At 43.5% G+C, this 69,967-nt stretch overlaps 4 protein-coding genes across 6 annotated transcripts in view; 2 read left to right on the top strand and 2 right to left on the bottom strand.

Moving 5' to 3' along the window:
• The window catches only part of LOC310646442 (cytochrome P450 3A29-like), a 9,131-nt gene extending 8,617 nt beyond the window's left edge, over positions 1–514 (top strand). For both annotated transcript variants that reach the window (XM_083372900.1, XM_083372901.1), the window contains exon 13: positions 1–514. This exon is cut by the window's left edge and continues 191 nt beyond it. The gene's annotated coding sequence lies outside the window, so the exon portion shown is untranslated.
• Positions 515–3,480: 2,966 nt separating this feature from the next.
• On the top strand, positions 3,481–13,957 carry LOC310646441 (cytochrome P450 3A24-like). Of its 2 annotated transcripts, XR_014493694.1 has the most exons (14): positions 3,481–3,580; positions 4,632–4,725; positions 5,149–5,201; positions 5,902–6,001; positions 6,834–6,947; positions 7,121–7,209; positions 7,435–7,583; positions 8,656–8,783; positions 9,205–9,283; positions 10,317–10,477; positions 11,020–11,246; positions 12,122–12,261; positions 12,349–12,502; positions 13,118–13,198. XR_014493694.1 is itself a non-coding variant. In XM_083372899.1 (13 exons), exons 1-13 carry the CDS (start codon positions 3,507–3,509, stop codon positions 13,211–13,213), a joined length of 1,518 nt encoding a protein of 505 aa, XP_083229025.1. In that variant the 5' UTR covers positions 3,481–3,506; the 3' UTR covers positions 13,214–13,957. The 2 variants fall into 2 exon arrangements, 1 of the variants encoding a protein (XP_083229025.1); XM_083372899.1 differs by lacking the exon at positions 12,122–12,261 and having other exon boundaries at positions 13,118–13,957.
• Positions 13,958–24,415: 10,458 nt separating this feature from the next.
• On the bottom strand, positions 24,416–39,399 carry LOC310646193 (cytochrome P450 3A12-like). The gene is made up of 15 exons (XM_083372453.1): positions 39,342–39,399; positions 38,552–38,741; positions 36,511–36,604; positions 34,814–34,866; positions 34,584–34,683; positions 33,641–33,754; positions 33,435–33,523; positions 32,055–32,203; positions 31,453–31,580; positions 30,038–30,125; positions 28,944–29,104; positions 27,217–27,443; positions 25,727–25,889; positions 24,642–24,728; positions 24,416–24,494 (listed from the first exon to the last, which is right to left on the bottom strand). Exons 2-14 carry the CDS (start codon positions 38,620–38,622, stop codon positions 24,648–24,650), a joined length of 1,518 nt encoding a protein of 505 aa, XP_083228579.1. The 5' UTR covers positions 38,623–38,741; positions 39,342–39,399; the 3' UTR covers positions 24,416–24,494; positions 24,642–24,647.
• Positions 39,400–45,305: 5,906 nt separating this feature from the next.
• LOC310646473 (cytochrome P450 3A29-like) lies at positions 45,306–61,606 on the bottom strand. The gene is made up of 13 exons (XM_083372960.1): positions 61,378–61,606; positions 58,780–58,873; positions 58,050–58,102; positions 56,035–56,134; positions 55,599–55,712; positions 54,705–54,793; positions 52,585–52,733; positions 51,254–51,381; positions 50,403–50,511; positions 48,852–49,012; positions 48,239–48,465; positions 47,516–47,678; positions 45,306–46,083 (listed from the first exon to the last, which is right to left on the bottom strand). The coding sequence occupies exons 1-13, from the start codon at positions 61,446–61,448 to the stop codon at positions 46,009–46,011; spliced, it is 1,533 nt and encodes a 510-aa protein (XP_083229086.1). The 5' UTR covers positions 61,449–61,606; the 3' UTR covers positions 45,306–46,008.
• Positions 61,607–69,967: the final 8,361 nt, after the last annotated feature.

Here is a 69,967-nt window from a genome sequence, read left to right as displayed (position 1 = left end):
TCCATCCATCTAGACCTCTGCTGGGGTTACTGGAAATCCTGCTCAGAATCCAACCCTTTCCTTCTTTCCTTCCTTCCTCCCTCCCTCCATCCATCCATCCGCTGGGGTTACTGGAAATCCTGCTCAGAATCTAACCCCTTCCTTCTTTCCTTCCTTCCTTCCTTCCTTCCTTCCTTCCTTCCTTCCTTCCTTCCTCCCTCCCTCCATCCATCCATCCGCTGGGGTTACTGGAAATCCTGCTCAGAATCTAACCCCTTCCTTCCTTCCTTCCTTCCTCCCTTCCTCCCTCCCTCCCTCCCTCCCTCCTTCCCCTCGTCCCTCCCTCAATCCCTCCATTTCCCTCCCTTCCTTCCTGTTGTGCCTTCATGTCACATAATAACAGCAAACTGAATCTATAGAATTAAATGCTTGTTTTAGACATTTCCTCACCCCGGTTTTCAAGGAAGGTTGGATGCGCCAGTTAATCTTGGGATCCCTCCAGTCTTCACTCAAAAAAAAAACCCCAATAATAAACTTTCTTAATTAATACACACATTTATTATTTATTTGTTTGTGGTCACAGACCAAAGTACAAGTACAAGAAAAGAAAAACATGGAGAAAGTAAAATCATAGGACAATTGGGACACCAGAAGCCTTGGCTGAGGGGAATTACAACGTTCTCCTCTAATAGTTACAGCTCTTAAACATTTTTTAGAGACCTGAGAAGTGATGTATGAGGAGCCATCCCCTAGACCAGTGTTTTTCAACCTTTTTTGGGCAAAGGCACACTTGTTTCATGAAAAAAATCACGAGGCACTCCACCATTAGAAAATGTTAAAAAAATTAACTCTGTGCCTATATTGACTATATATAAAGTAATTTTCTTGAATAGGAATCAAATAAACACAAAGAAAGTATTTTATAATTACTTTTCAATTTTTCCCACGGCACACCAGGCAACATCTCGCGGCACACTAGTGTGCCGCGGAACAGTGGTTGAAAAACACTGCCCTAGACAATATAAGACCAAATTACTAGCATTGGGACCAGAGGGGTCTATTTTAAGGAGAGACAGTAATTTAGTTCTGCCTGCATTATACATAGGGCAGTATAGAAAAACATGCTCCACAGATAATACACACATCACTTGACGCCACAAGCATTCAAGGGACCACTGCAATTTTCTGAGTTCTTCTCTAAGCTTCGCTCTTCTTCCACCAAAGGAAGTTCCTCAAGCATCTCCCTGTGGACCGCCTCAGGCTTCCTTGACTGCTGGGGTAGAAAGGGGATTAAATAAACAGAGGTTTCATGGAGAGCCGCTCTGCCCAGAGAGAGGAAAAGCAGGGGACACATATTGGTCACGAAAAGATTTCACAATAAAAGCATGCTAGCATCCGGCCTCAACACAGTTTTTGAATAATACAATCATTGCAGACTGTACCCGGGGGAAATCCCTGAGGTTTTCAGCAGCTTTAATCTCACCAGGAAATGTTGGATATTAAACTTTGGATTTTCTACATATCAATTGGATGTTCTCCACCAAGCCATTTCTCAAGAGCTGGAATAATGCTCACCATAAAAGACGACCTCATTCCATTACGCAACGCCTTCTGTGTGTCAATCAGAGGATGTAATAAGGTTAGGGGGAGGGAAACATTTTTGCTCGGTGGGTTAGGACGCTGAGCGTGTCGATCAGAAGGTCGGCAGTTTGGCGGGTCGAATCCCGAGTGCCGCGTAACAGAGTGAGCGCCTGTTACTCGTCCCAGCTTCTGCCAACCTAGCAGTTCGAAAGCACGTCAAAATGCAAGTAGAAAAATAGGGACCGCTACGGTGGGAAGGTAACGGCGTTCCGTGCGCCTTTGGCGTCTTGTCATTCCGGCCACATGACCACGGAGACGTCCTCGGACAAGCGCTGGCTCTTCGGCTTTGAAACGGAGATGAGCACCGGTCCCTAGAGTCGGAAACGACTAGCACGCGTGTGCGGGGGAAGCTTTACCTTTACTTTTTTTAAGAGGAAGAACCTGGCATACTGGTTGAAGTGGTCTAAGATTGCCCTGTTCACCACCCTGAGTCCTTCGGGAGAAGGGCGGTATACAAATTAAATTAAATAAAAATAAATAAAATAAATAAGATATGGTTAGGTCCTTGGTGCTCTCTGAACTTGCTGCTTGGTCCCAAAAAGAAAGTCCCGTTGCCTCTTGAAAAAGCATCTTTGGGTCTTACCAGGAATCTGTTCCTACTCAATCCAGTTCTGACCATCACTTTAGGATAGGTAATCAGGATAACTCAAGTTCGGTAGGGTGACAGGTTGCTTTTTTAATAATAATAATCAAAGATGGTTAGGATGCAGCCGAGAGCCGAGAGCCGAGGCACCTCAGGATAGGATCCACGTTGGGAGAGCGAAACTGCGCAAGGAGAGCTGCGTTGCCCAGACAGGGTGCAAAGGGAGGGGGGTTTCCTGCTTGGCTGCAAGGGGGTCTCAGAAAGGGGGAAAGACCCCACTCCTCTCTCTGCTCGGTGCCAAGAGAGGCCAAATGTGCCTGGGCTGCTGGCCAACAGAACACCAGCAAAAGGAGAAGTTCCCATCTACCTAGGAATCCTGCCTGGTTGAGCCTCAGTCCCTAAAAGAACGGGACAACGCCAGAAAAAGAAAGGAGAAAGAGAAGGAGTAATGGAGAAGGAATGGTGACAGAGGAGAAGGTGGAGGAGGTGGAGGAGGAATAGGAGACAGGAAGAGTAGGAGAAGGAGAAGGGATGGTGATAGAGGAGAAGGAGAAGAAGGAGAAGGAGGAGGAGGAGAAGGAGGAGGAGAAGGAGACAGGAAGAGGAGGAAGAGGAGGAGGAGAAGGAATAATGGAGAAGGAGGAGAAGGAATGGTGATAGAGGAGGAGGAGGAGGAGGAGGTGGAGGAGGAATAGGAGACAGGAAGAGTAGGAGAAGGAGAAGGGATGGTGATAGAGGAGGAGGAGGAGGAGGAGGAGAAGGAGGAGGAGAAGGAGACAGGAAGAGTAGGAAGAGGAGGAGGAGAAGGAATAATGGAGAAGGAGGAGAAGGAATGGTGATAGAGGAGGAGGAGGAGGAGGTGGAGGAGGAATAGGAGACAGGAAGAGTAGGAGAAGGAGAAGGGATGGTGATAGAGGAGGAGGAGGAGGAGGAGGAGAAGGAGGAGGAGAAGGAGACAGGAAGAGTAGGAGAAGGAGGAGGAGAAGGAATAGTGGAGAAGGAGGAGAAGGAATGGTGATAGAGGAGGAGGAGGAGACAGGAAGAGTAGGAGGAAGGAGAAGGAAGATAGTGAAGGAGAAGAGAAGAAAGAATGGTGGAGAAGGAGAAGGAGCGACCCTCTCCAGTTGTCAGGACTACATAGCCCTGGGCTGGGCGGACATTCCAGGGCTTGCAGTCCTAGCGGGAAGTGGCCCCGGGAGGCCGGCCCGAGGAGGAGTCCCGGCCTTGGCTCCTTTCCCAGGACGGCTGTAAAACCCCGGGAGCTTCCAGCCGCCGAAGAGAAGCCGCCGGAGAAGCGCTGGCCATGGGCGACCCGGTCCTGGGCTGGGCGCTGGGAAGCTGGGCGCTGCTCCTGCTGCTCCTGGCCCTGGGGCTGCTGTAGGTGGGGGCTGCCCGAGGCCGGGGGGGGGTTGGAGGGGGAAACGGGGGGGGAAGCCCCTCCCGAAGTTGCAGGGTGAGATTGGGGCTTTGGGTGGCGGAAAAGCGGGAGGTGGAGCCGGTTATGACTTGACTTCATTTTAGTTTCTCTTTCCCTGATAATTTCTCTTCTCTTCCTTTTCTTCTCTTCTCTTCTCTTCTCTTCTCTTCTCTTCTCTTCTCTTCTCTTCTCTTCTCTTCTCTTCTCTTCTCTTCACTTCTCTTCTCTTCTCTTCTCTTCTCTTCTCTTCTCTTCTCTCCTCTCCTCTCCTCTCCTCTCCTCTCCTCTCTTCTTCTATTATCTCCTCACCTCACCTCTTTCTTTTGTCTCCTCTTCTCCTCTCCTTTCTTCTCCTCTTCTTCTGCTGTCTCCCCTCCCCTCCCCTCCCCTCCTTTCTCTTATCTTGCCTTGCCTTCTCCCTTCTGCCCTCTTCTCTCTGCTTGGCTCTCCTCTCTTCTTCCTTCTGACTTGCTCTACTCCGAGAGACGAGGATAGGAGATGAAAATCCGCATGACCTGTGGTACCCGGGTACATCGAGATTCACCCTGTGGGGCTCATTAATAGCTATCAATGCCATTCTCACTGTGTCAGCCCTAGAAGCAAGACTAGATCAGGAAATCAACTGCACCAGAAGGCTAGATTTACTTTTATGGAGTTTGTTATAATAACAGACCATTGTCTTATTGTGCTGCACAGCCTCCTCCTCCTCCTCCTCCTCCTCCTCCTCCTCCTCCTCCTCCTCCTTATTGAGCAGTGAATTAGGGAGTGTCTGCTTGAGCAACTTCCTTTCTCCTTTTTCTGGACTTAAAAAAAGTTTCAGCCCCTTTTACTTGGGAAAGCACTTCTGCGCACCTTGGTCAAAGTCATCTTCCCCATTCTCTGCATCTAGGACATCTTTGCTGTCCTGCCAAGGTGGGGTTGATGGACCTTCTGATCTTCTCCACCTGCCAAGCCTTCTTTCTTTGGAACCCAGTGACATTATCCTGCTGATATTCTTTCTTTTTTCCCCAGTTATGGGATCTGGCCGTATAATTTCTTCAAGAAATTGGGAATTCCTGGCCCAAGACCGCTGCCTTTTATCGGAACTTTCCATGAATATTGGCATGTGAGTGTGTTGTCCTGCTTCACATCCTAGTTGCTTGTAGACAAATCCAAGGAGTTTGGAAGAAAAAGAGTCTTTTCTTTCTGTTTCTTTCCTAAGGGAGATATTGGGACTTGTGTCACCTCTTCTTGGCCTCCTCAGAAGAAGAGCTGAAAGAATAAAGGCTACTAGTCCTCAGCTTATGACCCTTCATTCCAGTCATAAGTTGAGGACTACCACTACAGCCATCTGACGACTTTCTTTGGCACCTCTCTTAGAATCTCTTGGTCTTCATTCTGAAACTATTGTCCCTGTGTCCGTGTAACCATATCATCCATGGGGATTCAAGGCTTACTAGTTGAAGAGCTGTTTATACTCTTCCACTCTCTGTTGAAGAAAGAATTACACTGCCTTCTTTTTCACTGATCTCCCTCTTTAATTTGACAGGGTGTCCTGAAGTTTGACCAGGAATGCTTTGAGAAATACGGCAAAATCTGGGGGTGAGTCACCTGTCAGGATGTCACCTTCAAGGAGGAAGGCTGATGGACAGAATGTTATGGTCTAGTTTTGTCTTCAGACATCGATTTCTAATATAGAAGTGCAAAAACGACAGTGAGGACAATTAGCCGGTGGAACAGCTTGCCACCAGAAATCGTGGGCACTCCATCACTGGAGATTTTAAAGAAGAGACTAGACAGTCACTTGTCTGTGATGGTAGAGAGACCATTCTCTTTATCCATCAAAATCCAGGGCCCTGACATGCCCATGTGCTATGTTGAGACAAGAAAGAAAGAAAGTCTATATTCTGCCCACAAAAAATTGAGAATTCTTTGCTCATTAAGGACATGCAGGATAGACCCTATTTGCAGTGTTTTTTCAGCCTTGCCTTGTCTGTTGTTAACCTGCTTTTCAGACTTCTTCATTATTTCATTTGGTTTTGATCACCAAATGTAGGCTGGACAGCCTGTCTGTAAATCCTGACAGCCCCTCCCTTATTTCCTCCACTCCTCAAACTCTTAAGGAGTAGCCAATTGTGCAGAATCACAGTTGCAACCTACACGTCCCTTTTGACCCAGGAACTGAACTTTAGAGCAGCGTTTTTTACTTGACTGGCGATTTAGCAGGAAACCTTGATCATCTCTCTGTATAAAGATAAGCCCTACATTTCAAAACATTTCTTTTATTTATTTTGGCAATCAGAATATTTGATGGGCGGAAACCTGTGATGGCCATTCTGGATCCCGCCCTCATTAAAACCGTCCTGGTCAAAGAATTCTATACTTATTTCACCAATCGCCGGGTAGGTATCCAAACCTGAGGCTGTTAGAACTTCACCAGAGCTGAGAAACAGAAGCCCAGCAAGGGAACTTGGAAGAGCAAGTCTAGTGTTGTGGTTTAGGGGGTGGGCTGGCACTGGGGAGACCTGGGTCCGAGGTCTCCCTCGATCCTGGAAGTCTCCCAAGGGCCAATCACTCTTTCTCAACCCAAAGTCATGAAGTTGTTGTGAAAGAGATTGGAGGTGGAACAATGTATATGCCATCTTGAATTCCAGAACAGCAGTAGATATCTGGCTATCAATTAGATAGACAAATTATGGAGAAGATTAGATAGATAGATCGATAGATAGATAGATAGATAGATAGATAGATAGATAGATAGATAGATAGACAGATGATAGATAGATAGATAGATAGATAGATAGATAGATAGATAGACAGACAGACAGACAGATAGATGATAGATAGATAGATAGATAGATAGATAGATAGATAGATAGATAGAGATAGATAGATAGATAGATAGATAGATAGATAGATAGATAGACAGACAGACAGACACAGACAGATAAATGATAGATAGATAGATAGATAGATAGATAGATAGATAGATAGATAGATAGATAGATAGATAGATAGACAGACAGACAGACAGACAGACAGACAGACAGACAGACAGAGACGGAGATAGAGATAGAGATTGATGATAATGATAGAGAAATAAATAATAGAGATATATAGATAAGAGAGAGATTGTCTACTTAGCTAATAAAACAGCAAATTGAAAAGAAAGGACTGAGAAGAACAACGTGAGACATTTCTGTTTTTATTTTCTTTATATTTCACATTTTTCAGGACTTTGGTTTGAATGGAAATCTGGACAAAGCCATAACCGTTGTTGTAGATGAACGGTGGAAGAGGATTCGTAGTGCCGTGTCTCCCACTTTCACCAGTGGGCGGCTGAAGGAGGTAAGAGGTGCATTTTAAATAAGTTTGAGAAGATTCACCCAGAAGCCAGAAATTCAGGTTGATGTTGCTTAGCCCCTGGTGGTTTGAAAATGGCTCTCTCAGCTGACTTGTTGGTTTCAGTCCATAAATGGTCAAAGGGTCTTCAGCATCTGGTACATTGGTCTTCCTTTCAGATGATGCCCATCATCAACCATTATAATGAAATCTTGGTAAAGAACCTTCAGAAGAAAGTGGAGGAGGATGAAGCCATAGATATGAAGTGGTAAGTAATAACTATAAGATTGGTTATTGAGCATCCCTTTTCTAACAGAAATTTACAGAAGGAAAATTTGTAAGCCAGGCATATCAAAATGGATCCACATTTCCCATAACACATGAAATCCCTTGTGCAACTATTAAGGGTTCCCTGAGATTGCCTGCTGAACGCATTATGAGATGGCTTCTAATAGCTGAACCTCCACGCTATGCTTCTCCTTCTTCCCTCCAGGATCTTTTCAGCCTACAGTTTGGATGTGGTAACCAGCAATTCGTTTGGTGTCGATATTGACTCCCTCAATGATCCCGATGATCCTATTGTTGTGCACATCAAGAAGTTCCTCAGATTTACCTTCCTCAACCCTGTTTTAATGTTGGCTGGTAAGATGACTTTGTAGGTCAGAGAGGTGGACATCTCTGCTCTGCCTTTTGCTTGCTTGCTGGAAAGGCACTCCTTATAGACTGCATTTCATTCGTTACATTTTATGGAGGATTCAGATGTCATCTTTGTAAAATTCCCATGTGTTCTTACATATCTTCCACTTTTCTTCTTATCTTTCCATAAACATTAGTTGAAAATAGGAGAGAGAGAGAAAAAAAAGCCAACCATGACCTGGATGACTGAGAATCTTCATAGAGGTTGAGAGACGTGGTTTTGCCACTCTCTCATACTAACTGTGCAGGGACGTGGTGGCTCAGTGGGTTAGGATGCTGAGCTTGTCGATCAGATGGTCGGCAGTTTGGCGGGTCGAATCCTGAGTGTCGCGTAACAGAGCGAGCGCCTGTTACTCGTCCCAGCTTCTGCCAACCTAGCAGTTCGAAAGCACGTAAAAATGCAAGTAGTAAAATAGGGACCACTCCGGTGGGAAGGTAACAGCGTTCCGTGTGCCTTTGGTGTCTAGTCATGCTGGCCACATGACCATGGAGACGTCCTCGGACAAGCGCCGGCTCTTCGGCTTTGAAACGGAGATGAGCACCGGCCCCGAGAGTCGGAAACGACTAGCACACACGTGCGGGGGAACCTTTACCTTTACCTTTACATACTAGCTGTTCAGTAACTGAGATTCTTGACAAGAACCTTAGAACTTCTTTCTCTAAACTAGCATCATGTAATGTTTTCATTGGCTACATTCCCAAGTCTGGGTTGGTTGTGAATCATAGGGACAGTAATTCAGGAGGTCCGTTGGGTAGAAGAAAGCTATTGGAGTAGCTGCTCAAGCTGGTAATTTTATTAAACATCATTACTGACTCCCATCAATTTTAGGCTCAATCACTATTGTAACCTTCTCATGAAATCACTATTGTAACTACAATTTTGCTAGAATCCCTCTCCTCCACAAAGCTAACGGAGGCCTCTCACTTTGGTGTTTTTTTTTTCTTGCTGTGTTGCAGCTTGCTTGTGTTCAGGCAAATGATCTCTTTGCTTTTTCCCACCCCCCCACCCCTCCCCCAGTTCTTTTCCCATTCCTTACTCCAGTGCTGAACAAGCTCAAACTAACTAAATTCCCCAAGTCTTCAATAGACTTCTTCTATGGTGTCATCCAAAAAATCAAAGAGGATCGACAAAAAAAGAACCACACGGTCAGTCTAGCCTATTTGTCTCAGGGTTTGCGTGGCCTTTGTGACCTGGATTTTGTGCACTCAGTCTGTGTTTGTGCATGCCAGGCAGGTTTCAGAACTGCCCGTGGAGTTTCAAACACCTTCTAATAAAGGAGAGTATTTGTAGCTCAGGGTGGACAAGTGGGATCCTTGGTACTCTCTGAACTTGGCGGTTTTCTTGCAGACCTTTCATGACTCAACAAGGTAACATCATCAGTGCTATGATGATGGAACCTCACTCCCGTCTAGCCCTGATGATGTTACCTAGTTTGGGTGGGCAAGGAAACATCTGCAAGAAAAACAAGCGCCTCAAATACCTTTGAAGTCTACAATGGGCCATCGGAGCCATCAGTGTTAGTTGTATCTCTTTGATGACAGTTTCTGAGTCTCTCTACCATTCCAGAACCGGATTGATTTTCTTCGGCTCATGATGGACTCTCAAGCTGCAGCCAACACCTCCGGGGAGGCACATTCAGAGAAAGGTAAAGTTACAGATCTCTCTTTTGGGGGGGAAAAAAGGTTGCTTGGGGCATATTGATATGCATGGATGAAGTCAAAATAAACATTATCGAAGGATGCTGAAACCACCGGGCAATGGAAGAGAGGAAAAGTGAAATAGATTGTGGGTTGAATGCCATGCACAAAGGCCAGATTCACTGAGAGGAATCCGAACGTTTCATTAGAGCAAAGGCTGATCTTGAAAGATAATGAGATAAGAGACAATGGATGGATAACACCCTACAGGATTCCTTAGATTGTCACCTTGAATTTCCAGCTTACCTGTCTACTTTAGGTCATTGTGATCTTCTAGAGTTCAACTTTAACTTCAAACTTCTTCCTGTAGGTTTTCCTGCTGTCCATGCCTGCCTCTTAGAACAGAGTCAAGAGAAGAAGATCAAATGTTCCTATTTTAAAATTAGTCGCCATTCAAATATAGCGTCAAACTATAATAAAGCTTCTCTATGGCTTGTTGACAGCATCAGCCCTGTTTTCTGCAAAATATAGCTAACATTAATGGAAATGTGTTTGAAAGGGAAAGGGAAAGGGAAAAGAGAAAATTCTAAAGACTCGTTTAAGGTTGGTTAATGTTAGACCTATCTCTGTTTTATCCTTTCCTTTATTTGCATATTGTCCCCAACAATCTCGGCCCTCTTTTTATGGATCTTGAAGGATGGAAGGCTTAGTCAACTGGAAAAAAATGACATGGCCCCACAATGTGTTCATTTGATTAAACTAATGTTTGGTATTTTAGTTGTCCCTGCCTGCAGCTGCAAATACAGCTGCTGTTGGTCTTCGTATGATGAGAAAGAGAGAGGGGGAGAGAGAGAGAGAGAGAGAGAGAGAGAGAGAGAGCTGTTTAAAGCTGTTGATCAAATCAGATCCCCTGGATAATTGTGTTCCCCTGAAAGCCACAAGTCAGTTTGAGATATCTCCTCTAGCGTTCGTGTGGTATAACAGTCAATGTTGTGCTGATGATCACCAGCTTCTTCTGTGCTTTCTTTTCTCGTCTGATAGCTTTAACAGACGAAGAAATTTTGGCCCAGTCAATTATTTTTATTTTTGGTGGCTCTGAGACCCTGAGTATTTTCCTCAGCTTCATGTCTTATTGTCTGGCCATGCACCCCGATGTTCAAGAGAAATTGTACCAAGAGATCAGTGAAACTTTTCCCAAACAGGTAGGACTCTTGTGGGCTGTGCGACTATCTTGGTTGAGGATAGATCATTTTGGTAGCTGCCAGGCATGAACAACTAGACCCATGCAAGCAGAATTCGAGCTACTTTATTATGTTCTGCCTGTAGTACAGGAATCTCCCCAGTCTGGCAGCCAACTCCTGGGAACAATTAGATAAAGCTCCAAGGAACTGAAGTTGAATCAGCCCTGGCTCTTTTCTGGTTGCAAAGTGATTCCAGGCTATCTCCTCGCTTGATCCCTCCTCTAGGCCAGGTTGGGTGCTTCCCAAGAGTAGAGATGTTTTCACACAGAAGAGTAAAACCAGAGTCTTCTTGTAACAGGACAGGATTTCTTTTACTTTTTGCAATGTTCACAAAGCCAAAATGTGAACCTTGAGGAGGTCGGAGATGGCCAGTTTTCCAGGATTCCTGTTCTGCAAGAACATTTTTTATAATATTCCAATCCTGATTCTTTGTTTCTAGATCACTTCCTATGTATCAGAATATCATGTTATTTTATTTTGTCTTGTTCTGGCTGTTTGTGCAGGCCCCTCCCACTTATGAGGCCGTCCAACAAATGGAATATCTAGATATGGTGGTGAATGAAACTTTTCGTCTTTACCCTCCCGGGACACGAATTGAGAGAGTTTGCAAAAAGACAGTGGAAATCCATGGAGTGACCATCCCAGAAGGGACCGTGGTTATGATTCCTGCATATGTCCTACATCGGGTCCCAGAATATTGGCCTGAGCCCGAGGAATTCAGACCTGAAAGGTATGTTGTGAGGAACACCGTTCTTCTGAAACTAGTGAATAAGGGACACAGCACCGTGAAGGCATCAGGGAGCAAAGTGTTGGTTGTAACATCTCAAATGAGAGGTGGATCCTTCTTTGACATCAACAATGTCACACAGGGCTTTCTTTATGATCGGCATCCATAAACTCTGTTTGGAAATTAATTAACTCCAGTGGAGAAAATAATAGCTAAGCTGACTGTAACAGCTGAGCCAACGGCTTGGCTTAATATTCCAACAACGGAACGAAAAGCTGTAGGGCAACTGGCATCGAGCCACACTGATAAGAGTAATGGTATATGAAGGAAATTATATTTAATCTTCTATCTCAGAAGATAGTTAGAAAAGATTTGAACAGGGCTGGGTGGGCCAAAATATGGGAAATCGGGTCTGTTGACTTACATTGTAGCTGTCACTAATTGGGTATCATAGTAGCATCAAGGATTCTTGGGCATAACTCCTCAACAAGCCCAAATTAATTAAGCAGAAACTACTTCTAAACACTTCTCTTTATTGCTCCTCACCTGTAGACAGAATCTTGCCAGACTAAAGCAACTGCCTACATCATTAAAAATATGTTTCTCAGAGGCAGAGTATCAGGACATTAAGTTGCAGTTCAGATTGTATTGCTCAACTCTGCACACAAGAATCTAGTCAATTAAATTGGCACCTGATAAGGGTCAATGGAGGTTGAGGGATTGAATTTAGACCATGGGAACATAATGACCCAGGCTGATGACCACCCACCTCCCCAGCTATGCCCACTCTTTTCCTAAAGTACTCTAACAATTGCTAGAGAAAGGTTGTCTTAATTGTCTTCCTGCCAACCAAACTATCTAAATTTCACTGTCTCTAGGTCCTCTGGAATGCAGCCCCTCCCTTCTGGGAATCCAGACTACATTCTGCCACACCAGATCAGCCACTGAACCACAATCTCCACAAACTATCTTTCTTTATGGGTCTCAGTCCAGTTTATCTAGCAGGGAAGGAGCAAAGGTGTGTCTTAGTTACAGAACGGAAGTGCAGACTATTGGGAATAGTAGCTTCATTCAGCTGGGTTATTGGTTTCTGATTTGCAAATAGGTTTAGTAAAGAGAACAAAGAGAGCCGAGACCCGTACGTCTTCCTCCCTTTCGGAGCGGGTCCCAGGAACTGCATCGCTATGCGTTTCGCCCTCCTGGTGGTGAAAATGGGTATTGTGGTTGCGCTGCAAAGATTCCGCTTCAAAGAGACACCGGTGAGTCCTATTTACCTCATGGGTTAGAAGCTGGTGCTTGCTCATTCGCTGAAGAGTTCACTCAACTGAAGTCCCATCTCGCATGTGTATCTCGTTCAAAGACACAAAGAGGTGATGAATGTGAAAGGAAGATTGCTTTGGAAAGACGGGGCCATCTTTTCGGGGTGAGAAGCCCACTCCATCTTGTGTGTGTGTTTATATGTGTGTGTGTGTGTGTGTGTGTGTGTGTGAGAGAGAGAGAGAGAGAGAGAGAGAGAGAGAGAGAGAGAGAGAGAGAGAGAGAGAGAGAGAGAGAGAAAGAGAGAGAGGGGGAGGGAGGAGAGAGGGAGGGAGAGAGAGATTCTCCAACGAAGAGGTTTTGCTTCTACACCTACTGTGAATAGAGTCTTGTTTGGTGCTCACAGCAGAGTGAAGCCCCCTGGACACACACTGTGCCTTTCTCAGTTGCAACCCAGACAGTGGGGAAAAAGTGTTTGAGTTGAACGAAATACAACCAAGGCATTGTGTGGGCAAAGGAAAAGGCCTGTATGTAAAACCCAGTTCTTTCAAGCCTCTATTTAATTCCATCTCTGTGATATTTTTTTTTCTCTCCCTTTCTTTCGGTTAATGGGGAAGATCCCCCTGGAACTGGATAACTCAGAGTTCCTCAATACGAAGAAGCCCATCATGTTGAAGTTGGTGCCCAGAACTGTTGTACAACATGAGGAATAGAAGATCTGAAGGCTGCAAAGAAGCTGTTGTTGTGACTCTCTCCTTCCTTCCTTCCTTCCTTCCTTCCTTCCTTCCTTCCTTCCTTCCTTCCTTCCTTCCTTCCTTCCTTCCCTTCTCTTCTGCCTTCATGTCACATAACAGCAGAAGTCTGAATCTATAGAATTAAATGACTGTTTAGAGATTTCCTCATGCAGTTTTCAAGGAAGGTTGGATGCGCCAGTTAATCTTGGGATCCCTCCAGTCTTCACTTCAAAAAAAATAAAATAAATAAGCCCGCTTATTTAATATACACATCACTTGATTTTGAGTAACTCCTGCCACAAGCATTCAAGGGACCACTGCAATTTTCTGAGTTCTTCTCTAAGTTTCGCTCTTCTTCCGCCAAAGGAAGTTCCTCAAGCATCTCCCTGTGGACCGCCTCAGGCTTCCTTGACTGCTGGGGTAGAAAGGGGATTAAATAAACAGAGGTTTCATGGAGAGCCGCTCTGCCCGGAGAGATGAAAAGCAGGGGACACATATTGGTCACGAAAAGATTTCACAATAAAAGCATGCAAGCATCCGGCCTCAACACAGTTTTTGAATAGTACAATCCTTGCAGACTGTACCAGGAAAAAAATCCCTGAGGTTTTCAGCAGCTTTAATCTCACCAGGAAATGTCGGATATTAAACTTTGGACTAGCCATTTCTCAAGAGCTGGAATAATTCTCACCATAAAAGATGACCTCATGCCATTACGCCATGCCTTCTGTGTGTCAATCAGAGGATGTAATAAGGTTAGGGGGAGGGAAACATTTTTGCCTGATTTCAGAGGAAGAACTTGGCATAGTGGTTGTCATGGTTCCGATGAAGATATGGTTAGGTACTTGGTGCTCTCTGAACTGGCTTGTTTCCTTGCAGAGATTTCATGACCCAAACTAGGTAACCTCATCGGTGCTAGAAGGGAGATGAGTTTGCAAAGAAGAGGAGGAGGAGGAGGAGGAGGAGGAGGAGGAGGAGGAGGGACTGTGGGATGCTTGGTGCTCTCTGTGCTGGGCTGTGTTCTTCAGACGTTTCATGACCAAACTAGGTAACCTAATGAGATGACCTTGTAGAAGATTGTATTTGCAGTCGATGTCTCTTCTCTCCAAAGATATTACGAAACCTCCCAGCGGTAGTTGCTCATTCGGCTCTAACCTGGATTTAAAGACAAAATTCACTTGCTAATTGAATAAGTGGAGAATGCTGGAGAAAATTAGTGTTTCGGTAAACTCTAGCACTGAGAATCAAAAGGAACATTTCTTCAGCGCTCTTCCCCTGTCTAGGAAAATTATCCCGCATCCTTAAACCACTCCAGTTGAGACCGGAAAGTAGGTATATGTATTTTCTTATTTAAAAGACAACTTTATTACCGAAAGCTATTTTATCTGGCACCTGTCATAGCTCTTGCATGCTGGGAAAAGATTACCTGATAGTAATAAAATAAAATAAAAAAAGATGGCGTAAAGCTGATTTATCTGACAGAAAAGCACGCCAGAGAGCGAGATAAGGTCAGTAATAATAACCTGAGCTTGCAAGTTGGCTCTGTTTTTTGTTTTTTAATGGAGCCGTTTCTGATGAAGATAAATGTCTTCTGTGGAAGAGATTCAGGGGCCAAAAAGATGCTAGAGATGTTCGGTCAAAGTCACAAAAGATTGACCCACGGGGCTGAGGCCAATCTCAGGGACGAGCATGGGAAAGCAGCATGGTGTGGGGACCTCAATGGATCCATGATGGTGTAACCACTGAGGACCAGGAGTGGAGAAGCCCACGTTTTCATCTTACCTTCAGCCGTGGGATAGGAGAAGGTGGATCCTCATCCTACCTTCATGCATAGAAGCCCTGTAGGAGACTTTGAGCTGGCCCTTCTCCCTCAGACCACAACCCAATTACGTGTGCAGGAGAGTTCCTTGAGTTACAACCACCGTTTGAGTCCAAAACCTCCGCTGCTAAGTGAAACAGCTGTGAAGTGTGTTTAGCCCCATTTTCCGACCGTTCCTGCCACCGTTCTTAAGCGAATCGCTGGCAGGGGGTAAGTTAGGAACAGGATTGTTAAGTGAGTCCAGCTGTCCCATTCACTTTGCTTGGCAGAAGGTCGCAAAAGGGGGTCACGTGACCCCGGGGCACTGCAAACCATCGTAAATATGAGCCAGTTGCCAAGCGCCTGAATTCTGGGGGATGCGGCAACGGTCGCAGGTGTGAAAAACGGTCATAAGCGTTTTTGTAGCTTCAGACGGTCACTAAACTTAGGAATAGGGAGGAGTATTAGGAGTAGGGAGACCTGGGTTCAAGTTCACCCCACTGAGTCCCGGAAGCTGACTGTAGTGGCTTCCATCCAGACATTCGCTCCTGGCTCAGCCCTTCTCGTACAATTGCTGAGGTCGAAATAAAAATGACAGGAGAGTGCTGCAGTTTATCCACCTTAAATCCAAAAGGACCAAATAGCTGACAAGCCATCCAATGCAAAGAATTTCAGATTTTCATTCCAGAGCCGGAAGCAGCTGTGGAAATTGGCGTTCCCACTCAAAGTGAGCATTTACTCCGGTTTTCAATTCTGATCCAGATTTCTCCCTTTTATCTAGGGACTCCATTCTTATTTCCTCCTCGTTGTTTGTGGCTTTGTTCTCCGTGGCTTAGTCCCCAAGTAGAAGCCCTTCCTACGGTTGCCACTATACAGGGAAGTCCTCAGTTTATGGCCACTTGCTTGGCCGGTGGGTCAAAGTTACCGGGTTGGGGGAGGGTGGGCTGAAAAAAAGTAACGGAAGAGCAGTTGTGCCCCTTACAACCCGTGGTAGGATTTGTCCAGTTTGCAGAACCGGTAGCTAAATTTTTGTTGGACTTCCGGAAGCAGCATCCACACAGAGAACCAGTTGTTCACATATTTGAATCCCACCACTGCTTACAACCATCCCAGCATCCTTGCACTCAACATGATTGTGACTTGGGAACTTGGCAAGTGGGTCATGTTTATGACAATTGCAACATCCGGCAGTCACAGGATCCAAGTTTTGCAAACTTCCCAGCCGGTTCCCGATGACCAAAGTCATTGGGGAAGCCGGAAGGTCACCTCCCGTGATATCTCATTTAATGACCACAGCGGTTTCCTTAATGACCTTGGGGGGGGAAAGGTAGTAAAATCAGGTCTGGGCCCTGTGGCACCGTCGAAAGATGAATTTTCCGGTTTCCCGACTGCATTGGCAAGATGAAGCTTACGCGACCACGTTTTGCAACTTTCCCAGCCAGTTTGCAACAAGCAAAGTCAACCGGGAGGCCAGAAAGTCACCAGTCGTGGACCTGCGATGTCCCATTTAACGACCACAGTGGTTTCTTTATTGACCATGGCCAAAACAAAAAAAGAGAGAGTTCAGTCAGGTGCAGTCCTGTGGTGACTCACTTAACAAGCACTTAATAATGAATTTTCCGGTCCTGATTGTGTTCTCAAGTCATGGATTACCTATAATGTTCAAAGGCCAGGATGTGAGTCTAGGACTCTGACTCTGATTAAGCCAGACCAGGCCTAGCACCTCAACACAACACAGCCATAACACGCAGTACAAAGACTCTGCCTCTGCCCGATTGCCTTGCAAACACGGAAGTGAACTCTTGTCCGAGAGAAATGAGCAACAGGTGAAGCATAAAAACCTTTGCGTGTCAACCCCATCCTTCTACATTCCTTCTTCCTAAGAAACCTTTCCCCTCACTTTGCCAACAGGAAGTTGCTTGACTTTAAAGGGCCAAACTTTAAACATGCCAAATGGCAGTAGGCAAACATTGGTGGTCAGTTACCAGCTGGAACCCAGAGAAAGGCACACAAAGAACTGTGACTGAATTCCTGTCCCCTCCCTCTGCCTGTTTATTTAATTATTGGCTTTACTGAAACCGTGGCCGCTGCTAGCCCACAATTATTTTTCTGGCCTCGGGCACCTTACATTATCGGAAATTCCACCTCGGGCTTGAAAGAACCATTAAAATAACCCAAGCCCGTGGCGTCAAATTTACTTACTTCGTTTGTTTATCAGACTGATGCAGCCACCCGCCCTCTGCATGCGACTCGGGGATGCACGCCATTTAAAACAACAGGTTTTATTACTGTTTTTATGTAATTTATTTGTTGTATTGGGCATTGTGGTTTAATCTCTTCTTAATTTTTGTATTTCGGTATTTTAGCATTTATTGCCCTGTTCACCGCCCTGAGTCCTTCGGGAGAAGGGCGGTATACAAATTAAATTAAATTAAATAAATAAATAAATAAATAAATAAATAAATAAATAAATAAATTAGAGCTGTCAAATGGAACATAGCCAAGGCAAACCACCAGCTCCATCAGGCTGGGAAGAGCAGCAGAAAGAGAAGAGGACAACTAACAGCAAAGTGGATGCACTCAGTGACAGGAGAGGTGGATGCACCTGTAGATGGATGTGCCTGGAAAACCAGGTTAGGGACAGGTTGTCGTGGAGAAAGTCGATCTACGTGGTGTGCTAAGGGTCAACACTGTCTTGATAGCCCACAAGCAAGCAACACCTTAACTTAAACCAGTCTTCTATTAGCTGGTGTTGCCACCTCGTTTGGAGAACGCAGGTCCTCTCGTGCCCAGCTCCAAGAAGCAGATCTCTGCGGTTGAATAGGAGCCCCAGTTCTTTCTCTCACATCCCACCTCAAACACCCACCCCCAAATAATCTCCTGTCATGTTCCTCAAATATCATAAGAGAGTTTCCAGCTGAGGATTTAGCCTCACTTTTAGTGTCGTTCTCAAATGAAAATGAGCTTAAGCAGGCATAACCACCTACACGATATTTCTTTTGCATTATTCATGGTGCTCCTATCCTTCCTCGGCCTGCCTCCTCCGAAGGGATCCCGTGGAGATTTCCCTGAGTTTCAATTTTTTTTTATTAAAAAGCACCTGCTCTCGTGAGCGGTAGTCGCGGCTTAGGGGAGCTAATGCCTTTTAATAATGTTTGTTAGCCTGAAAGGCGGCTGCCCGCCTCCGCCTCCCGCTCCTCCTTGAAATTTTTCAGACTGACAAGGTGCTCCTCGTCAGGGAGCAGGAGAAATGGGTGGCGTGTGTTTGTCTGCCTGGCTGTGGATCTGCTTAGCAGTTGGACAGGAAGGGAAGCAATTGGCACGCCGAGGGAGTCGTTCTAAAAGGCTCAGACTGCTTCCGTGTGGCACAAAGACATGGGGACAGGAGGCATTCTGACCGTCGCTGATTCTTAATGTGCTCCAGAAGCCTCTACCACAAAGGGCTGCAATCCTTCTGTTTCTGCCTTGGGGATGGGATGGAATGGAAAGAATAGAATAGAATAGAATAGAATAGAATAGAATAGAATAGAATAGAATAGAATAGAATAGAATAGAATAGAATAGAATAGAATAGAATAGAATAGAATGTATGAATAAAGAATAGAATAGAATAGAATAGAATAGAATAGAATAGAATAGAATAGAATAGAATAGAATAGAATAGAATAGAATGGAATGGAATGGAATGGAATGGAATGGAATGGAATGGAATGGAATGGAATAGAATGGAATAGAATAGAATAGAATAGAATAGAATAGAATAGAATAGAATAGAATAGAATAGAATAGAATAGAATAGAATGTATGAATAAAGAATAGAATAGAATAGAATAGAATAGAATAGAATAGAATAGAATAGAATAGAATAGAATAGAATAGAATAGAATAGAATAGAGTAGAGTACAGTAGAGTTGAATAGAATAGAAGAAGAGAAGAGAAGAGAAGAGAAGAGAAGAGAAGAGAAGAGAAGAGAAGAGAAGAGAAGAGAAGAGAAGAGAAGAGAAGAGAAGAGGAGTAGAGTAAAATAGAATAGTACAGTAGAATAGAAGTAGAATAGAATAGAATAGAATAGAATAGAATAGAATAGAATAGAATAGAATAGAATAGAATAGAATAGAATAGAATAGAATAGAATTCCCTCCTTCCAGATTCTTGGAAGTTTTTTATTTTTAAAACTGTTATTCTTATTTCAGGCTTACATGACAGTATTTGTCTGTTTCCCGTCTCAAAACAGTGAAAAACGATGCCAGCAGATTTTAGCAGAGTTGGTGCAGTTCCAAGAATTGTAAAAGAGAATTCCCCCTCTCAGTCTAAGTGGAATATGATTAATAGAATAGCAACAGAGTTGGAAGGGACCTTGGAGGTCTTCTAGTCCAACCCCCTCCTTAAGCAGAAACCCGCTACCATTCCAGACAAAAGAAAGTCTCTTCTTGAAAACCTCCAGTGATGGAACACCTACAACTTCTGAATACAAGCCTTCTCACTGTCAGGACATTCCTCCTTAGTTCCAGGTTGCTTCTCTCCTTGATTAGCTTCCATCCGTTGCTTCTCGTCCTGCCTTCAGGGGATTTGGAGAATAGCTTGACTCCCTCTTCTTTGTGGCAGCCCCTGAGATACTGGAACGCTGCTACCAGTCCTTCTCTTCCTTAAACTAGACCTACCCAATTCCTGCAACCGTTCCTCATAGGATTCAGCCTCTAGCCCCCTAATCATCATTGTTGCTCTTCTCTGCAAATGCCTCTCTTCCTTGCTCATGAGTAGAACTTCCAAACCGTGGAGAAACAAGCGGGACAAGTTCCAAGTTGGGAAGCCTCCAGCTCCAATAACGAATTGGTAAACCAAAATCAAAGAGGAGCGATAGCAATGCAGCTTGTAGCATAGCTTTGTTCTGGAAAAGAGAAATCATTTAAGGACCTTTGGTGGGTGTCAGAACTGCCACCTCACTGCCAGTCTGCCACAAACCCCGGGGAAGGGGAGGGCAAGGGCCCAGGGGACAGTGAAGATGAACTGTGAGAACTGACAAAGTCTTCAAGGTCATTTCTTTAGGAGAAGAATGGCAACCGGTAGAGGGTCTGTTTCCAAAACATCTCTTTTCAACTTGATTGGGCAATGAGAGATAAACAACAGGAAGGTACCTATTAACTGGCAAAAGAGCCTTGGTGGCGCAGTGGGCTAACGCCTCCTTAAGTAACACCAGCTGCCTGCAATTAGTGCAGGTTCGAGTCCCACCAGGCTCAAGGTTGACTCAGCCTTCCATCCTTCCCAGGTAGATAAAATGAGGACCCAGATTGTTGGGGGCAATTAAGCTGACTTTGTAATAATGCCAATGGGGCATAATAAGCAGGCATATACATAGAATGAAGGCTATTGCCAAGCACATTGATTTGTGCTTCTTAGATTGTAAGCCGCCCTGAGTCTTCAGAGAAGGGCGGGATATAAATGGGATTAAAAAAACAAAGTCTAGCACAAACTCTCAGTTCTGGCTTTATCCTACTGCAGTTCGCTTGATGTCTAGTAAGCTATGCCTTTATCAGGAAATGGAGTTAAGGATCGTTTTTACGTAGAAGCCCAAGCCGAGGCAGGTTGCTACTTTTCCATGGTTACCAACCTGGGAATGATCTAAACCTTGCTCTAGTTCTCATCCACCCACCTTCTCATCAATAAACCGGATTTTTAATTTCTACCCACGTGCAATCTTATTTTATCCTTTTCGCTCGTGATGCAATCCCCTGAAACTCTGGCTCGCCTTGAGCATTTGGGAATGTGGCAACGGCTCTTCCCAAAATCTTTAGCTCCTGGAGTTGCAACGTAATCGAACTTGGCAAGCTCCCATTATGTTCCCCACCACACACACACACACACACACACAAAGCACTTGGGGAAAAATGATATTGTTCCCAGCAAGGCTAGCTTGCTCTTAAAAAAAAAACCTAGCTTCTAACTCCAGCTAAGAACAATAATATACAGCAATAATAGATTTTACCCCTCAGGTTTTGCTGGAGCTGTCAAGATAATAACAACTCATTTTTAAAACGTCAACCAAGCTGTGCTGAGTTCCAGGGGAGGAAATCCGATGAGCAGGAAGTTTCTACTAGGTTTGCCGGCTCTGTTTTTCATCTCTCCTTTGCTTTTTTTTTTTCTGAGCTGGGAAAACTTGAAAAGGGAGAACATCAGGGCTGTTTCACCCCATTTTTCTCCCTTGCTCTACAGAATAAGGTGAAGAGTTCCCTTGCATCACACCGAACAAAAAGCTAAAACTACGACTGAGAATCTGCCTGTTCTTGGCTAAGGTGGAGGATGAAAGACAAAATGGCCAGACAGGCGTTCTCCGAGGAGCTGGTTTTTTATTTTTTCCTGTTGAGGTGTGTCCAGGCTACTGGGGTTAATTCTGAGGGAGGATTGAGAACTTATAACTGGATAAGAGAGTTGGACCTTGGAGGCAGGACAAATGTCTGTCCAAATTCTTTTTTCCCCCCCAATATTTTATTATTATTTTTATAGTTACAAATGCTTAATATTTTATCAGCAACATATTGTCTGGGTTTCAATATTTAGCTTACTAATACGTGTTAAACGCCTTTCTCTCTGCTTCATTTTTCTAGCCATTGATTAAAATGTATCCCCCTGTTCTAAAATATTCCGAGTCTTCTTTGTTTTTCATTCTCACTGTCGGTCGGTCTGTTTCTGCACAGTCTAAAATTTTCTTACTTCTCTCTTCACCTTTCCAACGTTGAGCAAATGCAATTCTCGCTGCGGTTAACACATGTAACGATAAGTCCACATATCCCCTCTCATAATTTCCTGCAATTATACCTAACAAGAATAATTCTGGCTTGAAATCTATGTGTTTTTTTAGTCATCTTTCTCTAACCATATATGTATTCTTGACCAAAATCTTTTAGCCTTAGTGCGGGGGGTAGGCAACCTTGGCCCCTTCATGACTCGTGGACTTCAACTCCCAGAATTCCTGAGCCAGCCACGCTGAGGGAAAAGGGAGGGGTTTCCAAGCTAAGCCATGCTGGCTCAGGAATTCTGGGAGTTGAAGTCCACGAGTCATAAAAGAGCCAAGGTTGCCTACCCCTGGCCTAGGCTGCTTTATGACTTGTGGACTTCAACTCCCAGAATTCCTGAGCCAGCCATGCTGAGGGAAAAGGGAGAGGTTTCCAAGCTAAGCCATGCTGGCTCAGGAATTCTGGGAGTTGAAGTCCACGGGTCATAAAAGAGCCAAGGTTGCCTACTCCTGCCTTAGGGCACGTCCCCCAAAGAAAATAGCATGTGCCTAGTTTATGTCTACATTTCCAACAATTACTAGACGTATTTTTAAATGTTTTCGCTAACCTCACAGGTGTTAAGTGCTGTCCAAATTCTTGAAAACCTCCTGTGATGGAGCACCCACAACTGGTTAATTGTTCTCACTGTCAGGAAATTTCTCCTTAGTTCTAGGTTGCTTAAAACATTTCCTCTCCTGGTATGTATTATTCAAATCTCTTTCCCCAACTCCATCTTCTTTTCAATACAGGTAGTCCTCACCTTACAACAGTTCATTTATTGACAGTTCCAAGTTACAACAGTAACTAAAAAAAGTGACTTATGACCGTTTTTCACACGATGGTTGCAGCATTCCCCCATGGTCACGTGATCAAATTCAGATCTTTGGCAAGTGACTCGTATTTACGACGGTCGCAGTGTCCCCCTGGGTCACATGATCCCCTTTTGTGACCATCTGACAAGGCAAACCCAATGGGGGAAAGCCGGATTCATTGAACGACCGCGCTACTAACCTAACAAGTGCAGTGATTCACTTAATGGCTGTGGCCAGATAGGTCGTCTAATGGGGTGAAACTCACTTAACAAATGTCTCACTTAACCTCAGAAATGTTGGGCCCCGTTGTGGTCATAAGTAGAGGACTGGCTGCATTGCCTTTAATCGCAGCTACACAGGTGAAGATTTCTGGAGACAAGCGAGAAACTTCTTGCCTGCGTTTCACCAACTCATCAGGACTATCATTTTCAAATTAGATGTTGTGCCGCCAAAGCTTTATTGATCTAATTTTCTCTGCAAAATGCTTATTAATGTTATCTTGTTACCTCTTGATGCATATGGCCTTGTGCGGCGGGAATGGCAGACTGTAATTGTCTCTTGGCACAGAATTATTCAGGGGTTCCCCCCCCCCATCTTCAAGAGAATGAAGAGCATATGCAGTTACATTAATGACTTCATTTCTAAAGGGCTTCGTGTACTGCGGGGAGGGGGGGTGCGCATCGGTAACGAATTACACCGAGATTAACAATAATTCATTTTAAATATCCTACTTAGAAAAGCCTGTTTTGATTACGAAATGCAAATATTTCTCTCTTGCTCTGTCTCCTTTGCACTTCCTCCATTGTCTTGCTGAAAATAATTTGGATAATTTGGAAATTCCTTCCCTTCCCTTCCCTTCCTTCCCTTACCCTTCCTTCTTTCCTTCTTTCCTTCTTTCCTTCTTTCCTTCTTTCCTTCTTTCCTTCTTCCTTCCTTCCTTCCTTCCTTCCTTCCTTCCTTCCTTCCTTCCTTCCTAACTAAATGAAAATAAAAAAAGGCTAGGCTTAAAATGTAGGACATTATAAACCGGATGTTCCCAATTCCAAAATTCAGAATTATTGTGTCATACTGGAGTAACTGCGTATTGCATCAAAATATGATAGTAATCGGCTTTCCGGATGTTGGCAAATATTGCTTTTAGTCTGTTATTCTGTTATCTTCCTAGAAACACCACTAGAGTTTTGTTTTTGTTTTTTTTTTGTTAAAAAAGAACAAACACAAAACTTTTCAATGTGGTTTCGGAGTTCTTGTTTGCATTCACACTTGGGTGTGTCTGAAAAACAGCTCCATAGCCCGTTTTTATCTTTACACTTCCTTTGTTATTAAGAACTCTTTCTCGAAGAGCAGCTGCCCTCTTCAGATTTTACATTTGAAGGACACAGGAAAATTGTAGTTTACTCTTATTAAATTCTAGTTATTTCTGCATATAAATAGTTATGAAGTACTTGTACAGGATTCCAAGCAAACATTAACACAAGAAATGAGAATAAAAGCCTCTGTTATCATCATTAAAACTTTATGATTTCAAAGAACAGTTGGTTCTCCTGGCCTGACCGGAGCCTGATTTTAAACAGTTCTGGTCTTCTCCAATCAGCCAATCCAACCAAGGAATAATTTCATTAATTTCATTGGGGTGTGTGTGTGTGTGTGTGTGAATATATAGAAAATGATTTAGTGGAATGGCAGAGATAAAATGCAAGTTACAAAACAAAGCAACTATTGCTAAGCACATTGATTTGTGCTTTAGATTGTAAGCCGCCCTGAGTCTTCGGAGAAGGGCGGGATATAAATGGGATTTTAAAAAAAAAAAAAACTTGAGAAACAGCAAAACTGGCAGATTTCCTCCATCTGTATGAGCAGGGATCTTCATGCAGTTAAATCTCCTGCAATTATATACAAAAAAAGAAAGGGATGGAGAGTGAGTTCATAATAGCCAAGTAAAATACATTTTTCCAGTTAAGAAAACAGTCCTTAAAAATGCATAGAAACTCCATTTGGGGGGGGGGGAGGTGATGGAATCTTTACTATACCTTGCTTTAGGCCCTGTGAATGACCTTCAAGGTGATGGGTTTTGTAGGTCTTCTGAAGACCCCTTTTGTCGACAACACCAGTGGGATCTGCAACAGGAAAGAGGTGGACGAGATATATTTAAATACAAAGAAATAAAATATAGGGAAATTCAGGACAAGGCCTGAACTTCTATCGTCTATTAATTCTACCTAATATAATTCTTATCATTTGGTTTGGCTGGCTGGGAATGATGGGACTCAGAACCCACAAATTTGGAAGAATCCGCATTAGGGAAGGGTGCTGAATGTTTTCTAGAGTTACTTAATTTGAAGGTGAGTCTTTGTTTTAAGAATTTTCAGTCTGTGGCTTATCCATTCCAAGTGACTGTAGCATATTGGAAGATAGATTTTGAAATCTCCTTTTGCCCTATAAATATATTTCCTAGTACATATCAATGTTTTCCTACGGTTGCATGGTTGCTTGTCATCCCATGGCTGGACAATAGGTTCATCTTTAGAAGAAGAAGAAACAGGACCCAGAGAGAAAATTTATCCTCTCTCCTGTAGCTCTACTTGAAGATAAGTGGCCGCCAATTCATGGCTGACCATTCCTGAGGAAGAAGGGTGAGACGCGTCCTTCAGACATGATTCAGAAGAAGTGATCCAGAATTTGCATGAGTGCAAATCTTCACAATTCATTACACAGAAGCCAGAAACAAGATGGGCTACCGTGATGAAGACCATTGGTTCTGCACTTAGGCTGCAAAGTTTAAATGTCTTGTTCCTGGTCAAATTAAATCAAATCAAGTTTACTACAGTCAAAGAACACAGCTTTTGAGTCCACACCTCTGTTTTCTTCCAACTGGAAAGCAAGAGTCAAAGGGTTAAGCCACAAAAATGCAAGCTGCCTCTTCCAAATATTTGATGTCATGTTGGCTGCAGGTGAAGCGTTACCTGTCGAGCATTGACTCTCCTGAATAGCTCTGTGCATGACACTTTCATTAGATCTCCTGTCTCTGCTACTGAGAAAGAAAGGGGGGTGGATTTGATGCCAACGTGTTGTTTTTCCCTCTGTCAATGAGCACAGCTCAATTCCTGATCCTCACCTGAGTTTCTTTGCAGGGTTGGAAGGTGAAATGCTGCATCAAGCTGGCTACAGCAGCCTTCATGGTAAGGAGCGCAAATCTCATCCCGATACAATTCCGGGGACCAGCTCCAAAAGGCAAGTAAGTATAGGGATTGATCTTTTCTTTGACCTCTTTGCTGAATCTGTTGGGACATGCCAACATTCGGTCAATTGCAATAGTCGGCCAGTCTAGGAAAAGGACAGGCAGAGCCTGGGGTGGAGTCAAGAGAGCAGTCAGCCTGGAATCATTACATTCTCACAAACGGTCAATGTCCAATCCCTCTTGAATTCCCTTAACTCTTATCTAGCACCAATTTAGTGCTCATGGTCAGATTCTTGTGTGTAGGCATAAACAATTGAATTGAATTGAATAGAGCTGGAAGGACCTTGGAGGTCTTCTAGTCCAGCCCCTTGTTCAAGCAGGAGAACCTATATGCCATCTCAGACAAGTGACTGTCCAGCCTCTTTTTAAAAATCTCCAGTGATGGAATAAATCAGCTTAACTGGAGTTTAACACGTGGTCCTGATCCTTCACACCTGACAACCACCAATTCATTCCATGAATGAACTGCCTCTCGCTTTAGCAAGTTGCATCTCTTCTGAAGCCTTTTCTTGGTGGAACCTTTCAAGTGGATCCTTGGGGCAGCAGATTCTTCAAGGGGGGGCAGGTTGGAAGAGTCTTAGGATGGCACCATTAGCCCTTCAGGGTAGCCCAGACCAGGTAAGTGAAACCAGGAATACAACAAAACCTTTACTCTAAGGTGAGAGTAACAGAATCTTGCAAGTCTGGAAACTCCTCCTCTATGTTTATGTTTCAGAGAAATAGGACGAGTCCCTTCTGAGATGCTTCCTCCAGCCCTATTCCTGCTCTGGACTTAGATGTCTTTTATTAGACCATTGTTTGGGCTGCAGCTACTTCCTTCCATCTCCAAAAGTTATTCTCACAGCCCATTACAGGCACCCAATTTATCTGCTTTATGAGCGGGTCAAATTTGGCCATTGCCCAAGATCACCTAACAAGCTTTTTGTCAGGAAGTTTCAACTCATTCTAATCAAGGAAACTAATCAAGGAGAGAAGCAACCTGGAATTAAGGAGAAACTTCCTGCCAGTTAGAACAATTAACCAATGGAACAATCTGCCTCCAGAAGCGGTGAATGCTCCAACACTGGAAGTTTTTAAGAAGAGACTGGACAGCCATTGGTCTGAAATGGTATAGGGTTTCCTGCCTGAGCAGGGGGTTGGACTAGATGACCTCCAAGGTCCCTTCCAAATTTATTATTATTATTATTATTATTATTATTATTATTATTATTATTATTATTATTATTATTATTATCATCATCATCATCATCATCATCATCATCATCATTATCATTATCACCTCCATTCTGATTTTTCTTACCATCAAGTCATCGGTTGTGAGAACTGGAAAAATAATTTTAAAAATCCATAGAAATATCAAAGGGTACCTTTCAGGTCTAAATTGATCAGGTTCAGGCCAGTATTCTGGATTATAATGCAGGATGACGGGAGGAATCACAACCACCATCCCTTTGGGGATGGTGATTCCATTTAATTCGATGGTTTTCTTGCACATTCTTTGAAGTCGCCCGCTGCTTGGATGCTTTCGGAGAGTTTCGCTGAGGACCATATCCAGATACTCCATTTGCATGAGGGCATCAAAGGTGATTGGAGCCTGAGAGAGGGGGGGAGGGAGGGAGGGAGAGAGACATAGAAAAAACTTGCTTATTTTGTCCCTAACTAACCTTAAAAGTTAATATCTGTATCTAAGAGCAGAAGATCCCAAACTCATGGACTCAAGAAAGTTAACTCCTGTGGCTTTCTGGATACATTCATGTGGTTCTCTCAATTTCCCACAGTCTTTCCTAGGATGTGTTTCGAATCTCCCATTTTGTCCTACAGTCCTTGAAGTTCTTCTGTTCAGATAACAACCAGGTCCAATGCCGTGTTTTTGTTTTTTTTGTTTGTTTAGAATATACTAGTCACTCAACTTCAAGGGACTCTGGATGGCGTACAAGACTGGACAATCCATAGAAACAAATGAAAACATCAAGTGAGCCTCCCAGAATGAAACCATCTGGTAAACAACACAAATCAAACAACACAGAGACCTTAGCCTAGACAAACAATAACTAACCAACCGCAGGCCTGGGACTCAAGCCAGGTTAGCTGGCTTGCTCTTTTGAGAGAATGGCATATCAACAACAGCTTGCTTTGTATTGTGTTATCACATCCCTATCGCTGTAGGAGGTGACATAGTGTTACCATAGCAACATACTCAACTATGGATTGCATGTTCTAAAGGTGCAAAGTGTAAGAAGTGTTTTATTGTTGTTCTCATCATCGTTGTTTAGCAGCTGATCTAAAGGAAAACCAATTACGCTCAAAGAGCTACTTCAATCAATCAGAATAGAATTGGAAGGGACCTTGGAGGTCTTCTAGTCCAACCCCCTGCTCAAGCAGGAGACCCTACACCAGGGGTCTTCAAACTTGGCCATTTTATGACTTGTGGACTTCAACTCCCAGAATTCCTCAGCCAGACACGCTGGCTGAGGAATTCTGGGAGTTGAAGTCCACAAGTCATAAAAGGGCCAAGTTTGAAGACCCCTGCCCTATACCATTTCAGACAAATGGTTGTCCAGTCTTTTCTTGAAAGCCTCCAGTGATGGAGCACCCATAACTTCTGAAGGGAAGCTGTTCCACTGGTTAATTGGTCTCATTGTTAAGAAATTTTTCCTTATTTCTAGGTTGTTTCTCTCTTTGTTCAGTTTCTATCCATGGCTTCTTGTCTTGTCTTCTGGTGCTTTGGAAAATTAGTTGACCCCTTCTTCTTTGTGGCAGCCCCTCAAAATACTGGAACACTGCTATCATGTCACTCCTACTCCTTCTTTTCATTCAATTAGACATACCCAATCCCTGTAACCGTTCTTCATATGCTTTTGTCTCCAGGCCTTCAATCATCTTAGTTGGTCTTCTTTGCACTTTTTCCAAACCTCAACATCTTTTTTGTGTAACGTGGTGACCAAAACAGGATGCAGTATTCCAGAATACCACTCATCTGGAATATTAAGTATCCAGTGTTCTGGATACTTAATATTCCAGATGACGGGAATCAGGGCAGAGCTTAATGGACATAGTTGAAAGCCTAATTGCATCAAAGCCGAGTCCCACCTACCTTGTTAGGCAGAACTACGTCAATCTCCTCCTGAAGTTTTTGCTGTACGTCAGGTTGGATGGCCAATTCATACGTCAAATAACTGAGGGTGGTGCTAATGGTCTCATAGCCAGCAAAGATGAAGATAATTGCTTGAGCCAGAATCTCACTGTCGGTCAAACCTACACGAAGAAGGGAAGAGAGAAAAGTTGAAGGCCACCTTGTGATGCAAAGGAACCCTAACTCAAAGAACCATTGGAGAAGACTGTTCTGTACCAGCCTGCTACCAGCCCTGGAGAAAAGGCAGGGACAACCCCTTTTACAAGAAGGCAAGAGGCTGGAATTACGCCTGCCAAATTTATTGCTACAAAAACAAACGGAACAAGACACGAACCAAGAAACAGGAGCTTTAAGAAACAGGAACTATCCAAGCGGTTGCCTTCAGCAAACCAGCCCTCCCACACATTCCCCTTAAATACAGTTCAGGGCGTGGCTTCTCTCTGCCTCCTTCCGAGGTGCCCCATTGCCTTCTTCTGTTTTCTCCTGATTGACTGCCTCCTGCGTCAGGCATCCTTGAACAGGGCCAGCTGTGGGTCATCTTCATCCACACTGTCAGGCTCACACAGCTGGGTCTGCGTCGTGACCAGATGAGAGGGGCCTGGCTGGGGGCTCTCATCAAGCTGTCCAATCCCCTCAGAAAGCTCTTCAACACCCCCCTCCTCCTCCTCTGAGTCGTCCGACCCAACTGCCGAACCCACAGGCTGACCCTGAATCACAACAAAGACGCACACGGACGGGTTCATCTTTCTTTATTGATCCATTGGCAAGGCACCCTTTAGCCTGGTTTCCTACGAGGTTTAACTGAAGTTTCTAGGTGGGATCAAGAAATTGTAGGTTGCATCCAAGAAGATCTGAATTCTCATGAAGGTTTCCCCTCAAACCCACTCACTTTTTAAAAAAATATTCCTAAACTGCCTCAGTGCTTCTTTCCATCACTGAGAAGTTTGTCTCTCGCGCGCACATTGTTTTTATTAATTCCCACAATAGCAGACTTAGCAATGAAAGCTGGTTCCACTTCGAAGACGTGACCGTTGAGAATGATTTCAAATTATTACCTTTATAGGTGTGATTCACACCATTCATTTCATGGCTTGTCAGTGAGTTTTGAGACTCTATCATCAGTTGCAAGAAATCCACTCTTCCCTGAAATAATAAGGACATTTCAGAATCCTTGCTTCCTGGTAACTTGGCCAGCGTAGTATTTACACAATAGCTACCACTTCAATAACCTGATTACTGCTATGCCACTTTATTTGGAAGGAATCCCCTAATTATTTCCAGATCATTGGTTGCAATGCTACATTTTAATTTCAAAGGGATTTAATACGGGAAAGGATTGGATATGCTCAGGGGTTTTTTTGTCATAGAACGCTCAGAATGGAGTTCCGGCACCTTTTTTGGACGGAACCTTGTAGGGTAGGGCAAGGCGGGTTGTATGACATGTGTGAGTTCCGGCACTTTTTTCTTTTACAAAAAAAAAGCACTGGATATGCTTATACCTAAAATGGAATGCTATGTTTTATTTTGACTCCAACAAGAGAGGGTTGGTCCTGCCCAGGATAGAACCATGTCTGAGTCAACCAAAATCCCAGAGATTTCCATCACAAAAGCTGGTTGTATCGATCTTAACACAATGTGTTTATGGCATTGTTTTATACAAGAGGCCCAGTATGTCAAAAAAAAAGGAAGAAGTTAGATTTTGATGATTTAACAGAATGACAGACTTGGAAGGGACCTTGGAGGTCTCCTAGTCCAATCCCCCACTCAAGCAGGAGGCCCTAGACCATTTCAGACAAATGGCTGTCCACTCTCTTCTCTTTTTTTTAAAATCCCATTTATATCCCGCCCTTCTTCGAAGACTCAGGGCGTCTTACAATCTAAGAAGCACAAATCAATGTGCTTAGCAATAGCCTTCATTCTATGTATATGCCTGCTTATTAGGGCTTTCACACACACACCCCAAGCGGCATTATTACAAAGTCAGCTTATTGCCCCCAACCATCTGGGTCCTCATTTTACCTACCTCGGAAGGATGGAAGGCTGCGTCAACGTTGAGCCTGGTGGGACTCGAACCTGCACTAATGGCAGGCAGCTGGTGTTCCTTAAGGAGGCATTAGCCCACTGCTCCACCAAGGTTCCTGTGGTGGAGCACCCACAACGTCTGAAGAAAAGCCATTCCACGGATTGATTGTTCTCACTGTCAGGAAATGTCCCCTCAGTTCTAGGCTGGTTCTCTCCTTAATTAGTTTCCATCCGTTATTTCTTCTCCTGCTCTCTCTGATGCTCTGGAGAATAGGTTGACCTATTTGGGACCATTCCTCACATATTGGAAAATGGACACCATGTCTCTTGGTTTGAAAGAGCTACTATGAAGCTACTTTGCTGGGAAAAGATTACAGATACGAATTCCCGATTCTTGGTGTGTGTTTTTTCCCCTGAATTAACTTAGTTGTTCAGGCTTTTTCCTCACCTTTTGACCATCCTGGGTCCTCTCCTCTTTCAGTTTTGTTATGGACCTTGAGAAGAATTCCACGGACTCACTGGAAAATACACCTACATTCATCTTCTCAAGAAGAGGGATTAGCCATGGGGCAACATCTGGAAAGAGATGGGAAAGCTTTAGAAGAACACTGAAGATGCCAACAGCAAACAGGTTGTGAGTTGCTTTGAAGCAGAAGGAGATGGTCATCAAGACAGGGGACATTCATTTGAGAGGTGTAATTAATTATTTAAAAGGGGGGAGTGGTTGTGAGATCCAGTGCCATCAGCCATGCAAAAGAACACCCAAGAGTTCTACCTCTGACTTTATTGTAAGGTTACACCAACGGGATCTTGTAAATCTGAAGATACCCCTCTCCCCTTTACAGTCTAAAAAACTAGGGAGGGTCCCTTATGAAATTGTTGTCAGTTCCCATTCCTTCTGTGGGCTCAGCTGCCTCTTATCTCACCATTGTCCAGTCTTCACCTCCTCCTCCCCTCCCTCAAGGCCATCCCCACAGACCATTACAAGGGCTAAACCGTGTCAGAGGTTGCAAAGAATGGATTTCAAAGCCGAAGGTGGAACCAACCTACAAGATAAAACAAACAGCGGAGAAAGGAAGTCAGTCGTCACAAGTTTCTGTGCCTGTTGGACAAAGGGGTCCTTGGGATTGTTCATGGCATCCGTGTTGACCCCAAAAGAGGTGCTTGTGACCACATCCATACTGTAGGCACCAAAGATTCTGGAGAAATGCAAGACGCGAGTGGTCAAAATAAGGAAGAAGAAGGAGGAAGGCCCTCAAATGTCCATCTGTAGGCTTCCATCTGTATATGTCAAACTTTTATGCCTCGAAGACTTTCTTTAGGTGATCAAGATACAGACCTGGATCTGCTCGTAAACTTCTGCTAGATTTCAGTTTGCTCTTTGATCTAGAATTTCAACAGTTTGATCTGGAACATGAACAGTCTTTTCTTTGAGACCTAGATTTTGAGCTTGATCAGCTTTTTGAGGCGCTATGGGATCTACTGCAGCAGATGCAATTATCTATCTGATTGTCTTCTAAAATGGGATCTTGATCTACTGCCAGATTAAGATAATCTGTGGCTCGATCATGGCTTATCTTCAACTAACCTGTTTTTTGCCCATTTGTGAGGGGTCCTTGGCGATCTTTGAGCTCGGATATTTTCTTGTAGATGTTTCATTACCCAAACTAGGTAACATCATCCGTGCTAGCAATAAAACAATCACACACTAAGAAACCCTCATTTCAACCCTGAGCTACAACTATTCTCCTCTATTGTTCATTTATCTCTGTAAAGGTAAAAGGTAAAGGTTCCCCCGCACATGCGTGCTAGTCGTTTCCGACTCTAGGGGCCGGTGCTCATCTCCGTTTCAAAGCCGAAGAGCCAGCGCTTGTCCGAGGACGTCTCCGTGGTCATGTAGCCGGCATGACTAGACGCCAAAGGCGCATGGAACGCTGTTACCTTCCCACCGTAGTGGTCCCTATTTTTCTACTTGCATTTTTATGTGCTTTCGAACTGCTAGGTTGGCAGAAGCTGGGACAAGTAACGGGCGCTCGCTCTGCTACGCGGCACTCGGGATTTGACCCGCCAAACTGCCGATCTTCTGATCGACAAGCCCAGCGTCCTAACCCACTGAGCCACCGCTTCCCTTTATCCCTTTATCCTTTTATCTCTGTACCATCCCGTTTATCCAAAGCACACTTCATAATTTGGAATACTATAGAACTGTACAGTAGAACAGTTCTATAGGATCTCCATTGTCATCTGCTGTTTCCTCCTGGGAGTTTCTTCCAAAGGTTGCCATTGCTAACATCCTCAACTTTCCTCTTTTCCACCAGCTGCCCAGGCAGCCATTTTGGTCATCTTAAGAAGTGAGTCTCCAAACAGAGGACCAGCATTTCTCCAGAGACGAAGGAACCGCCCGGCCTACAGGGTCAGGCTGTTACTTACTTTTTAACGTCCACCAGTTCTTCTCGATCTGCTTTCTTCTGCAAAAGCGCTAATAAATTTTGCACATAGCTCTGAATGATGGGAAACATCTAAGGGAGAAGAAGAGGATGGAGACGCCACAAAATGCAAGTGAGGGAGAAATGGAGACTAACTTTTTGTCCCGTAGCAAAATCAGCCATAATGTGGGCTCCCCTCTTATTCCTCACCTCCTTTAGCTTTCCACTAGTGAAAGTGGGCGAAAGGACAGTCCGAATTCTCTTCCACTGCTCATCTTCGACTGACACAATGGATGTCTTCAGCCGGCCACGGGGAATAAAACTCTAAGGGACACATTTGAGAAAGAGAAAGAAATGGATGTCCATCACGCATTAGGAAGAGGGGAAAAAAACAGGAGAGGCTTTGAACACACCATTGCGATGTCCATCTGGACTAGTCGGCAACCAGCCCTGTCCTTATAAAGAGGCAAATGTCTTATCGCCGTGCCATAAAACTCAACAAAACTCTACAACTCTGCAAAAGACTAGCTCCCTGATGAAATATTCCTTCCGGTCCTACTTGTCTATAATCTAAGTTCACACAGATGTTGGTTTGCAGGCCATTGTTAATCAAGTCAGGTGAAAACCAAGCATTCAGACACAATGCTAAGTATAGTTATTATTTACAGCTTGGCTGTGTTTTTTTAAGGGTTAGCAAGTTGGGTCAACATTTACTTGTTTGCATTTCAAAGTATTTTGCCAGCCTAGAAACACCCGTAACTGTGGAAACACAATTTTTGTATTTTCAAGGCAACCTATCTACACTGACTTCCAAGCAAGCTTCCCAACTCGTTTTAAAATGGCTGGTGCATTAAGGCAAACCCTTCCTAAATTTATTCCTCTAATCCTCCTCCCTCTCTTATCTAATTGTTTCCTAAATAGTATCTCTTTCCCTTTTCCCCCAAGATCATTCACACCGCCCATTACAACCTGGTCACATAAGCAGGTCTTAAGGGACTTCTGGAATGATAGCAGGGATGATGGCACAATGTAGGTCCCCGACAGAGCCTGCAGGATTACCTTCTCTTGGGTTGTAATTATTACACTCTGATTCTGTCTATAATCAAAGCATTTTTCTCAACGTTGCCGGAATGTCTGCAAAGTTGAAACTCACCCCACGATTCAGGAAGGTGGAATAACTCTCTTTTACCAGTACAATTTTAATTATCTCAGGGTCAGTTATAGCCAGAATGGGCTTCCGTCCATCATAAGTCCTAGAATAAATGGTCAATGGATTAAAGTCTCTCCACTGAAGTCTGGCAACAGATAGGGCTATAAATCCATGAATGAGGGGAACAAGCCCAGAAAACTTGCCAGTCCAATAAAAAGGAAATAAATACTCACCCCCAGATTTTACCATATTTCTTATAACAGGCCACATCAAAATTGGATCTTCCCTGCAACAGAAACATTAAGAGTGAGTGTCAAAGGCAAAAACCACACTTTGTTGATCTGAGATCAACTATCTTGCAATCATTCCTTGCCATAAAATTCACAACACAGATTTGTAAATATCTCTAATCACCGATGATAAGGAATAGCTTACAACTAATCCCCAACTTACAACTGGTTGTCTCAGGACCGTTCGAAATTACAACAGCACAGAACAATGTGACTTAGGACCGTTCTTCACGCTTATGACCGTTGCAGCATCCCCGCGGTCCCGTGATTAAAATTCAGTCACTTGGCAACTGATTCACATTTATGATGGTCACAGTATCCTGAGTTCACGTGATCCCCTTCTGCAACCTTCTGACAACCAAAGTCAGAAGCCAGATTCACTTAGCAACCATGTTACTCACTTAACAACAGGGTTTGCAAAGCTGAAATAATGACAATATTAAACTAAAGCAGTTTTCTAACTTGTCTGCTGACATAGCTTAGTTAATAAGTTTTTCACATCACACCCTCAAGTATTTAAAGCCAGTTTCTTGCCAGGCTCAGATATACAAGCAGCCATGTTGTGTATTGCTTTTTTTGCTTTACAAGGTAATTCCTCAGCCCTTGACTAGACTAGACTAGACTAGACTAAACAAGACTAAAACTGGGTGACAGAGTAATTGCAAGATTCCCTGCCTCTTTTTGATTCTAAAGTTCATGTCCTCGCCCAAACCAACCCCAGTACATTATGTCGGGATTGATTTTCAAATGTTTAGTGTTTATTCTCCAAAGCTCTGGAGGGCAGGGCAAGAAGCAGTGGGTGGAATCTTGTTAAGGAGAGATCTAATCTAGAAATAAGGAGACATTTCTTGACAGTGAGAACAATTCACCAGTGGGATAGCTGGCCTCCAGAAGTTATGGCTGCTCCACCATTGGAGGTTTTTAAGAACAATAACAATAATGGACAACCATTGGCTGGAAATGGTATAGGGCCGTGGTGGCGAACCTATGGCACATGTGCCACAGGTGGCACACAGAGCCCTCTCTGTGGGCACACACGCCGTCGCCCCAGTCCTAGGCCTTCAGCTGGGTTTTAGAAAACCTTTTTGCTTTAGGCCTCTGGTGCCGTGTGCAAAAAAAAAGGTTCAATCAATCAATCAATCAATCAAATTCAACTTCTCGTGGGGAAAAAAAAAGATCTCCCAAAGTTGGAATTGATTGATTGAACTTTTTAGTCCCACCCAGTCTGCTGTTACCACTGCAGCCACACCCACCCAATGGGCCACGCCCACCCAATTGGCTACACCCACCCAAAGGGCCACACCCACCCGGCACCCGACGATACATAAGTGGGCTTTGGATTGCAGTTTGGGCACTCGGTCTCTAAAAGGTTCACCATCACTGGTATAGGGTCTCCTCCTTGAGCAGGGGGTTGGACTAGAAGACCTCCAAGGGCCCTCCCAAACTTACGGTTCTATGTTGTCTATGCCTCTTGCTGCATGAACAAGTTTCCTTGAACGGGTCCACGCAATATCTTAAAAACCCTGAGCCCTAAACCCCAGTTTGCAAGTCCTCTCTTCCATGACCTGCCATAAAGATCTGAAGCCTCTCAGAAACCTGCTCTTGAAATCACGCCCATAAAAAACAACCCGTAAACTTACATAACGAAACCCGAAGGCCGTCCCGATGAACGGCAGAGGCATCGGGCCCGGGATGCCCAACTTCCTGAAGACTCCATAAGGCCAAACCCCGTATCTGTAAAAGGAGAACATATTTCTTTCAGGGTTCAGGAGAGTCTGGATATGGATAGTGAAGTTATGGGTGCAAGGAAAGAGGTCTATCCCATCAGACTTGAATGGTCACTTAGCAAACTGTTGTAAGTCGAGAACTGCCTGTATCTCAGCATCCTGACGGTCTAAAAACGCCAGTCTAAAAATACAAAGTAATCAGTGTCCTGCTGAAATGGGGGGGCAGGTGGTCCTCATTTTACGACCACAGGTGGTTGCTAAGTGACTTTACACCCGATTTTACAACCTGTTTTGCCACCGTTGTTAAGTCAATCACTGCAGTTTTTAAGCGGGTCAGGCGGCCGTTAAGCGAACCAGGCTTCCTCCTGTTGGAATTCAGATAGTCGTTAAACAAACGGTTCTAAATCGAGGACTATGTGCCGTTGCATCGGGAACCTTCACGGGTATTAGAGTTAAATGTGGGATATTGCCAATTTAACCCTCGGTGGAGGATTGCATCACAACGCATGGCCAGGAAGGAGAAACTAGCTATTTGAGTTCTGCAATCTGCAAACAGATCAATGCACCGCTAAAAGCAGAAGAAAAGGCTCCACTTTGGTTTGCTGCAGATTTTTTTAATAAAAAAGTTACATTCTGTTTGAAAGAAATTAGCTTAGCTGTTAAAAAATGACAACATTCCCTCCCCTCTTAATAAACAGAACACAAGATTGGAACACAAGATCTTCCAAAATCTTTGCCAGAGGCAGTCAAACATGTTCATGTTAAGTTAGGAATTAAGCATTTAATCTCACAGCCTCTTCCTCCATATCTCTCTCTCTCCCTCTCTCTCTCTCTCTCTCTCTCTCTCTCTCTGTGTGTGTGTGTGTGTGTGTGCATGCTCACAGCATCTTCCTCCATTTCTTTCTCCCATAATGACTTTGTAAAACTGTTTAATAAGCACTGGCCGTTGGTAAACGGGGGCGGGGGGGGGGTTGCTGCTGCTTTTGCAGAAATCTTCAGAGAGAGATAACCTCAAGGTAAAAGCAATCATTTCATAAAGAAATGGAGGCTCAGACTAGCAAGAAGCCTTAAAAGCTTGAGCAAAAAAAATCAATTTTTTTTAAAAAAGAAAGTCAAGTTTTCTTTTAGACCTTCTACCAGCTCAAGGCAAAAACCAAAGTGGGGAGAAGAGAGAAATAAAAATGCAACTTAAGACATAATTACTTCTGAGAAATCAGAGCTGAGCTGGCTGTTCTGGCAAAAGATCTTGTAGGTATCCATTCCGGGAAGTACTTTTCTTTCAGTCTGAACTACCTCCTGGTTCTTTATCTTTTCTACTTGATTTTACTTGATTTTTAGGTAGACTCCTGTGAGTCCCTTGGACTGCAAGGTGATCAAACTGGTCAGTCCCAGAGGAGATCAACCCTGACTGCTCTTTAGAAGGCCAGATTCTGAAGTGGAAACTCAAAGACTTTAGCCACCTAATGAGAAGGAAGGACTCACTGGAGAAGAGCCTCATGCTGGGAAAGGTTGAGGGCAAGAGAAGAAAGGGACGATAGAGAATGAGATGGCTGGATGGAGTCCCTGAAGCAGCAGACATGAGCTTAAAGGGACTCCAGAAGATGGTAGAGGATAGGAAGGCCTGGAGGAACGTTGTCCATGGGCTTGCGATGGGTCAGACACGACTTCGCAGCTAACAACAAGATAAAATAAGTGTGTGGAATTTGACTCTAGCTTAACAATAAAGCTGTGCAGTCAATCTTGGACATGTTCAATTAAAGCTAGGGAAGATTTCTGCTTGAGACCCAGATATGTTGACCAGATCAGTTAAGGCAAGCCAGCAGCTTGTCTTTGTTCCTATAACTCAATCGACTATCACCCGCAAGATTTTATTGATTGATTTGTGAGACACGAGGAAAGAACAAGGCTGAAATTCATGCAGGCAGAGAAAGACGGAACATCATGTTTTACTTACAACATCAGAAGGCCAATGAATAAAATCAGAAGTCCCCAAGTGTCTAGTGAGAAATATGGAAGGCGATCCATGTTGGATTTCGCTGACCTTGAGTTTCTCCTTCTGCTTTTGGAAAGATTGATGGTTCGAGGGAAAACGTTGTCAGAAAGTACTACAGGTTCAAATTGTTCAGAATTGTTGTTCCTACCTTCTTTCAAATCAAGAGTACGTGAATTAGGCAAGAAGGGAGCACTTAGTTCATGAACAAGAGGTGGAGCACAGCCAGAACAGGACAAACTCAATTGTCCAATCATGCTTCATGTAAGCCAATTTTAAACTCTGAAGGTGAAAAGGTCTTGAAAATAATTGATCAAGTTAACCTTTGAAAAATCGTTTTTAATGAAAAAAAGAAAGAATAAGACAAACTGGGTTTAAAATGACATTCCTTCCAGAAGTCAATAGGAGTTTATGATTGACAAAGATCGCAACCAGCCAACGAAGCAGAATTACATGAAATAACAGTTGAACAGCAATGATGAAAAAAAAAAGAATAAGACAAACTGGGTTTAAAATGACATGATTATGTAAAACCAACAGTGTTACCAAATTCCTTCCAAGTGTCAATAGGAGTTTATGATTGTCAAAGATCGCAACCAGCCAACGAAACAGAATTACATGAAATAACAGTTGAACAGCAATAATGTCAACAATATCTATAAAATACATAAAATATTGGTATTACAAAGCCAGCACCAGGAGTTGAGAGGTTTTAGCTACTGCTGCAGAAAAGCTTGAACAATATTGAACTTACTGAATATAAAATATTTTTCCCAAATTCTGGACTCTCAAAGTAGACAGCCATGGAGAAGACAAGGCAGAATGTTCCGTAACATGGACACCAACACGCTTTAAGCCCAAGAAACAAAGTAAACATAAGAAACAGCTTCCCAATTTTTGTTGCTCTAACTTAGAATCTCTGTCAAATTTTGAAAGTTAGTTTCCTGGCCTGCTGGCCTGTGAAGGTCTAACAATAACAATGTAATCAGTGCCTCAATTCCTTTGTTTGTGACTTATGAGAGCAGGCAAACTCAATCCTTTTGAAATAATAATAATAATAATAATAATAATAATAATAATAATAATAATAATAATAATAATAATAATAATAATAATAATAATAATAATAATAATATAAAAGCCAGCTGGGTGACTTTGGGCCAATCACCAGGAGACGGTGAGTTCTAGTTCTTCCTTAGTCATGAAAGCCAGCGGGGTGACCTTGGGGCAGTCCTTTTCTCTCAGCCCAGCCCACCTCAAAGGGTTGTTGTTGTGGGGAAAATAGGAGGGGGGAAAGAGTTGGATATGTTCACCACTTTGTTTACAAAAATAATAAAAGCAGAGATGAAACTAACAAAACAAATAATAAATTAATTAAAACCAGAAACCAATATTACTCGGGGGAAGGGGGGAGAGAGAGATATTATGAAACGTAAAAAGCTGCAGACTGTACTGAAAGTACACTGTGTGCATTTAACTCTAGCAAAAACATGCTCATCTGATCAGCTCTTGGCCCTTTACTCTTCTTGGATAAGAATACTGGATGTCTGCCATCTTCCTGGTGGAAACTGTGCCTTTGTCAAGCAGCGTTCAGATGAGTTCGTGCCAGAAAAAAATAGTCAAAGAATTATGAGATAACAGCTCTGGGTCAGGAAAATTTCTCTGATGCAAAGTAGAAATTCCTGGCTTATTAGGAAAATGTTGATCCACCTGGAAAGTAGGGAAGGAGCCTCAGCTGATCCTTCTCACTCATTCAACCAGAAAAGAAATGGAAGCTTGATTCCAACATCCCATAACCCTGTTTAATTGAAAAGGGCCACGTCTGGCCAGGCTAAAGTAGGAAATACCTTTACTACTGTAAAATGATGTCTTTTGAGCATAGGTAAAGGTAAAGGTAAAGGTTCCCCCGCACATGCATGCTAGTCGTTTCCGACTCTAGGGGCCGGTGCTCATCTCCGTTTCAAAGCCAAAGAGCCAGCGCTTGTCCAAGGACGTCTCCGTGGTCATGTGGCCGGCATGACTAGACGCCAAAGGTGCACGGAACGCTGTTACCTTCCCACCGTAGTGGTCCCTATTTTTCTACTTGCATTTTTTATGTGCTTTCGAACTGCTAGGTTGGCAGAAGCTGGGACGAGTAACAGGCGCTCACTCTGCTACATGGCACTCGGGATTCGACCCGCCAAACTGCCGACCTTCTGATCGACAAGCTCAGCGTCCTAACCCACTGAGCCACCGTGTCCCTTTTTGAGCATAACAGATGGTTAAATGTGTTTTTTTTCCCTTTTGAGTATGCTATCCTTGTTCAGGTTGGTTATCTTGGAACAGTAAACTAATATTATTCAGCAATAAGTAAAATAAAGTCAATGAATAACAGAATAATAGAGTTGGAGGGAACCTTGGAGGTCTTCTAGTCCAACCCCCTGCTCAGGCAGGAGACCCTCTACCATTTCAGACAAATGGTTGTCCAGTCTCTTCTTGAAAACCTCCAGTGGTGGAGCACCCACAACTTCTGGAGGCAAGTTGTTCCCCTGATTGATTGTTCTCAGTGTCAAGAAGTTTCTCCTTAGTTCCAGGTTGTTTCTCTTCTTGATGAGTTTCCCTTCTTTGCTTCTTGTCCTCCCCCTTTGGGTGCTTTGGAGAAGAGCTTGACTCCCTCTTCTTTGTGGCCGTCCCTGAGATATTGGAAGACTGCCATCATGTCTCTTATTTATGACTAATTATGAAGCTACTTTACTGGGAAAAGATTACAGATTACAGATACGAATTCCCAATTCCTGTTATTGTTTTTTTTTTCTGAATTAACTTAATAGCACCCACAATGTCTGGAGGCAATTTCCTTTCCACTGGATAATTGTTCTAACTGTCAGGAAATTTCTCCTTATTTCCAGGTTGTTTCTCTCCCTGATTTGTTTCCAGTGAAATTTTGAAAGCTCACCTTCCCCTATAGATTTTACAGTTATACTTATGGAAGTTATTGTGTGTCCATTTTTGGCTGTAATGGTGTTAAGATTTTGTTTGCTTATGTTTTCAACTTGTGATAGTGTTAACCAGTCCAGACCTCTTTGACCAAGAGGGAGTGGACTGTTCAGTGGTAGGTAAGTAAATAAATAGATTTAAGGTGCAGCTATGTTTGGAACATTATAAACTCTTCTACATTTTAGTTAGTCCCATAAAATTATTTCTCTCCTGAGTAGGTGGGGAACCCTTTGGGTACGGGGCCAATGTCTTGTGCAGAAAAAAAGAAGCTGTGCACCAGAACGCAAGACCCAGGGGTGTCAAAAGAGAAGAAAGCTGCTGTTTTAGCCTGCTTTTCTGCAACCTTGGACTGTCTTTCTCCAAAGGTTGCTCCAGGGGTTGGAATTGTAGTTCCTATCTATCTTGAAGACCCCAAGAAACACAATCATTTTGAATAGAAGGAAGAACTTTGTGTATTTGAATGAGATGAACTCAAAGAATGAACCAGTAGAAGGTCTACGTTAGAGATGAAATGAGTTCAGAACATCTGCTTCTGGGCACAAGTATTTCTACTGAGAAGTAGGAATAGTATGTTGTTTTTTGGCACATGGGTGGATGTTATGGTGACAGATAGATAACCTGCTGAGTGACCCACGAAAAAAATATCATCCAACAACTATTTAGCAACCCAACTTTTTGTGCAGGACACATCATCGTTCTTTCTCTCTGACCTCCTGTGAATGTCTATAATTTCTAAATTTATATTCCACAATTGTAACTTTTGTGGTATTTGTAGATGTATTAGCAGATAAAGTAAGGACACCTAATACAGTTTTCCCAAAACACCACCAAAGGCTGGATCTAAACATGGGATAAAGACAGATTTGGAGCAAATTTACTTCTTAGTAGATCTGAAATCATAAATGCAGCTAAAAACATGCTCAACTCTTCTTGAAAAACAGGACCTTTTTAAAAAATAATAATAATTTTAAAAAACAGGTTTCTAAAGTTAACTGTATAGAAGCCATTGCTGTAGAATCTGGAAGTCACTGTGAAGAATAGATTTATTTATTTATCAAGTTTATATTCTTCCTCTGCCAAATTTCAGATAGCAATGGGAGTCAAGAGTTGACAAGATGTGAATCTTATCCAGGAAGGGACACTAGAATCAGGCAAAGGTCAAAAAAGGCAAGATGGAAGCTGCCACCGTACAATGTCTTCACGCATCACAGATACTACATATCCCAAACACCCAGCTTAGAATGTTACCCAACAGTCTGAAGAGTTTCTAGTTATTTGTTGTTTAGCTAAAAGGCAGAATTGCACAAAACAAAAATAATGTTTTGGTCCTAGGTCTACAGCTTTTTAAGACGTTTTTTAAGACACTAGTTACCTACTTATATCTGACAAGTATAGGTCACAGATGGAGTGTTGGGATGAAGAAGGTAGGATTGTAAATAAAAATGTTCCTTCAAAGCAAAGGAAGACAGACATTGGCTCTGGAATTATGTCTTCTCCATGGGTTGGAGCAACTGAGATTAAAGATGGATAAGATGTTCCTTGAAGCCAATGTTCCCCCCCCCCCCCCCCGCTATAAGGTTTTATTATATCATTATTATTGTGATTGTAGTTATTACTTTTTTCAGACTTGACAAAAGGTTAGCAGAGTTTCTTCCGAGATGTTGCAACTAGTAAGTGATGTTGCTTTCTGTAATATCCTTTCTCTCATTCTGTAGGCGTTCTCATCAAGACTGCTACTTGCCATAGTAGAAATCCTTTGGCATGTGTGTGTAAAAGTAAACAGATAATGGATACATAATCTCTTTATCTCTCCCTGTCCTTCATCTTACTTGGCATGCAAAGTTGCGTAGAGTAGTTTTAAGATCCAGTGAGTCAGCGCCTTGAGTTTCTCTTGTCAACATGTTTGCATAGACAAAGAGTTCAGCAAAGTTCAGGAGTGGAGACAAGGCTTCTGAAGCCATCTGGACAAGTGAGGTGGCTGCCAACCGTGAGCTCATAACCCAGTGCAAAGTCTAGTCTGAACTAAAGCCACCACCGAGGGCCACAAAAGGACTTTACATCCCTGCCTTCCAAAATTGCTTGCTAAAGTACCAGATCCTGGGCATCTTTGTTTCATCTATCAAATCTCGTTCTTGGTGAAATGTCATGTTCTTCCTGAGTCAGAGATCACAGGAATTTGCAATCCAAGCACATTTGGGGATATCAGCTTGGAGAAGTTTGATTAAGGAGAAGCGTTTGAAGTACAAGTGATCTTTGGTGTTGGATGGAGGCAGTAGGGTAAACGTCAATGAAATCTGGAGAATATACAAATCTTAACTTTTGGATCTTGTCGAAGGAAGATAGGAAGACACAAATCTGGGTTGGTATCCAAGCAAGAACCCTCTTCTGAAGGATGGCTGTTGCATTTCTTACATTGTTTTTAATTTCATTCATTCTTTCATTCATTCATCCATTCATTCATTTGACCTAGAAGATCATCCAACTCCAGTATGACTCTGGATGGCTTCTGGAGTTAAAAATTGAAAGTCAAAAGAGAAAAAATACAGGAACTCGCTCTCTGTTGTGCAATATTTCTCAATCTTGGCAACTTTAAAGAGCGGTGGACTTCAGCTCCCAGAATTCCCACTTGGCTGGCTGGGGAATTCTGGGAGTTGAAGTCCACCCCTCTTCAAGTTGCCAAGGTTGAGAAACCCTGCTCTCGTGAGACATTCAAATAAATAATGTGCAAGTATTACAGCCATTGATAGGGTTGTAATTCTTCCTAACTCTAATTTGATCCTCAACCAAAACTAGAATTCTTTGAAGTCTTGGGAAATGGATGCTTATTCAGTCTCCAAAATTAAAGAATTGTTTAGATAGGTGTGCCATCAATGAATTCTCGGGAATTAAAATAGGTTTCATAACATCCTTGTTCAAGTTGTAACATGACGATTTTCTATTTTAAAATGCCCTCCTAGGTTGGACATATTACCAGCTGGGATAAACTGTATGAAAGTCTAATAGTTAATAATTATATATTTTAGCTATGTCACCTATACGCAACTTTGACTTCTTCTTGCCAAGCAATACAAATGTACTATAGAGACAGAGGCAGCCCTACTGTGCATGTCTAATTTAAACAATATCTCAGGTCTCTTAGGATTCACCATGATTTAGCAGATTAAGCAAGACGTGTGTAAAACAGTGAGTTCAATTTTCTAAACACTATCAGTTTGTGGAGTCCTTACATTACCCAACTAGGGAACATCATCAGTGCTGGAAGGAGTGGGGATCTCTCTCTGTTTATATGGAAGTGGCTTGTCCTCTCGGTGTTGGTGGGAATTTCTTGGTGATTCTTTGATTAGGCTGTGGTTTACTGTTTGATTGTTTGTCTGAATTGATAGTTCCTTGATTGGGATATTGTATGATTGGGTGTTGATTGGGGATTGCATTCTGGGTCTTTCTGTTGCCTCTAGCAGCACGGCATCATGTTACTCTCATGCACCCTCCCTGATTGTTCTAAAGCCGTGTTTCTCGACCTCAGCAACTTCAAGCTGTGTGGACTGCCAAAATCCCCCCAGCAGAGACTGCTCAAAAAAGTTCTGGAGACCACAGATTCTGCGTTACTGGTTATTCTCCTTTATTGCCCACTTCTGAGAATACAAATTCTTCCGAAAGCACTAGCAAAAGTTCTTCCTTTGTGCAACCTGTCTTTTGCCCACATTAAAAATTTACCTTTCCACTAAGGCAACTCAAGAAGAACAGGGAACAGAAAGTGAAAAACATCCTTTATTTATCATGTATGTCTGTATTTTAACACGCTTGCTTGTTTTTGAAAATAGGTATTTTCTGCCAAGAACTGCAAGGAGGTATGGCTAATTATTTTTTTAAAAAAAAATACAATAAAATGCAAACCAAGCCATTTAATAATTAGTTAAAAGCCCATTAAAATTCATCCATGGTACAGACTCCATCCAATTAAAGCCTCATCTAGCCCCTGTTTCAAGATTCTCCAAGGCTGGATGAGGTCATCTTTACATATTGATGGATAACAGTGGATATTAGAGGGGGGAAAAATCAGTTGACATTTCTTGGTGGAAAGTTCCAAATTCTGATGGTGATAAGAACAGTCCAATTCATGGACATGTGCGGTCTGGATTTGCCAACTGGATTCATCACCGGCTTATTTTATAATTCAAGACTCTTCAAAATATCAAATTATACATCATCATCATCAACAACAACAACTAATATTAACATCTCCCCCACCTATTAAGTGCGTTGTTATTATTTCAACCTTATAAGAGCTACTTAAAGCAACAAGTCCATTTATCCAAAGCTATTTAGTGAATATTTCAATGGTTTCCTTCTAAACATCTGCAGAAGACAAAGCCCAGAACTGTAAAAATCCACTGCAGGGATGATACAGACGTGGCTAATCTTTATTCCTCACTTTCTCGACCGTCTTATCGTGGGACTAACTTCAGAACGATTGGTTTCTCCGGCACTAAGAAAGCTTTGTCGCTCATCACCAGGGGTATCTGCAGAAGATGGAGAGGCGGAGAAAGAACAAGTTAGCAAACAGGGTAAATCAACTCAACTTCCAGATTCACCAAATCGAAGATCACAGCAAAAAGTCAGCTAGGGCCTTTCCAGGTCTAAACAGAACCATGGAACACAAACTCATTCCTGCTTCAGCAGCGGGCTGGACTAGAAGACCTCCGAGGTCCCTTCTGTTATTTCTTTTTTTGGGAGACCATCCACTGATATCCAACACCTTTTAGAAGTTTCAGGATACTAGACCAAGAACGAAATGAACCTTTATGTACACAACTATGTGTACATTGAGATTTGCTGAGCCTCCCTTTGTGCTCCCACCCACCCCCCCAACACGCAGTGACTCAAGTTGTAAGGGCTCAAGTTGTAAGGGCTCAGGTTGCAAGGGCTGCTCCTGTAGAAATCCGTGTTTTAAGTGGCTGCCCCTTTTCAGAAGACATTTTCTCCCGTGGTCTTCCAGTATTTGAGGGGCTGCCACAAAGAAGTGGGGGTTGACCGAATTCTCCAATGCGTCTCCAAGAAGCAACGGGTGGAAACAGATCCAGGAAGGGACCCAACTAAGAACTAAGGAGGAATTTCCTGATGATGAAAACAGGTAACCAGTGGAACGGCTTTCCACCAGAAGTTGTGGGTACTCCATCACTGGGTTGTTTGTTTGTTTTTAAAGAAGAGCCTGGACAACCATTTGTATGAAACTGCAATGAAATGGTAATAGGTCTCCTGCTTGAGCAGACGGTTGGGGGTGGGAGTTGGACTAGAAGACCTCCCAGGTCCCTTCCAACTCTGTTATTCTGTTAACCCAGACATGTCAAACACAAGGCCCGGGGGCCAGATCCGGCCCGCGAAGTGGTTTCATGTGGCCCCCGAAGCCATCCTGGAAACAGTAAGGGAATGGTCCCCACTGCCTTGGCCCTGGCCCAGAGACCCTCCTTCTGCCAGAGACCCTCAGATCTGTCCCCACTCCTGCCCAGGCCCCCATAGACACCTTTGATGCCAATGATGTAGAGCTGGCCATGCCCACCCAGTAGGCCAGACATGTCAAACACAAGGCCCGGGGGCCAGATCTGGCCCGCAAAGTGGTTTCATGCGGTCCGCGAAGCCATCCTGGAAACAGTGAGGGAACGGCCCCCGCTGCCTTGGCCCTGGCCCAGAGACCCTCCTCCTGCCAGAGACCCTCAGATCTGTCCCACTCCTGCCCAGGCCCCCATAGGCCCCCTTGATGCAAACGATGTAGAGCTGGCCACGCCCACCCAGTAGGCCATACACACTCTAGCCACGCCCACCCAGTAGGCCATGCCCACCCAGGCCACACCCACCCGGCCCCTTGAGGGCAACCGCCATGCTGATGCGGCCCTCAATGAAATTCAGTTTGACACCCCTGTGTTAACCGATCTATTCCAAATCCGTCTTTCTCACCGGCGTTTCTTTGCAGACTCTAAAGGAGAAGTGCTGCATAAGAATGGCTATAGCAACTTTCATGAAGACCAATGCAAATCTCATGCCGAGGCAGTTCCGGGGTCCAGCTCCAAAGGGCAGGTATGTGTAGGGATCGATGTTTTCTTTGTTTTCTTTGCTGAACCTGGGTGAATCGAGGTAGGAAAGAAGGTCAGGAACTGTAAGAAGAAGCTAGGACCTCCCCATGTGTGAATGGGGCCTGGGCATTGCTTAACAATGTCTTATCCCACTATGTAGGTTCACTGGAAATGCAACACCCCAAAGAGGCCAACGTTTTGATGGAGTGCATCCTGTGAGCTCAGAATTAATACACCGTGGATCCCATCCTGTGACGAATCCAATAGCCACCCTTATCTCAGGCGCATAGAATCCAAACCATAAGTTGCGGTTCCAAAGATGTATTGCTCCAGCTCAAACACAAGAATTTAGTCAACTAAAGTTCCATACCAATTTTTTTAAAAAAAATAACTAAAAAAAAATAAAGTTCCATACCAAATTGGCACCGGATAAGGGTCAACGGAATTCAAGAGTAGTTGGATTTTTTTGATCACTTGTGTCAACTTATGGACTCCGGGCTGATGATGCACTTATCACCTTCCCCCATTTTTATCCGCTCTTTTCTTACACCTTTGTTTATTCCCAGCTTGGACTGGACCCTGATGAAGATTTTTCTTTCTACACTACCTCTCAGGTCTGAACTCTTCTGGTTCCGGCCAGTATTCGGGGACGTGATGAAGAACGAGGGGTGGGATCATCACCACGGTGCCTTTGGGAATGGTCATCCCACTGATCTCAACGTCCGCCTTGCAAACTCTTTCAATACGCCCTCCGAAAGGATATACTCTCTGGGTTTCGTTCAGCACCATGTCAAGATATTCCAGCTGCATGATGGCATCGTAGGTAAGCGGTGCCTGGAGAGGAGGGAGATAATTAAAATAATTAATTTCACATCCAGTCCACTCTTCCTCTCTATCTGTTGTCCATTTCTACAGAAGAAGAATAAACGAGTTGCAAGAGACCTTGGAGGTCCTCTAGTCCAACCCCCTGCTCAAGCAGGAATGTTGACTCCGTGTGGGTCAAAATAGGCTAACAGAATTTCCTAACGTTAAACTGGTTTCTGCGTGAACGCCACGATTCTGTGTCTTGCATGTTGGATAACAGAGTCGTGGACTTCTCCTCGCACCATTAATCCAATAATTCAGATATTATTACTGCTTTTAAGCCATCCAAGCAAAGTGAAATGAATTCACCGGGCCCAACTGCAGACCTATGAGTTAACCATCACCACACTCTTTACCTTGTTAGGTAAAACAGTATCTATTTCCTCTTGAAGCTTCTTCTGAATGTCTGGGTGAGTGGCTAAGCTGTAGGCCACGTAACCAAGGGAATTACTGGCGGGTTCATATCCAGCAAAAACGAAGATAAAAGCCTGGGCTAGAATTTCTTTATCAGTCAGGCCTGCAAAATAGAAATAAAAACAAATAGGGTGATGCAGTACAGAAACTCTACTGTTGGCAACCATTATGAGTTTATACCAAGGATAATAATGGACCTTGCCTCGTACTGTTTTATGTACTTTGAAACACAGCTAAAAGGTGCCAAAGGGCTTCATAGAACAGCATTGATTGATGCTGACTTTGCTTTTTAAAAAAATCACATATGCCGTCTTTTTTTTCTTTTTTTTCTTTGAACCATCGTATTCTTGGAAGAAAACTTCTCGCTAGCATTCAAGATAGACTTTTGAGGTCCTGTTGATTTGAGACTTGCAAGTTCTACTGAAAAAAAAATATCTTCTCTTGCCAGGTCCCCGTAAGTACAAGGTTCTTTAAAACATGTTATGCTAAGTTGTGGAAATTAATATTGGATCTACTCCAGGTATGTGGTTATCCTGAGAAAAATCTATCCATGGAGTTATTAAAAATAGATATTGACTTGATGACACATAATCAGTCAGGTATGTGGACTCCGAATACCAACGTTGGCTAGAGAATTCAGATGGTGGGGTTTTAGCAAGTCACTTCCACATATTTCTTGGTGGTTTACAGCCATAAATTATGACAGCAGCGTTCCAATATCTCAGGGGCTGCCACAAAGAAGAGGGGGGTCAACCTATTCTCCAAAACACCTGGAGGCAGGACAAGAAACAACGGGTGGAAACTAATCAAGGAGAGAAGCAATCTGGAACCAAGGAGAAATTTCCTGACAGTCAGAACAATTAACCAGTGGAACCACTTGCCTCCAGAAGTGGTGGGTGCTCCATCCCTGGAGCTTTTCAAGAAGGGATTGGGCAATCATTTGTCTGGAAAGGTATAGGCGTCTCCTGTTTGAGCAGGGGGTTGGACTAGAAGACCTCCAAGGTCCCTTCCAGATCTATTATTCTGTTATGAGCGGGGTAGCTAGGACTTATCAATCGATCCACGGAAATGCACCACAACATTAAAGAGCCTTGGTGGAGCAGTGGGCTAATGCCTCCTTAAGTAACACCAGCTGCCTGCAATTAGTGCAGGTTCGAGTCCCACCAGGCTCAAGGTTGACTCAGCCTTCCATCCTTCCGAGGTAGGTAAAATGAGGACCCAGATTGTTGGGGGCAATAAGCTGACTTTGTAATAATGCCGCTTGGGGTGTGTGTGTGTGAAAGCCCTAACAAGCAGGCATATACATAGAATGAAGGCTACTGCTAAGCTTGTAAGCCGCCCTGAGTCTTCGGAGAAGGGCGGGATATAAATGGGATTAAAATAAATAAATAAATAAATAAATAAATAAATAAATAAATAAATAAATAAATAAATAAATAAATAAATAACACACAGAAAACGTATAATGCTAAACAGGAATGGGGCAGTATTACCTTTATATGTGTGTGTCAGTCCGTTGCTTGTAGAGTTTTTGTCATTATTTTCAGAGTTCTTGTTGTTGTTTTGGGAGTCAATCATCATCTGGAGGAAATCCATACGGCTCTGGAGATCAAATGAACGGACCAATGAAAGCAGATGCTCAAGATCCCTTGGGTGTCATTAAGCACGAGGGGAATGGAGGAAGGGACAAAATACAGCTCGTCCTTGACATAAACCTGCTCATTTAGTGACCCTTACAACAGCGCTGATAAAAGTATGACCGTTTTTCACACGGCTGTTGCAGCATTCCCCCGGGGTCAGGCGACCCAAAGTCAGCAGCTTGGTAACTGGCATGTATTTACGACAGTTGCAGCATCCCGGTGTGTGTGTGTGTGTGTGTGTGTCATCTGATCCCCTTGGGCGACCTTCTGACCAGCAAAGTCTGTGTGGAATCCAGATTCACTTCACAACCATGTGACTCATTTAACAACTGCATTGGTTCACTTAACAACAGGGAAGGTCATAAAACGGGGTAAAACCTGCTCAAAGACTGGGCTCAGATTTGGTCGTTAAGTCGAGGACTGCCCGTTTGACGCACAAATTCTTTTCATTGGAGAACATTGTGGTCCGTTGTTTTTTTCTCGTCCGAGTTTCAGCAGACTATGAGTAATTTAATTTTTAATAATTTAATTTGTATACCGCCCTTCTCCCGAAGGACTCAGGGCGGTGAACAGGGCAATACATAATAAAAAAACAGAATGCAAAAATTAAAAAGTGATTAAACCATTGTGCCCGTAATAATTAATACATATTAAAAATTAAAACTAATTATAAAAACCCAACCCCATCCCGTCAGAGTACTCACCCCCTGGCCTTCTTTCAGCCGTGACTCCTTCATTTTTATAAAAGCTTTGGAGAAGAAGTTCAGAGCTTCCTGCGGAAAAGGGGTTAGGTCCAAGGCTTGCAAAATTGGCAAGAGTTTTGGGAACATAACTGAAAAAGAAATTAATTGTGAAAAACACAGCCATATCCCTGGAGGAAAACATTCTTTTATTACACATTTGTTCCTTTCCTTCAAAGTATCCAAAGTGAGCAAAGAATGAACATTAGCAAGATTTACTGAAAAGGCCAGCGTCTGCAAACGCCAATGGCCCTTTTGCGGGTGCATTAAGAGTCTCCGGATTACGCAAAGATGCGTCCTTTCCTATGAAAATACAGTGCAAAGGTTGTGCTTGTATCGCAGCGAGAGAAACTCAAAGCAGTGTCATTATCCATCATTAATTGGGAGCAGGCGCCTTGCAACCTGAGGTTCATACCTGCTGCTCGGTTTAATTTCATTTTCAAAAGCTCTCTGCAAAAGAGCAGCCCAAGCTGATCAGCAAAGGGAGAGGGAAACAGCGAGAGAGACGGAGGTGGACGAAAAGAGGCATCCACTCGTTTTGGACTCCGATTATTATTATTATTATTATTATTATTATTATTATTATTATTATTATTATTATTATTATTATTATTATTATTATTTCAATTTGTATACCGCCCTTCTCCCGAAGGACTCAGGGCGGTTAACAGGGCATATATAAATTAGAGACGTCCAATGGAGCAATGAAATTACATTCCACCCCCTTTTTGGCTCTGCACGTAACCCCATCTCAGTCACACCATCTTCCGTGAGTAGATGCAAACAAGAGGGAGCATCACCCAGGAGAAGAAAGATTTCCCATCTCTAATCTCAAATGCAGCAGGAGGTCCCACCTAGAGGATGAAAGGTAAAGGTAAAGGTTCCCCCGCACACGCGTGCTAGTCGTTTCCGACTCTAGGGGCCGGTGCTCATCTCTGTTTCAAAGCCGAAGAGCCAGCGCTTGTCCGAGGACGTCTCCGTGGTCATGTGGCCAGCATGACTAGACGCCAAAGGCGCACAGAACGCTGTTCCCTTCCCACCGTAGTGGTCCCTATTTTTCTACTTGCATTTTTTACGTGCTTTCGAACTGCTAGGTTGGCAGAAGTTGGGACGAGTAACAGGCGCTCACTCTGTTATGCAGCACTCGGGATTTGACCCGCCAAACTGCCGACCTTCTGATCGACAAGCTCAGCGTCCTAACCTACTGAGCCACCGCGTCCCTATAGAGGATGAAAGGGGGAGGCCAAATTCCTCTGGACAAGTTAGGGAAAGCCTTCCTTGAAATCAGAACTTACATGAAATAATGATCCGTGGATCGAAAGATTTGAACTTGGTGAGCTTCTTGATCTGCTTGACAAAAGGATCGTTGGGGTTGTTCATGGAATTGATGTCTATGCCAAATGAAGTACTGGTGACCACATCCATGCTGTAGGCGCCGAAGATGCTGAGAAGAGAAAGGAGAGTGGCAGATGATCCAAGCTGCAGGCATTCGGTGAAAAAGATTCAGGACATGGCTGTAAAGCGAGGCAGAAGATAGATCAAAACATGGGTAGCCAAGACAGAAATCCACAGCTCCCTGATGGGGTGGGTTGGTTAAACCTCAGTTTCAGCTCTTGAAATCCCCAACACATCTGGAACACATCAAGTTGAAGAACGTAGGCCTGATATCACCAGCAGCCTTCCAAGGGCTTGGACTGTAGACCGACCCCGAATTGAACTGGGACATTCAACATACAAGGCCTGTTGTTGCAATTGATTTAATACTTTGTAGGCCGCAAATGGCTTGACGTCTTTGCTTTCCAGCTCATCCTTCATAGAGACTTTGGGCAAATATATCCATTTGATTTCTGCCATTTGTCAGTTTCTCTATTTCGGATCTTTACAGATAAGTCAGTGTTGAGATAATAGTTGATATAGATATAGATATAGATATAGATATAGATTTGAAACTTAACATTAAGAAAACCAAGATCATGGCATCCAGCCCTCTCGATTCCTGGCAAATAGATGGGGAAGAAATGGAGGTAGTGACAGATTTTATCTTCCTGGGCTCCAAGATCACTGCAGATGGGGACTGCAGCCAAGAAATTAAAAGACGCTTGCTCCTGGGGAGGAAAGCCATGGCAAATCTAGACAGCACACTAAAAAGCAGAGACATCACCCTGCCAACAAAAGTGCGTATAGTCAAGGCTATGGTCTTCCCAGTTGCAATGTACGGCTGTGAAAGTTGGACCATAAGAAAGGCTGAGCGCCAAAGAATTGAGGCCTTTGAACTGTGGTGCTGGAGAAGACTCCTGCGAGTCCCTTGGACTGCAAGGCGATCAAACCGGTCAGTCCTAGAGGAGATCAACCCTGACTGCTCTTTAGAAGGCCAGATCCTGAAGCTAAAACTCAAATACTTTGGCCACCTAATGAGAAGGAAGGACTCACTGGAGAAGAGCCTCATGCTGGGAAAGGTTGAGGGCAAGAGAAGAAGGGGACGACAGAGAATGAGGGGGCTGGATGGAGTCCCTGAAGCAGTAGACGTGAGCCTAAATGGACTCCAGAAGATGGTAGAGGACAGGAAGGCCTGGAGGAACGTTGTCTGTGGGGTCGCGATGGGTCGGACAAGACTTTGCAGCTAACAACAACAATAGATATAGATATAGATATAGATATAGATATAGATATAGATATAGATATAGATATAGATATAGATATAGATATAGATATAGATATAGATATAGATATAGATATAGATGATATAGATATAGATATAGATAGATATAGATATAGATATAGATATAGATATAGATATAGATATAGATATAGATATAGATATAGATATAGATATATAGATATAGATATAGACATAGACATAGATGATATAGATATAGATATAGATATAGATATAGATATAGATATAGATATAGATATAGATATAGATATAGATATAGATATAGATATAGATATAGATATAGATATAGATATAGATATAGATATAGATATAGATACTGGATGGGAGAGAGCTATGATAGATGATGAGAGAAAGAGAGAGAGAGAGACAAATAAGAAAAACAGATATACTAAAATGTCTGTATTTTGGTGCCCATTTCCTCAAGTTACATTTCTCCAAATCCCTACATTTTAATTTGCAATTTTCTCTAGTATAAATATACCGGTACTTTGCATTTGCAAACAAACTCCATTGATATAATGCTGTTTTCTATGCATTTTTCTCCAGATTGGTCCCAAGCATTCTTTTGAACTCTGAAATGTATCACAACAGTACACATTTTCAGTGATAACCACATTTCACTCTGGGTGTCGCTCGGTTAATGAGAAATGGCTTTCAAATGTGACATAACTGAATCCATCTCTCCCACATCCCCCCTTGTGACAGGGCTGGATGTTCTTCCTGCCCCACAGAACTTACTCTTTCACATCTATGGGCTCATCATTTTCCATTTTCTTCTGAACATTTTGAATCAAAATCTCCCCGTAGTGTTTAATGATGGGAAACATCTGAAAAACAAACCCGTGGACACATTTTTAAACATTTATGGACAGTTCCCTTTCTTAGTTACTGATGTGTTCCAACAAAGCCTGTGGCTGATTCATAAATAATTACAAATTCAAGCGGGATAGAGAAAGCGGCACTCTTTCTTAGGTTTGACATGTTCTGCAAAATTTATTTTTCTTTCTCCATGGGACATTTTAGGGCTGAAATGAACAGGGATCAACATTTTTTTTTGGATATCTGTTATGGCTTTTTGTAAAACTAAAATGTCGCGTGGGATATACGGTCTCCACAGTCCATATTTACTCCTAAACAAGTCTAGGATTGTAAAGTAATCAGATGATTAGGGGGAAAAAGACAGATCTCCTAAATAAGCAATGTAGGAATCCTTTCCTTCCTTCCTTCCTTCCTTCCTTCCTTCCTTCCTTCCTTCCTTCCTTCCTTTTTTCCTTCCTTCCTTCCTTCCCTCTCTCCCTCTTTCTTTCCTTCTTTCCTTCCTTCCTTCCTTCCTTCCTTCTTTCCTTCCTTCCTTCCTTCCTTCCCTCCATCCTTCCTTCCTTCCTTCCTTCATTCATTCTTTCCTTCCTTCCTTCCCTCTCTCCCTCCTTCTTTCCTTCTTTCCTACCTTCCTTCCTTCCTTCCTTCTTTCCTACCTTCCTTCCTTCCTTCCTTCCTCCCTCCCTCCCATTCAAAATTCAGCTCTAGCTTTGGGGTAGGAAATGAAATGTAGAGGAAACAACTTCTTTGAAGAAAGAAATTGGGAGACTCATTAGAGAAAGTCCTCCAATCTTTGAAGGTTTTACTTGTTACCTCCTTCAGCTTCCCACTGGTGAACGTTGGAGAGAGCACGGTGCGAATCCTCTTCCAATGTTCATCTTGGGTCATAGAGACTGCATTTGTTAAGATCTCTGGTGCAGGGAAAGGCTAGGGATTGGGAAGAAAAGATCGCAGTATTCAGATTTCAAAATTCTGAAGAAACCTCTGGATGCAACCGTCACCAGATACCATGACGGTGAGCTGATAGGTTCACTCATATATATTTTTTGGTGGGGGGGGCAGGGTGAAGGCATTTACCCCCTGCCCCCAACTAAAGTGGATGTAAGCCAAAATCTCCATCCAGGCTCAATTTCACATGTTTCAAAATACGAGAGAAATTTTAAAAAAAATCCAGTTTCCTCCTCCATGACTTAAGACACATTCATTTTGCTATCTGGGGGGCGGGAGGGTTGAGATGCAAGCCACTTACTCGCCGGTTGGTAAAAGTGCTGAAGCATTCTTTCACTAATACAGCCTTGATAATTGCAGGATCCAATACAGCAATAAGGGGTTGACGCCCATCGTAAAGTCTGCGTTCAGAAGAAAGAAACACAGAGAGATTTTTTTTTTTGATGGTTTGGTTTGGTTTTTGAAAAGGAGATTTATGTTCTCTGAGCTTATAACGCAGTCTTTTCTACTTGGCCCCTGCCCTAGTTTGAGGAAGAGGTCTCCCATCATCCCCATCCAGCATTTTTGAAGAGGATGGGATGTGTAGACTGGTATTGCTGAAGCAATCCTGAGTTGGGAGAGCCTTATTGTGATTGTAGTCTTTATGGAGAATCTAAAACAGAATGACTGTTATAGGTTACAGAAAACTCTAGCAATCAGAAGAGTCTAGTTGCTGATGGGTTATCAGCTATTTTTTGATGGAAATAACTTTTCTTCCCTATAGACACCAACATGTACCAATATTCCCTTCAGTTGCCCAACTCTCAATAGAGTTTACTTAACTGGGATCCCATAGAGGAACTAACTCATATTGAAAAGCTAAATTGTGTCATCAAATTGTATGGTTGCCACCTAGACAGAGAAGATGACAACATTCTGGCCAAAGACAACATCAAACCACTTATTTCCCCTTTGTCAAGAAGATTCCATGGATGAACATGTCCATGACATAACCAGAGGAACAAATGATGCAAAGGACATTTACTAGTGGATTACACAACCTCCAATGCAACAAAGACAATTAAGGGACTGGAAGCTAAAACAGATGAAGGATGGTTGCAGGAATTAGGGATGTCTAGTTTAATGAAGAGAAAGACCGGGGGGGGGGGGACATGATAGCAGTCTTCCAATATCTCAGGGGCTGCCCCAAAGAAGAGGGAGTCAAGCTGTTCTCCAAAGCACCAAAAGGCAGGACAAGAAGCAACGGATGGAAACTCATCAAGGAGAGAAGCAACCTGGAATTAAGGAGGAATTTCCAGAGAACAATTAATCAGTGGACCAGCTTGCCTCTGGAAGGTTTTTAAGAAGAGATTTGTCTGAATTGATGTACGGTTTCCTGCTTGAGCAGCGGGTTGGACTAGAAGACCTCCAAGGTCCCTTCCGACTCTGTAATTCTGTTGTTCTCATGAATGAAAACAGGGAAATTTCTACCCTAGATCATTTCGTGAGCCCTCTTTCCCTCCCTCTAACTTTTCCTGGCTGTTTACAGTCTGGGCTTAGATCTGCTTACTATCTAGGAAAGAGCTTCTCTGCTCCTTTAACAGCCAAGAGGATAATCTCCACGAAAAATCATATTTGAAAAGGGCAGCTATTTGCTTTGTTGAAACAGCAGCAGCAAGCCATTCTTCTGCCCGGAAGCTTATCAACAGAAAGCCATTGTATTTAGCTATTGTACAGCCAGCCCAGCTTTGCCCCCTCGATAGATTAGTGCCAGGATGCATGGCTTTCAAGACATCAGAAGAAGCCGTAGCAAATCTCCAGCAAGGCTCCAAAGGGAAGAGAGGAACGCCTGGATTTCTGTTTCATTCTATAATTTGGGGCAGGGTAGCTATGAAAGAGAGGCCCAAAGGTCCTTAGATTGCTAGAACTTCATAAGCGTTTCTGTAGCCTTGTAAATATATGCATAAGAAAGAAAAAGTGTAAATTTCATTCAGAAATTTAGACTGCAACCCGAAGCAAATCTGTTTTAGGAATAGATATTTTTTATCAAGCTGATGAGAAGCAGAAACCAATTCAGAATCATCAAACCTGCTGATGAATATTCAGTGTTGATTTGCTTCTATTTTTTATTTATTTGTCCTTCCTCCCTCCCTCCCTCCCCCCTCTTTCTTTCTTTCTTTCTTTCTTTCTTTCTTTCTTTCTTTCTTTCTTCCTTCCTTCCTTCCTTCCTTCCTTCCTTCCTTCCTTCCTTCCTTCCTTCCTTTCTATCTGGGCCATGCCTAGTCTTCCTTAGATCTGAGCTGAGAAATAGAAACTTGCAATAAATAGAGTGCTCACCTCCAGATCTTCCCGTATTTCTGGTAGCATTCAGAGTCAAACTTTACAAACCCCTGGGGAAAAAAGATGTTAAAGGTTTAGAAAAATGGATTACATGAACTGCTCAGCTTGTTAACAGAGAATGCATATCCTGGGCTTAATCGTGATTTTGTAGGCTACACACATTGCGATCTTCATGGGCTTCTCCCTCCATCACAATAATAGTGTTATAAATTACATTTCACATGATGGTCAATATCTTCTGTGTATTTTTACAGAGAACTGTGGGATACTAAATAATGTCTGCATTATTTTCTAATAATAATAATAATAATAATAATCAGCTGTGGCCAATTAATTATGACATTTTTGGCTTATCACCAGAGTTGCTAAATGTAGCATTCACACTACACCTATAGGTTACCAAAAATAATAATAATCTAATTTTTCAGAACTGGTGCGTTGCTTGCCTGCTTTTTAATAAAAAGCGGGAAAACAAAGAAATCATTGTTAACAGTCACGGAAACAAATGACTTCTACTTCGTTTTTCTTCTTTCAGATTAAACAAAAATATTATTTTTTTCATGGGGTCTAAGCACTGTGCCTTCTTTATCTAAAGCACAGTGGCCCCTTTATGACTTGTGGACTTCAACTCCCAGAATTCCTGAGCCAGCATGTCATAAAAAGATCATCGTTCTCCACTCCTGCTCTAAAGGATGAGTTGGTCCTCTATGTATCTATGAATACTCACTTTGCGGTAATTTAAGGTCGTCCCAAAGAATGGCAATAAGGTTGGACCAGGAATCCCCAAATTGCTGAGAACTCGAAATGGCCAGACTCCATACCTGGAATGTGATTAACAAAAAAGCCAGGAGATGTTTGTTGAACCGTGCTCTATTGAGTAAATCTTACTCAGATGGCTATGCACTGAATTTTTATTTATTTATTTTTTTAAAATCACCATAGAGGTTCTTGGTGTTCTCTGAGCTCGGGTGGTTTTCTTGCAGACATTTCTTGCAGACATTTCATAACCCAACTAGGTAACAACATCAGTGCTAGAAGAGAGTGGGTTGTGCTCTTATTTTACATTCTGGTGGCTTGCCTTGTCAACTTTACTCCCTCCCAGCACTGATGATATTACCTAGGCATCGAAACGTTTCGAACCCACAGGAAAAGACAGCTGCTATGACTCAACTTCCAGATGTAGCTGCTTAGGGTTCTCAGCGCAGGAGGCAAAGAGGTTGATGTTGCAATCAAGTGCCACCCACTGAAATCTCCTGCACTCGGCCACCCTTTTCCGCTTCTTAAAATAACTTAACTGAGATTTGCTGATATTTATCCAGGTAAATGATTCACCAGCTTCCTTTTAAAAGCCTGGGTGCGACATTTCATAGATAGTTGAAATATCTTATCATCGATGTTTAAAAATATCTCATTCTGTATTGGGGTCCTGTGAATTGCTCCAAGTCGGGCTTTCTTTGAAAACAGCCTGGAATAGAACTCAATTAATCCAGTTTCTAAACTTAATCTCAAGGTGGAAAGTATTCTTTGCCTTGGCGCGGGTCAGAGAATTTTAATTTAATTTTAATTTAATAATATTTCTATACCGCCCTTCTCCCGAAGGACTCAGGGCGGTGAACAGGGCAAGAATAAAAATACAGGATTACAAAAGTTAAAAAATAATTAAATACATGCCCATATACTAAAAACAATTAATACATCTTAAAACCCCAATAAAATAACAATAACAAACCCCCCCCCCCAGTCCCCCATCAGGCCAGGCCAGCTTGTTCAAAAAAGTATGTTTTTAGCTCGCGGCGAAAGGAGCGAAGATCGGGCGCCGTCCGGAGCTCAACCAGTAGCTGATTCCATAGCTCCAGGGCGCCCACAGAGAAGGATCTCCCCCTGGGGGCCACCAATCGACATTCTCTGACCGGTGGCACCCTGAGGAGGCCCTCTCTGTGGGAGCGCACAGGGCGGAGGGAAGTAGACGCCGGCAGCAGGTGTTCCCTAAGGTACTCCGGACCCCTGCCATGTAGGGCTTTGAACACCATTACTAGTACCTTGAATCTCACCCGGAAGACAACTGGTAACCAATGCAGCTCACGGAGCAGAGGTGTAACATGGGAGTATCGGGAGACTCCCAACACAACTCTCGCGGCTGCATTCTGTACCAGAAAGTGATGCAACCCCACCCCCCCTCCTAAGAATTAATGATGCACAGACAAGGTTTGAACGAGAAGCTCCAAGTTCTGAAGACCCATCTCTTACCGTCTACAATTAATTAAAACATTCTGGATAGAAGATCAGACTCGATTCATTATCACCACCTGTACTGGGATTCCTAGCTGCCCATCAACAAATAGAAACCTGGCACTGGGCGGTTTTACTCTTTGTAGACTGGTTACACCCATCCACCCTGTTACGTTGAAACTTTGAGGTCCTTGGTGGTCTCTGAGCTTGGTTGTTTTATTTTATTTATTTATTTATTTTATTACATTTATATACCGCCCTTTCCCTGAGGACTCAGGGTGGTTTACAGGGAATTAAAAACCAACAATACAAAAGTTAAAACCAGTTTTAAAAAGATTAAACTTAACCCTGTGCAAATAAAACCCCAGTTAAAATAAATTAATCCTCAGCCTGGGCCAGAGAGCTCGAAGAGCCAGGTTTTCAGGCCCCGGCGGAATGAACGGAGGTTGGGGGCAGTCCTCAGCTCCACTGGCAGCTGGTTCCAGAGGGCAGGCGCCCCCACTGAGAAGGCCCTATCCCTGGGTGTTACCCGCCGGCAATCTCTTACCGGTGGGACCCTGAGCAGACCCTCCCTGTGGGAGCGCACTGGACGAAGGGCACTTGATGCTGGCAGCAGGTGTTCCCTCAAATACCCCGGACCCAGGCCATGTAGGGCTTTATAGGTCATCACCAGCACCTTGAATTTCACCCGGAGGGCAACCGGAAGCCAATGCAGCTCGCAGAGTAGAGGTGTTAAATGGGAGTATCGGGAGACCCCCATTACAACTCGCGCGGCCGCATTCTGCACCAGTTGAAGCCTCCGAGTGGTCCTCAAGGGCAGCCCCATGTTTTCTCGCAGACATTTCATTACCCCAAAAGGTAACATCATCAGTGCTGGAATTCTGCTCAGACAGCTTACCCAACTCCCTTTTGGCACTGATGAGTTTACCTACTTGGGTTATGAAACATCTGCAAGAAAACCACTGGGCTCAGAGAGTTCCAAGGGCCCCACAGTTCATCCTTGAGCTACAAATATTCTCGATTTTGAAACTTAGGAGCAATGAGGGAAAAGAACAGAAAGGAACAGAAAGGAGGAAAGCCCACGAAGGATACGTACAGCAGAAGAAGTCCCATCAAAAGCACCAGCATGAACCATGTCCCCAAGGATAAGGTAGGAAGAAGATCCATCGTGATTCTTGATTCTTGATTCTTTTGGCTGGGCGATTCTTCTATGAGCTTCAGTTAGAATTCTGTCCTTGAGTGGACAATTCTGGGACAGTCTTCTTCTCACAATTTCTTGGTTGTCCTTTGTCAGCTTTCTTATGACTGGAGATGTGAGCCTGTCCTGATGGGAGTTTCTGCTATATTTATTTGCAAAAAAAAGGAGTCATTGCTCCTCCTACTGATACACGATAGGCTGTGAAGTTAGATTAACTTGCTTGCCCTCTTATGAAAGAGCAATTCAGACCAGCTTTGTTAGCAAGAACATTATGTACTTCGAAACTTTTATTTTCTTTAACAGAATACACAAGGACATGTCAGTGTGTGCTCTGTTAAGTAATCACAGGTAACTTCAACTATGCCACCATCTATCAGCCTGCATCTAGGTGGTTTTGAGGGCTGAAGGACCACAACGTGGCTTTGGCAGAATGTGAAGCAAGATTGTTGACTCATGGAGTGAAATATTTGTCTATCATTTCTTATATATGTACAGCCAAAGCAGGTTGTGACAAATCTATCAAGCGAACAGGTCAACCCAGGTCAAGTTCAACTTCAAAACATCTCCACTTCTTCTGATGTTAGAGGAAGTTGAGAAGTTCTCAAGTTGGGCTCACTGGTAGAGACCATATCCATGTTATTCATCGCTTTGCGGGTCCCGTTGCAGTCTTCTGGCCTGAATTTTCAACTTCCCTGCCTGGCCCAGAGTCCTGAGATTCCTAAGAAATTCCCAAAGGCAACGTGGAAAGATGTGTTTTCACAAAGTGCCTAAAAATAAGTTGTTCACAAAGGAAATGCCCCTAAAAGGGGGATTGTTCTGTATTTGTAGCTCAGGGTTGAACTATGGGGTCCTTGGTGCTCCCTGAGCTGGGTGGTTTTCTTGTAGACTTTCATGACCCAACTAGATAACATCATCAGTGCTAGAAGATAGAGGAGGAGGAGGAGGAGGAGGAGGAGGAGGAGGAGGAGGAGGAGGAAGACTGTTGAGTACTTGGTGTTCTTGAGTTTGGTCACTTTCTTGTAGACATTTCATGAGCCAATTAGCAAACATCATCAGTGCTAGAAGGGAGGGGGTTTGTGGAGTGGAGGAAGAGGGAGGAGGAGGAAGAGGAGGAAGAGGAGGAGGAGGACTGTGGCTCCTTGGTGCTCTCTGAATCTGATTGTTTTCTTGTACACATTTCATGACCCAATTACAGTAGGTAACCTCATCAGCACTGCATTGCCAGCAAATTCCATAGATGAAAGCAGAACTTTCATCAGATAACTAATTTTTAGAAGTACCTTCTAGGATCCAGAGGCTGGTATTTGGATGACCAAGATGGTCTCCAAAGCATAGTCTATCACATTTTTTATGTAAGGGACAGAAGGAACACGACTGTCTCAGATGTCCATCTTTAGTCAATCAAATCCAGCATCTAAGATCATCTCAGTGCCCCCCACACACACACTTATTCTCATTTCAAGCTTTGCACTAGAAATTCAGATCACTCCATATCGGACATTGATGGGGCTGGAAATGGGGAGATCTAGCTTGAGTGATTGCTCATCAGCCTTGGTGATTTGTAGCTTCTGATCTTTATCACTGTGGAATAGACGGCGTTCCTCACTTCCTCCTGGTTTTGGCTGAGACCTTCAAGTGCAAATCAATCAGGAAATCAGGGTGGGATAACCATGTTATTGGGAAAGGTGCACATTCGTCTCTGGCACCAGACTTGTTTTTCATGCAAAGAAATTGCCTCCTCCAGGATTTAGTCACCCTTTGGGATTGCCCAAGCAAACTTCTCTCTCTGTTGTATTTGTTTTACAGCTTCTTCTTCTTCTTCTTCTTCTTCTTCTTCTTCTTCTTCTTCTTCTTCTTCTTCTTCTTCTTCTTCTTCTTCTTCTTCTTCTTCTTCTTCTTCTTCTCCTTCTCCTCCTCCTCCTCCTCCTCCTCCTCCTGTGCCTTCTCTTTCTCCTTCTTCTTCTCCTCCTTCTCCTTCTCCTTCTCCTCCTACTTCTTCTCCTTCTTCTCCTACTTCTTCTTCTTCTCCTTCTCCTCCTCCTCCTCCTCCTCCTCCTTCTCCTTCTCCTTCTCCTTCTTCTTCCCCAACTAAGTAATAATATCCATGCTAAAGGGAGTGAGGTTTGTTATCCCTGCTCCCTACTCTACTGCCCCCCTACTGTACCTCCATTGTAAATTCCCTACCATCTTCCCATGCAGAATTCCTTCAAGGTATTGTGGGAAATTCAGTGAGCATTGAACCCAAGGCTACAAGGGCCTATGTTATTTTTCTCCACATCACTTTAAATCCGAACCTGTCCTGGGCGGTAAAAGGGCCTGATGCTCGTCCTTGAATGAAATGAAACCCCAAACTGACATAATTAAATTGGGTTTCTGTATTCCTGGGGCGGTGTTGTTTTTTTCCCCCCAATTCTCCCTGAAAGGAATTAATTCTCCTGAAAGCAAGCTTGCCCAGATGGGGCGCCTTTGTAGAAAACCAGATAAGCTGTGTTTTCTGAAGCAGGGGTAAAATATGCAAACTTTTTTATTTTATTTTATTCAAATGTATATAAAGGCAATGTATTATCCTACTCTTTGGGCCTCATTCTCCTGTTCGCTTTTAAGCCACGGAATCTCTAAAGAATTCTATATCCTTCCCTATCATATTTTTTTACCGATCTGCCACAGTGCTGAATCAAAGTCCTCCACATCATTAAAACCTTATAACGAGCCGAAAAGAGAATTATTATTTTTTTCCCCCTGCTTCCTTCTTCCAGGGCTTCTCCCCAATCTCTAATAAGTCTGATGTAATTTAATTAAGCAGAAAGATCCTGTATCTGTTGCAATCAAGGCATGGGGAGTTGAGCAGATAGATCGAAGCTGTAAGACTCCTAGGATTGATTTCCTATAAGATGACGCCAAAATCAGCTTTTGACACCAGAGCAAGAACAGGGCAAGAGAGAGAGAGAGAAAAAAAATACAGGCAGTCCTCGCCTTACAACAGTTCATTTACTGACCAAAGTTACAACAGCACTGAAAAAAGAGACTTACGACTGTTTTTCAAATGAACAACCTTTGCAGCATTCCCAGGGTCATATGATCAAAACTGGGACACTGGGCAACTGGCATGTATTTAGGACGGTTGCAGTGTCCTGGGGCCGTGTGATCCCCTTTAGTGACCTTCTGACAAGCAAATTGGTACACCAGATTCACTCAACAACCATGTGACTAATAATAATAATAATAATAATAATAATAATAATAATAATAATAATAATAATAATTTTTAATTTAATTTTAATTCCATTTATATCCCGCCCTTCTCCAAAGACTCAGGGTGGCTTACAAGCTTAATAATAATAATAATAATAATAATAATAATAATAATAATAATAATAATAATAATAATAATAATAATAATAATAATGTTGGAAGGGACCTTGGAGGTCATCTAGTCCAACCCCCTGCTCAGGCAGGAAACCCTATACCATTTCAGACAAATGGCTGTCCAGTCTCTTCTTAAAAACCTCCAGGGTTGGAGCACCCACAACTTCTGGAGGCAAGTCGTTCCAATGGTTAATTGTCCTCGCTGTTAGGAAGTTTCTCCTTAGTTCCAGGTTGCTTCTCTCCTTGATGAGTTTCCATCCGTTGCTTCTTGTCCTGCTTTCAGGCGCTTTGGAGAATAGCTTGACTCCCTCTTCTTTGGGGCAGCCCCTGAGATACTGGAACACTTCTCTTTAACAGCTGCAGGGATTCTTGACACCTGTGGCAAGGAAGGTGGTAAAATGGGGCAACGTTCACTTCACAACAATAGAGCCACAACACTTAACAAGAGTTGTGGTTCTGTTTCACTTAGCGACAGAAAAGTTGACCTCAGTTGTAGCCGTAAGCCAAGGACTGCCTGTAAGTCTCTGGAATAACAGAAGTGGTCACTGTCCCCTCTCATTTTTAATCCATGATCCATCAAGGGACGTTCATGCTTTCATTCTTGCACAATGTAACACTGGACTGCAATGTTTTTTTAGACAGCCGTTGTCCGTACTCAGAAGCTGACGTGCCATGACATTTATTAGGGGATTGTGTCTGATTTCTGGTGGCTAGTTGTTAGTCAACAACCAACAGTGTTTGATTTCAGATCTGTCTCTGACAAGGGACGTACGGCTGTACATGGACGGAATTGAGTAAAAACATGCAAGAATGTTTAGTATTTAGCTGTGAGGGTTAATATTGTATTGTATTAACCATAGGCAAGTCACACTTCGTAAAATAAGGGTGGGCAGTGAGTTCAATAATTGATTCTAACCCTTTTGGAGAGTAAAAGCTACACGGTGCCCTATTTTGTGGGTTGGATTTACAAGGCTGCCCAGATCAATCAACCAGAATAGAGCTGAAAGGGACCTTTGGGATCTTCTAGTCCAGCCCGCTGCTCAAGCAGGAGACACCATGCAATTTGAGATAAATGGTCATCCAGTCTCTTCTTAAAGGCCTCCAGTGATGAAGCACCCACAACTTCTGGAGGCAAGCCGTTCCACTGGTTAATAGTTCTCACTGTGAGGAAATTTCTCCTTAGTTCTAGGTTGGTTGTGTCCTGGAATAGTTTTCATCCATCACTTTTTGTCCTGCCCTCAGGTGCTTTGGAGAGTAAGTGGATCCCTGTGACAGCCCCTCAAATATTGGAAATCTAACAGGTTCTTGGTTCTCATCCGGATTCATTTACTTTGCACCAATTATCCCATTCCCTCCCTCGCCTAACCGGTTTTTCCATAAGCTATTCAGGTATCAGGTGGATTTCATCAGCCAAAGGACTTTATTTTTCACTTTCAATCAGCCGGGGCAGATAAAAGTGTTTGCAAGTTCAAGGCAGTTCATAGCTGAGCAGCCCCAAAAGATCAGCGGAGTTTATTGGCAATTGAGCAGCTCTGAAAAATCACCGGAGTTTATTGGCAACTGAGCAGACCCCAAAGATCACCGGAGTTTATTGGCAAAGATGATGAAAGAGGCTGTTCTCTTTGTAATGGAGAGCAAATTCCAACATCTGGCCCCATGTTCAGAAAAAGCTTCTCTCCCTGCCTCCCAATCTAGCTCCAGGTTTTTTTAAAAAAAAATAATAATTACAGAGAATCATTGAATTATATCAGTTCATTTAATGACTGTTCAAAGTTACAGAGTGACTTATGACCGTTTTTCCCACTTACGAGTGTTCACAGCATCCCCATGGCCACATGACCCAAATTCGGACCCTTGGCAACTGACTCATATTTATGACGGTCGGAGTGTCCCGGGGTCATGTGATCCCCTTTTGCGACCTTCTGACAAGCACAGTCCATGGGGGAAGGCAGATTCCCTTAATGACCGTGTGACTAACTTAAGAAGTGCAGTGTGTTCTGTACCAGCCTGCTACCGGCCCTGCAGAAAAGGCAGGGACAAACCCTTTTACAAGAAGGCAAGAGGCTGGAATTACGCCTGCCAAATTTATTGCTACAAAGACAAATAGAACAAGACACGAACCAAGAAACAGGAGCTTTTCAAGCGGTTGCCTTCAGCAAACCAGCCCTCCCACGCATTCCCCCTTAAATACAGTTCAGGGCGTGGCTTCTCTCTGCCTCCTTCCAAGGTGCCCCATTGCCTTCCTCTGTTTATTCCTGATTGACTGCCTCCTGCGTTGGGCGTCCTTGAACAGGGCCAGCTGTGGGTCATCTTCATCCACGCTGTCAGGCTCACACAGCTGGGTCTGCGTCGTGACCAGGTGAGAGGGGCCTGGCTGAGGGCTCTCATCAAGCTGTCCAACCCCCTCTGCAAGCTCTTCAACACCCCCCTCCTCCTCCTCTGAGTCGTCCGACCCAACTGCCGAACCCACAGGCTGACCCTGAATCACAACACAGTGATTCACTTAACAAGCATGTCCAGAAAGGTCTTTACATGGGGCAAAGCTCCTTTAACAAAATGCCTCGCTTAGCAACAGCAATCTCAGTTGTGGCCGTAAGTCTGGGATTACCTGTATTATTTCTTCAGATTCTTGTTAACCGGTTAATTCCTGGAGCAGGATACAGTTATTTCGAGGCGTATAAAGCTGAGTAACCAAAAAGACCAAAATCTCTTTTGTGCCAAAGTGGAACCTCGGAGCAGATGGAAACGGTGCAGATGGCATTCTTGGAGAAACATGACGGAAATTTGGAACTAATCATCTTTCTCCCACGATGCTGTGATGATCAATAGGGTGTCTTGAAACGGCAGGGAATAGCTCTGAATTAACTTTCCAGGAAGCTTTCGGATTGCTCCCTTATTTTGTCTAGTTCTCAAACTAGCCCCCGTTTCCTTGTAAGAGAAGCAAGAGTGCAGAGACTGGCCTGACCAGATGTTGGAGATAGAACGGCAGATCCTGGAGGGTGGAGTTAAATGAGGCATCAGCCTAGAATCCCTATCTAGGCATAAACAAACTAAGTCCAATTTTCCTTGACTTCTGTTCACCTTGACCTAACAACCCACAACTCCTCAGTCTGGATCTGGGGGTGCCCTTGACCCCCGGTCTAAAGTGTCCCTTCCTAACAAGCATATGGTCCAGGTTCTGACATTGCTTTATCCCCCTCCTATTTCTATAGCTCAAAGCCCCCCTAAGCACCTTCGCCTGAAATCCCAAAAGAGAGAGGGCGATTCCTGCAGAAAAAGGACCTCATCCCTCCTAAAGGAAGCTGGGATACCCGTGCATCCCTCCCGCAGGTTGCCTTAGCCGACAAGCCCTTTGGAAGATGCTGAGAATCTCAAGGAGCACGAAGGAGGTGAAATCCGATTTTCACGAGAGTCTTTGCTCTCCCTCCCGGCCTGAAAAGCAAGGGGCAAGCCCCTCGGAATCTTATTCCGACTCTCCTGCATTCCAGAGCAAAGTTTGGGCTGAACCTTTCACGTTTGCAATGAGCAAATCTAGCAAAAAAACACGCCTTTTTAGGAAAATCTGCAGCTGAGGTCTATCAAAGGCATACAGCGCCCCCTGCCGGCCAGGATGCAGCTTTGCGGGCTCAGGAAAGGTGCCTGCAGGGATCCCACACGCCACAGGTAGCCACGAAGCCACTGGACCACCAGGTGGAGGATCTGTTGCCGCAGCAGTGGTAGGATTCAGCCGGTTCGCACCAAATTGGCAGAACCGGTTGCTACTTTTGTTGTTGACCGGGCCCAGAACGGACTTCCGGAACCGGCATCCACGCAGAGAACCGGTTGCTCACCTATTTGAATCCCACCACTGTGCCACAGGTAGACACCGGCACCCTGAAAATACTGAGAAGGGCCCCCCACACACACAAAAAAAACCATTTGTTTCCTCTTCCAAAGTCGTTTGTAAAATTTTACATAAAGAAAAAGGAAAAAAAAACAGTTCCAAACAATATAGAATGTAGAATAAATAGGATTGGAAGGGTCCTTGGAGGTCTTCTAGCCCAACCCACTGCTCAAGAAGGCAAGTCTAAAGTAAAAGATAGAAAAGAAAGAACTGGATTTTTAAATGTGCGGGATTTTTATTTTTATTTTTAAGTGCTCTACGCCAGCCAGAGTCCCTGCGTGCGAGCTGGGTGGTTCGATGAAACATGTTTAATAAATAACTAATTCATAAATCTGGGCTCCCCGATCCTGCCCCGAAGTCATGAAAAGGAGCAAATCTCTCGCCCGCTGCATTTTATATTGGGTAAGCCACCAGGTGGTGCCCTGTCCTTTGTTTTTTGGGAAGCAAGGATAAACGCAGGTAATCCTTGACTTGCAACATTTTGTTCAGCGTGGGTTCAAAGTTAGAATGGCACTGGGAAAAGGTGACTTTGTTGTTGTTGTTGTTAGCTGTGAAGTCGTGTCCGACCCATTGCGACCCCATGGACAACATTCCTCCAGGCCTTCCTGTCCTCTACCATCTTCTGGAGTCCATTTAAGCTCACGCCTCCTGCTTCAGGGACTCCATCCAGCCACCTTCTTCTCTGTCGTCCCCTTCTTCTCTTGCCCTCCATCTTTCCCAGCATTAGGCTCTTCTCCAGTGAGTCCTTCCTTCTCATTAGGTGGCCAAAGGATTTGAGTTTCCGCTTCAGGATCTGGCCTTCTAAAGAGCAGTCAGGGTTGATCTCCTCTAGGACTGACCGGTTTGATCGCCTTGCAGTCCAAGGGACTCGCAGGAGTCTTCTCCAGCACCAGAGTTCAAAGGCCTCAATTCTTTGGCGCTCAGCCTTTCTTATGGTCCAACTTTCACAGCCATACATTGCGACTGGGAAGACCACAGCCTTGACTATACGCACTTTTGTTGACAGGGTGATGTCTCTGCTTTTTAGTGTGCTGTCTAGATTTGCCATGGCTTTCCTCCCCAGGAGCAAGCGTCTTTTGATTTCTTGGCTACTGTCCCCATCTGCAGTGATCTTGGATCCCAGGAAAATAATATCTGTAAAGGTGACTTACGACCCTTTTTTCACATTGACGGCCACTGCAGAATCCTCATGGTCACATGATCCAAATTCAGATGCTTAGCAACTGGCATGCACTTCTG

The sequence above is a fragment of the Vipera ursinii genome (genome assembly GCF_947247035.1).
Source record: "Vipera ursinii genome assembly, chromosome: 13".
In the NCBI taxonomy this organism is placed as follows: domain Eukaryota; kingdom Metazoa; phylum Chordata; class Lepidosauria; order Squamata; family Viperidae; genus Vipera; species Vipera ursinii.
This window is presented reverse-complemented; position numbering and strand designations above follow the sequence as displayed.

What these genes read in the sequence shown, in the direction of transcription:
- LOC310646441 (XM_083372899.1), top strand. Translation starts at nt 3,507, where the DNA reads ATGGGCGACCCGGTCCTGGGCTGGGCGCTGGGAAGCTGGGCGCTGCTC. An exon ending in GTGAAACTTTTCCCAAACAG is followed by an intron (nt 10,478 to 11,019) that starts GTAGGACTCTTG and finishes CTGTTTGTGCAG; the next exon opens with GCCCCTCCCACTTATGAGGC. An exon ending in TCCGCTTCAAAGAGACACCG is followed by an intron (nt 12,503 to 13,117) that starts GTGAGTCCTATT and finishes TTAATGGGGAAG; the next exon opens with ATCCCCCTGGAACTGGATAA.
- LOC310646193 (XM_083372453.1), bottom strand. Translation starts at nt 38,622, where the DNA reads ATGGATCGCCTTCCATATTTCTCACTAGACACTTGGGGACTTCTGATT. An exon ending in CGGCCTTCGGGTTTCGTTAT is followed by an intron (nt 34,867 to 36,510) that starts GTAAGTTTACGG and finishes TTTCTGTTGCAG; the next exon opens with GGAAGATCCAATTTTGATGT. An exon ending in AACCCTGCAAAGAAACTCAG is followed by an intron (nt 24,729 to 25,726) that starts GTGAGGATCAGG and finishes TTCCTGTTGCAG; the next exon opens with ATCCCACTGGTGTTGTCGAC.
- LOC310646473 (XM_083372960.1), bottom strand. Translation starts at nt 61,448, where the DNA reads ATGGATCTTCTTCCTACCTTATCCTTGGGGACATGGTTCATGCTGGTG. An exon ending in AAATACGGGAAGATCTGGAG is followed by an intron (nt 56,135 to 58,049) that starts GTGAGCACTCTA and finishes TTCTGAACGCAG; the next exon opens with ACTTTACGATGGGCGTCAAC. An exon ending in ACTGACACACACATATAAAG is followed by an intron (nt 49,013 to 50,402) that starts GTAATACTGCCC and finishes TCTATTTTGCAG; the next exon opens with GCCTGACTGATAAAGAAATT.